Source organism: Myripristis murdjan, chromosome 13 (genome assembly GCF_902150065.1).
Source record: "Myripristis murdjan chromosome 13, fMyrMur1.1, whole genome shotgun sequence".
NCBI lineage: Eukaryota > Metazoa > Chordata > Actinopteri > Holocentriformes > Holocentridae > Myripristis > Myripristis murdjan.
Genome location: NC_043992.1, coordinates 4,676,886 through 4,747,538, shown reverse-complemented (window position 1 = coordinate 4,747,538; position 70,653 = coordinate 4,676,886). Strand labels below are relative to the sequence as shown.

General features: G+C 45.4%; 4 protein-coding genes and 1 pseudogene across 7 annotated transcripts in view; 4 read left to right on the top strand and 1 right to left on the bottom strand.

Annotated features, from left to right (window-relative positions):
* sptbn4b (spectrin, beta, non-erythrocytic 4b) overlaps positions 1–5,513 on the top strand; it is a 98,712-nt gene extending 93,199 nt beyond the window's left edge. For both annotated transcript variants that reach the window (XM_030066341.1, XM_030066340.1), the window contains 3 exons: positions 1,348–1,518; positions 1,888–1,930; positions 3,279–5,513. In XM_030066341.1, coding sequence (XP_029922201.1) covers positions 1,348–1,518; positions 1,888–1,930; positions 3,279–3,623 — 559 coding nt within the window. In that variant the 3' untranslated portion in view covers positions 3,624–5,513. The remainder of the gene's footprint in view (positions 1–1,347; positions 1,519–1,887; positions 1,931–3,278) is intronic.
* Positions 5,514–12,286: 6,773 nt separating this feature from the next.
* Positions 12,287–19,542, top strand: LOC115369677 (oocyte zinc finger protein XlCOF6-like). The gene is made up of 4 exons (XM_030066343.1): positions 12,287–12,887; positions 14,120–14,520; positions 16,040–16,109; positions 17,498–19,542. The coding sequence occupies exons 1-4, from the start codon at positions 12,422–12,424 to the stop codon at positions 19,084–19,086; spliced, it is 2,526 nt and encodes an 841-aa protein (XP_029922203.1). The 5' UTR covers positions 12,287–12,421; the 3' UTR covers positions 19,087–19,542.
* Positions 19,543–22,307: 2,765 nt separating this feature from the next.
* LOC115370454 (zinc finger protein 850-like) lies at positions 22,308–38,646 on the top strand. The gene is made up of 14 exons (XM_030067482.1): positions 22,308–22,672; positions 23,160–23,267; positions 23,536–23,584; positions 24,232–24,659; positions 25,630–26,474; positions 27,566–27,833; positions 29,529–29,765; positions 30,728–30,826; positions 31,779–32,013; positions 32,105–32,175; positions 32,378–32,476; positions 32,933–33,218; positions 34,480–35,225; positions 36,449–38,646. The coding sequence occupies exons 1-14, from the start codon at positions 22,439–22,441 to the stop codon at positions 36,713–36,715; spliced, it is 3,972 nt and encodes a 1,323-aa protein (XP_029923342.1). The 5' UTR covers positions 22,308–22,438; the 3' UTR covers positions 36,716–38,646.
* Positions 38,647–38,946: 300 nt separating this feature from the next.
* On the bottom strand, positions 38,947–43,607 carry LOC115369581 (leucine-rich repeat-containing protein 15). Of its 3 annotated transcripts, none has more exons than XM_030066201.1 (3): positions 43,548–43,607; positions 41,488–41,724; positions 38,947–40,962 (listed from the first exon to the last, which is right to left on the bottom strand). In XM_030066201.1, exons 2-3 carry the CDS (start codon positions 41,701–41,703, stop codon positions 39,076–39,078), a joined length of 2,103 nt encoding a protein of 700 aa, XP_029922061.1. In that variant the 5' UTR covers positions 41,704–41,724; positions 43,548–43,607; the 3' UTR covers positions 38,947–39,075. The 3 variants fall into 3 exon arrangements, with proteins under 3 accessions (XP_029922061.1, XP_029922060.1, XP_029922059.1); XM_030066200.1 differs by lacking the exon at positions 43,548–43,607 and adding an exon at positions 42,076–42,125; XM_030066199.1 differs by lacking the exon at positions 43,548–43,607 and having other exon boundaries at positions 41,488–42,050.
* Positions 43,608–57,977: 14,370 nt separating this feature from the next.
* LOC115370453 (uncharacterized) lies at positions 57,978–58,841 on the top strand (annotated as a pseudogene).
* Positions 58,842–70,653: the final 11,812 nt, after the last annotated feature.

Genomic DNA, 70,653 nt, shown 5'->3' with positions numbered 1-70,653 from the left:
CATCTTTGCCCCCATCAGTAAATAAATCACATCATCTGAACGGCTTAGCCCCTCCCTGCTCTGCCCCCTCACTCACTGGGTGAATATCTCGTATGTACATGCCCTGTTATGTACATGCCAAGGTAAAGCATGAGGCTGAAAGGCTTACATGTGGACAAGAGCGAATCTTCAGACAGATGTTCCTCGGTGTTCCTGTATGCTGTCGTCTCACCTCGCCGTCTCCTTGTCTTGGAGGAGAAGGTCTGAGGGGCCGAACCACAGACTTTCTCCTTCAAGCAGTGAAGAGGAGGAGGTGACGGGACAGCATGTAGTTAGACCTCAACAGAGGATGGAGATTCAGCCTTTCTGTGTCACATAACTACACAACAACTGTGTTTTTGTTCACATTAATATTCTGACATTATTTTTTAAAAACAACACTGTTTCTTTTCAGATTTGGTGCATGTGAACGCCATATCCTATTTACAATGACTAGACGAGCTCCTATCCTGATTATGAGAAAATGGCTGCAAACATCTGTTAATTTGTCAGTCTGAGTTAACACTGATCTTTATTAGTCTGGGGGAAATGTTGCATCTTCAGTATGAATTTGTTACGTATGTACTTGTATATTGTATCTGCAGTACATCGTACTCTTTGCTGCTGCAGAGACAACATTTCCCCTTCCCATCATTCAGTTTCAGTTTTATGTTCTCTGAGATTCAAATAAGATAGTGTCAGTATCAGGCAATGCTATGTAATGATTTTTTTTCAGTTTTTGCAAGTTCTGTTTCAGTTGTAAGCTGAAGAATATTGCTGGCTCATGCATACAGGGATGTTTGTGATCAGGATATTGGATGCACACAGACAGCTTGCTTGAAACAACACCTCAATCAGGATAGAAACTATAAACTGCAGTGCTGTGTGCATGTAAACGCAATCACCACCGAGGAAGAAGCATGATCAGCCTCTTAGCTGTGTGGTAGGAAAGGTGCCAAAGTGCCATTTTACCAAACTCCTCTCCTTCTTGTCCCCGCTCTCCTTTTCATGCTGCCGGCTGCTCCTCCTCTCGTCTCCTCCAAGGTAAGACACATGTGAGACCCCCTCCAGCACGCACACACACTCACTGTGTATGGTATCCCTCCTCCCATCCGTCCATCCCCCCCGCCTCCTCCCTCCGTTCGTCCCTGCGTCTGTGTTTGTTCAGCAGTGTGTGTTCTCCCTTCTTGGCCCTGTGCGCCGGTCCATCCCGCCTTCCTACCTGCCTGCACTGGTCAGGTGAGTGAGGTGTTAGCTTAGCGACAGCGACCGTGCCTCCTGCTGACTTGTCCCGTCTCTCTTCCCCACCCCGCCTCTCCCGCACCACAGCAGGTCATGGGTCAACTTGTACTGTGTGCTGAACAAAGGCGAGATGGGCTTCTACAAGGACGCCAAGAACACCACCACGCCCTACAACAACGAGCCGCTGCTCAACCTGTCCCACTGCAACTGCGACGTCACCAACGGATACAAGAAGAAGAAGAACGTCTTCACGCTCAAGTGAGGGGCTTGGCTCTTTCACGTTCACATTCAGACGTTGCTCTTGATTTGTGGATGCATGAGTGTGTTTTCCTCACAATGCTCAGACTGAAAGGTATCTCAGGCTTGGCTTAAATAGCTCCTAGAGATTGTGTTAACATTAAATGGGTGGCGTTTGCCGGATCAGATGCTATTTGCAACTCTCAGATGCTCTCCTGCTTCTCAGCGTAATGTCCTGTGTAGCAAAATACATCAAGCAGATTTGTCAAGCAGGTTGACCAATGATAGCAAATACTTTGCTAATAAACAACATCCCATGTTCGAAAGGTATTCACTGAACACATTCACTGTTGCTCTGTATGCAGCTCATGTCCTGTCTTCTTATTGCAGAACAAAGGATGGCAGCGAGTTTTTGTTCCATGCAAAAGATGAGGTGAGACATTCCTGCATTTTGACTTTGATCACCAATAAAATTACAATTTTAGCTGTAGTAGTTCATCCTATACTGTTAAAGTCAACACAGATCCCACATCCTTAACACACACACACACACACACACACACAGTGATCCGCAGAGATGCTACTGGTAAGACACTCAAAGGCTGTGCTCACACTGCAGCTGTTTTTCCCCTTATACTGCCGTGTAAGCGAGCACGACTGCCTTAAATCTCGTGAAAAGAGATGGTAACAGGTGACGTGAGTAGACGAGGCACACGACATGACAGTTTCAGGTAACTGAACACCTGACAGGCTGCAGTGTGCAGAGGCCTGGTGGCAGAGCGAGGCGGTCCAGCCAGAGGAGCACTGCAGGGGTCTAGGCGTCAGATGACTGACATTACAGAGGGAAGGCCTACAGGCATGGGTTGTCCCGGCAGTGTTGGCAGCACATTACAGCTTGTTGTCCAGGACCACCCCAACTGTCTTAGCAGTCAGAAGACATCACAGTAGTGTTGTCAGTGCTCAGGTCTGTGTGAGGGCTGTCTTTTCCCAGGATAAGGCAATGCTCCGTCTTGTTACGATTGGTTGTGTTGCAAAAGCAAAGAAAGGACGAGTCGAGTGTCATCTGCATAACATGAGATTTGCTGGTCGACTGGGTCCAAAGCAGCAGATAGATCAAGCAGAACAAGGGGAGAGGGCTGAAGCCACGGCAGCATGGCAGTGGCTTTGTGTGAGGAGAGCGGTCTCTTGTCGAGTTAGATGCCTTGAAATGGGATTGAAGAGGGTCCAGGACGTTGCTGATTGGAAACTGCTCGCTCAGGGCTTTTGGACAGAAAGGACTGTGAAGATTCGGGCCTGGTATGGACAGAAGCAGGGTGAAGGTTTTCACAGCACCAAGGCCAAATCCAGAAAACCAAAGAAGGGAAGGATGTCAATACAAATGGTTTGGAGGGAAAGATAGGAAGGGAAATGACTGAGTGGGCGGGGAGAGGCTTGTTTGGACCTGACAGGTGGAAAAACAGATTCTGGGAGGAGAGAGGGAAGAAAGTAGATAGAGACATGAAAAATCCGAAGAGAAGCAGGTCAGAATGGAGTAAAAAAGCCTGCAGTGTGAACAAAGCCAAAGAGAACGGGTGAAAATCATTCGTTTAATTTCATTCAAGTGCTGAAATATCACTGAACATTTTTTTACGGTTGTTTAATATCAAACGGCCTTCTGATTTTGGATCTCAGTCTTTGGTGTTTTGTTTTAGATTCAGTATATCTGACTCTTTCCTCATCACTCTGCCCTTTTTTCTCTTTCCCCCCCCCCTCTCTGTCTTTCTCTCTTCCCTCTGTCACAGGAGGATCTCAAAGTGTGGGTGTCCAACATCACCGCCAGTATTTCCGAACACGAGGAGATTGCCAAATGGGGTCAGCCCCAGCCAACTACCTCATCCACTGACGAGGGCACGCGCCGCGACGGCAGCAAGGCGGACAACAGGTCAGATCGAGGCAGCGAGCGGCCCGAGCGAGAGAGGGAGCGAGAGAGAGATAGAGATAGAGAAAGAGAAAGAGATAGGGATAGAGATAGAGAAAGAGAACGGGAGAAGGAGAAGGAGAGGGAGCGAGGCGAGCGGTCGGAGAGGTCAGACAGGGGCGACAAGTTGGACGTTAAGCGCGCGGAGAAGTCCAGCAAGAAGAAGTGAAACGGGCGGCGACTTCCCTCGGACCGCAGCGTGTGAACTCTGGAGGGAGGGGGGGGTCGCAGACTGGTACCGCACACCCCCTCCCTGTCTCTCTCTCTCTGTCTCTCTCTCTCCAACACCGTCTCCGGATGGGTTGTGTTTGGATTGAAAGCTCCACACAGGACAGCGGCTCTGACCCGGGACCCCTCGTACCACAAGGCAGTGTGAGTTTGGAGCGGGAAGCGTCTCTCTGTCTCTCTCTCTTCCTCTCTGTCTCTCTGTCGGGACAAAGACAGGCATTGACGCTCTGCCTGCGCCCCCTGTTGGCCGTTTCATGTAACTCCAAGAGGGCAGGTTTCACGTCGAAACCGCGGGGTGGCATCACGCGAGAGACGGACGGGACCCGCATCACGTTAACTTGAAGGCTGTTATTAATTGCTGGTAGTGCGAAAACGTAGCTCATACTGTTTCATGTTTGTTTTTTCTATGAGATGAGCTGTATCTGTATGTACTTCTTGTCTGTCTGTCCTATCTAGCTATCTGTCTGTCTGTAAGTCGAGACATCCTACACTATGTCTTTATTACTCCTCAGAAATCGAAAGAGAATGAAATTATGCCAAAACGTTTTACACATACAAACTTGGAGAAATGTCTGTTTGGTTTGGTTTTGTTGTTGTTGCGTTGTTTGTTTCCATCGACATTTTTCTTCACGTTACTCCGCCTGTCTCCAGGTCTGGCCTCTGCCATGAAAAGAAATGTGGATAGGAACCAAACAGCACCGACACTGCGTTCATCCAGACTCCCTGAGGAGCAGCCACAGTGCTGATCACAGGGAGGCAGAGTCTGATCATGTAGGACAGAAGAAGAGTCGAGGAGCGAGCAGAGTCCAAATGACAAAACGTGCATGTAGAAAGAAGGAAAACTGTGATCGCCCCTCCGAAATGAATTGGAACTTCGTATCTCGAGGCCTGAGATCCTGAAAAACAAAGCAAATAAGAGTTTCATCCGTGAAATTTTCTTACATCTAATCTTCAAATCAGCACCTAGACAAGGACACAAAGCAGCGTCCCGTCCATCTGACAGAAGACTCTGGACTCCAGGGGCCTCATTTATGAAAGATTATGTGCAATAAAAGATATTTGCAATGACCATTAAAAAAAAAAAATCTAATAAACAAATAAAGTTAGACCTGTAACACTCACACTCCTGCAACCGTACAGGTTTAGATTTCGGTTTTGATATGTCCAAAATAACTTGAACAAACCAGTGTAACCTGCTGATTTTGGCATCAAGACATTTTTTTTAATAACTTGCCTCTTTGACTTGGGTTTGCTCCGTCTTTCTAAATGAGGCTGCTGGTGTTTAACAGCCTCGTCCTCTTCTGCTGTCTCACCTCAGATAGGAAGCAAGACACAATCCAGCTCTCATTAATTCATCCACAAAAAATGTTAATACCTTTTTATATGTAATTTAAGGATGTCTGTGTGTATGTGTGTGTGTGTGTGTGTGTGTATCTGCGCGCCCGCTGCTGCTCTCCGCTCCCAGGGTCTCCATAGCTCTCAGGTGATTTATGTTACTGTGTGCTTATCGTGTGCTTCACGTTAACATGTTTGTCCCCTCAGTTACACCTCAGTCTTCCAGACATGCCAGAGCTCCACACACACACACACACACACACACACACACACACACACGCACACGCACACAGGAACTCAGCAGATTTAAAATATCAAAGCTTACACATCACTCATGCAACTGAGTTTAACCGTCCACCAAACTGTCCAGATCCACATCACACTGATGTGTAGTCAGAAAAGGAATGAACGAATAAATGAATGAATGAATGAATGAATGAATGCATGAATGAAAAAGGAAATCCCACGGTGTACATGCACCATATCTAACTGACCTAAAAAAAAAAAAAATCAAAGCAATCAAGCGGTGATGGTGAAGGTCAGTCTAGATTTGGGACGGGGTCAGCCCGTGTGTGCGTGTGTCAGCTGTGAGATGGCGTGTCCTGCTCGGAGAGGCGTCACCTGTCAGAAGAAACACATTCACATCCACCCACCGCTCTCTGTTCTTTTGTGTAAGCTCGCCACAAAGCCATAAAGTGTACGGGGAACAGGACTCCTTCACACGCTGGAGCCGTACGACTCTCGGTGGGAAGATGAGCTCCTCGGTGGTGGCAGGTTTTGGGAGGTTACCGTCCCGTCGCGGCGGGAGTGAGGAAGGAGATGGAAGAACTGCGACGGGTCAGACAGCATTTGAAATCTCTTTTAAAAATCCTCTCCAATATGAAAGATGTTCAGCATCACCTCTGTTGCATGAAAACCTTGTCGCTGCGGTTCCGCTGTTTTCCGTTCTTGCTCTGAATTAAAAAGTTCACTTTTATTTTGTTGTTTTTTTCTGTGCTGGGTGTCCTCCACCTCATAACTCATGACAGGCTGACTCTTTGAAGATACGAGGTTATCATGCGACAGTGTCATTGTGTTTTGTGTTTGGCACAGAGGGGAATCTCCGACGGCGTCCTCGGTCTTTCTGATCTGTGTTCACTGCGCCAGGCGTCCAAATCTATGCCAGACAAAATTAGAGATTTTAAATTCTGTCTCGACCCCGACTGTCTGTTTCATCATAATCAGATCTGTTTATCATAAAACGTGTCTTGAGTACAATAGCTTTCCTTGCTAGTGTTTTTATTTTTTATGTTTTTTTATACCACATTTTATGCATCTCAACAAGGCGTGAATGCCAGATCAATGCAATCCATGACGTGCATGCCAGACACAGCCAACAAAGCAAGAGCTGAACGCTTCATTTTGAGCAAGCCTGACTTCACCCTGCAGTGCGACTCTGCAGAGTGTGTTGTTGAAGGACTGGCACACTGTGCTCAGCTGTGAACGACACACACTCACATGTCAGCACCGCCTGCTCATGTGACGAGGTCCACTGACCAGGTGAATATCCAGGAAGAGCCACTGCCTTCACTGATCTCACCTGTTACATTCACTTTGGGATGGTGAAGTGAAAGGGAGGAGAAATGTTGAAGAAGTGTCTGCTCTGTTCACACCGACCTCAGTATGTCAGCATAGACAAAATGATCAATAAAATCCCTTTTGGTTTCTCATTCATCTATGTACAGTCATTATTATGCTCTTGTTTTCCCCTTTTGTTCTTGAAAGTGAATGTACATCCTAACTTGTTTTTGGAAAATCGTTCGGTCAGAGGTTTGGATGCAGATCAGTGTTTCCTCCTGCTCGCTGGAGAAGCCTCTCAAACAGCTTTTATACCACGTGACACCAAAACTCTGCCCCGAAACCAATGCTAATGATGTTTACTCAGACATTTAGATCATGTGACACTAAACCTCTCCACTGGAATCAGTTCTAGCACATTTATATCACTAACACTGAGTCCTAATGAGGTTCTCTGAAACACTGACATCAGGATGTGACAGGAAAACTCTCTGCTGGAATCAATACGTCAGAAACAAAATGTTTGTGATGCTAAAAGTTTCCACTGAAGCCAAAACAGACAAAATCTGACACTTTCACACCGCGTGGCACCAGGACATCACTAACAGAGTTTTGTGAAGCCTCGAAAGCTCTCCACCGGACTCGGTTCCTCTGAAATGCTCTGGAACGACCCGTAGACCACGTGACAGTATTTCAGCGGAGGAAACACTGACGCAGACGCTCCTCGGTCTGACACCACGCAGCCGTTCAGCCGCTGACATAAACACCAGGGTTTTAGTCCGCCTCTCAGATTTGTTGCATTGTGTACGCCAACTTCACACAGAGTAGTATGCAGTATTACAGTTCAGATATGTTGTATACAGATTCTAGAGGGCTTTGTACAGGAAATAACACTGGTGATGATGATGATGATGATGATGTCTACGGTAATGATGAACTGAGACTTTATGCAACTTTTCTTTGCACTAGGACGCCGGCCTGTGGCGGAGGTGAGGCCTGAGGGCCAGTGGTGCTGGGGATCTAAAGGAGGGGCGTCGGTGAAGGACGACCGCATTAACAGGGAGAAAACACTCAGCTGACAGCATAGTGTTTTATTTCTGAGGCCAAAAACAGAAACGGCATTGATCGATCGATTGATACAGATCTGTGTGTCGTGCACTCTGCAGCGGGTGCCCAGCCAACACCAGTTCACCAGACTCGACTCGCGGTTCAGTTGGAGCTCGCAGCAGCAGCCTCAGTCAGCACTCACTCATAGGAGTGTGCTGATGTTTCTCTCTCTTCCTCTCACCTGTCGGCTGATCTAATGAACACACACTGCCTGGGTTACACTCAGCGGGGCTCAGGAGACAGAGGACACGATCAGCCAAAGGTTTTGATCATAAAAGAACACAATTGTTAGTTGTTGTTGTTTTTTTTTTTTAATTTAGGATTTAATTTCCCTGAGGACAATCTGTTGATTTTAACTGGTAACCCTAACCCTAACCCTATCTGGTATTCTTAGGCAAATTAATCCTGAAGACGAGTTTTCATGATGTAATCTATTTCTATAACCTTGAACGGTTGAGCCAACATTTCTGAATGTCCAGAGCTGGAAGACGTGCAATCCAGATATTCACATTTCCAGGTTGTTTTATTGACAAGAGATGTTTTGTGCCACTGAAAATGACTGAGAGGTGAATTTTGTGGGAGGTTTGTTGGAGGATCAATACCCATACAAGCTTCATTATACTGCAGGTGTGATGGCAGTTTTGTCTGCTCTGATCTGGAAAATGCACCAGTTGTTGTTGCTGTGAACATGAAATCGGTCTCCTCAGCACCAACAGTGGAGCAGCTCTGCAAAACATTAATGTGATGAAGTGGCCACTTTTTCACGTGTTCAAATCTCAGCTAAGCCGCCCAAGATTATAGACACAATCTAAATGAAATAGTTTTTAAGGGTAGGACTTCTGTTTGAACACAGAAAGCACAATACTTTTTTTTTTTATATCCAGTTACATTTAGTCTTAGAGACATTCATAAGGGCGTCGGTTGTATTTTTTTCCTCCGGCTCAAGAAAACGAAGCGTTTCTGCAGTAAAACTCACCGCCCTGACCCCGCCCTGCCAGGCCACGCCAAGCGCTCCACACCCACCCTGAAGCATCAGAGTCCAGTAGAAACATTAATGAAGTCTTCTCGTGCTGTTTGGGAACAAGGTGTAGCATTTTTTAACCGTCTTGTTGCGCCAGACGGGTGGGGTTTGACACATCATCCCACCCACCTGGCGCTCCAGAGGCTTTAAAACAAACAGTCCTCTGCTGCTGCTCAGCGGATCTGACCTGCTGCCATAACCTGTCTCTTCCCAGGACCCCAATGCACCACTGGCTGTCTGCCCTCACCCTCTGCCTATCTGTCTGTCTGTCTGTCTGAATGCCTGCCTACAGCAACCTAACCTGATAATGTACAAATGTATTTGCTCAAAAGTATTTTCTGTATAAAAAAAAGAAAGAAAAGAAAACAAGAAAAGAAGTTTCTCCTTTGTGACACTGGGAAAACGGACCCCTGCGTTTCTTTTTTTCCATTTGATTTTGTTTTCAACACCGTTTGGGGGCGTCCGCGGAGGCCGTGTTTGTTTGTACGATAAGCTGGAAGCTGAACCACACCTCCTCCTCACAGACGTCAGGACAAACAGGTTGCATGAAAGACGTTGTCTCTATTATGATACTGCTGTGCATGTCTTGAAGTCCCATCCGTCCGCTCCACAGTCGCTGCGCCAGCCTGGCCGACACAAACCACCACGGAACAGCTGGACGAGTCAAGCAGTGATGTAGAAAACTCCCAGCCATTGATGCTGTACAGCCGTTTCTTTGAATTGATAAATACAACTTGTGATATTGAAACATATCGGTTGTGTTTGTCTTTTTTTATGCAGCACTTTTTTCCTATTTATTCTGTACCCGTGTTTCCCAAAGTGTGGTCTGAGGACCAGCAGGAGTCCGTTTGTGGGCTGCAGGGCCATCAGACCGAGGAGCCTCAGCTTCACTCCTGACAAGTGAAACCCTGAGAGGTTAAAGAGCTGAGCTGCAGCTCCATGTGAAGACACACTGAACAGAAATCTGCTTAGGTCACTAAGGGATGACCTTAGTGTCCTAAGCAGGGGGGTTGAAGTGTCGAGTGCCTTCTTTCCTTTCTCCCTTTCCGCAGCACATTTCCTCTTTTTTCCCGCGGATTTGGGGAATTATTTACGTCAATTCAATCACGCAATCTTTTCTTCCGGCCTCCTCTCCTCTCCTCCACAGACACACACACGCAAGTCGCGACACCCCCTCCTCAACATGCTGCCTGTTTACAACGGACTTGGACTGCTGGGAGAGGTGTTAATCAAAACAAACCAATCACGTCTTGATCTCTTCACAGCTGGCCTCTGATTGGCCTGGCCTGTCTCTCTGACTTAAAAAAATAAAGGTCAGACTGGCGAGGCCAGCCAGACTGGACCGGCCTGACAGCTGATTGGCCTGGCTGGCGACCTGTCGACGACCTGTCGAAAAAAAAAAAAAAAAAAGAAGACAGGCAGGCCACCAGGCCAGTGACAGGCCGGCACTTCGGGAATTCTCCCAGTTCTCCTGATGTACAGTCCGGGCCTGGTCTGTGCTGTCTGCTGTCTGTCCTGTCTGCTGTCTGTGCTGTCTGCTGTCTGTGCTGTCTGCTGTCTGTGCTGTCTGGTGTCTGTCCTGTCTGCTGTCTGTGCTGTCTGCTGTCTGTGCTGTCTGGTGTCTGTCCTGTCTGGTGTCTGTCCTGTCTGGTGTCTGTGCTGTCTGCTGTCTGTCCTGTCTGGTGTCTGTGCTGTCTGCTGTCTGTACTGTCTGCTGTCTGTACTGTCTGGTGTCTGTCTGTGGTGTCTGCTGTCTGGTGTCTCTGCTGTCTGTACTGTCTGCTGTCTGTCTGTGGTGTCTGCTGTCTGTACTGTCTGCTGTCTGTCTGTGGTGTCTGCTGTCTGGTGTCTCTGCTGTCTGTGGTGTCTGGTGTCTGTGCTGTCTGTTGTGTCTGGTGTCTGTGCTGTCTGTGCTGTCTGCTGTCTGTCTGTGGTGTCTGTTGTCTGGTGTCTGTGCTGTCTGTTGTGTCTGGTGTCTGTGCTGTCTGTGCTGTCTGCTGTCTGTCTGTGGTGTCTGCTGTCTGGTGTCTGTGCTGTCTGGTGTCTGTGCTGTCTGTGATGTGATAATCTCTCCTACATGAATATTTCACAGTGTCTCAGGTCTCATCATCATCATGGTGGTAAAAACCACATTCATGCAGGAAATGGAAAACAAACGGTGCTGCACATGTTTCCATCATGACTGTGTGCTGCAGTTTAAACCTCTCTCGCAGAAACACAAAGAAAATTTTAAAAAGGCCAAGACAGCAAGGAAATAAAGCATTTAATTTCAGGAATAAAGATGACTATTTTTTCCACACATTGTAGAATTACCACTGATTTAAAAAAAAAAAAAAAAAAAGAAGAAGAAGAAGCTGTATTTCACACTATAATTTATTTATTCCTTAAAAAGGGCTGCCAGTCTGAAAACAGACTTGTTGGGATGGTAACAGTTTTTATTATTGCTCTTGTTTTTATTGTTATTGTTTTTAAATGTATTTTAGGTTTACCTGGGCTGCAGCTTTTTTTCCCCCTATTTTATTCACAAAGTATTTTTTTTAATTAATTTATTTATTATGACTTTTTTCTTTTTTGTTAGCTTTGTTTTGTTTTTGCTGTATTTCTCTCTTGTCCTTTTCTTTATGTTTTATTGTCATCATGTTTCATCTGTTTGTAAGTAATGTTGTTTTCTTCTTTGTCCATGACTGGAAGTGAAGATTAAAAAAAAAAAAAAAAAACTCAGCTAACTCAGAAATATGATATTTTCTCGCGGTTTTATGCCAAAATTTTTCTGCTGAGACTTTTTTTCTCACAATTGCAACTTAACTGAGAATTAAGAGGAAAAAATCCTGCAGTTGTGAGGAAAAAATACTTCCTTTACAAAGTTTCACCAGTAAAACAGAAAAATCAAGATATAAACTGACAACAGCAAAGAATTAAAAAATAATCTTGCTCTAAATCTGCATACACCCCATTTGATCACTTAATGCCCATATTTAGACATAATGCACACGTCTGTTTTTCTTTCTTTCTTTCTTTTTACATATTTCTAAGGCTTTTTTTTTCTTTTTTTTTTTTTTAAATGTCTATTTCTTATAATTAAATTCTTCTTTTGGGAGTTTGATCAGCTGAGCGATTGTGCCCGCGGGGATCAGTAGAGAAATTTCTGATTGTGATCTAAATTTACAAGCCAAACACAAGTATTCAACTCCTTCAACTAAATTAAATTAAATTGAATTAAACTAAAAACTACGAGTAATGCATGAATACTAAAATAATAAGGAAACAGTCTAATGTGGTTAGTCTTCTGAAGCCCATGTTATCTTCAGTTCTCCCTCCGGGTTTCCTGAAGGGGTCAGGCGTGTGCGTGTGCCGCCGTGGTCGTCGAGCAAGGACGTTTGAAACAGAAACAGGAGAATCTGCTCATAATCAGGTTGTTGTTTCACACTGGCGGAGCGGGACTGATCCTCTGTAAATAAATAAATAAATAAATAAATAAATAAATAAATAAATACTCAAGAGCCTCTGAGATAGCGGGTCGTCTTTGGAGCTTTTATTTTGAAAGGACGCCGCCCAGGAACTGTAGTCCGCGGGCGGAAGTCTTTGGCAGACGCACCGGACGCCATTTTTCCCGACAGGTCGGTTAGTATGCGGAAGGGAGAGCGTCGCCTCCGTGAAGTCCACCGGAGCCGCAGCCGCAGCCGGGGTCAGGGTTAGGGTTAGGGTTGGAGTTAGGGTCCATGGTGGAGGCGGAGGATGCGCGGCGGGTTGAAGGCTGCAGCCGCTTGAACTACACGTCCGACCGCGGCGACATGGAGGAGAGGTTCAGCACCGAGATCGCGTCGATCGTGGAGGTGGCCATCCAGGCGACTGTGTCTGTCTTCAGAGACGCATGGGAGAAAGAAGCGCCAAATTTGGAGTGGGAAGAGACGCGGGTGGCCGTGGTGCGGGACATAGGGAGCCGCCTGGTGCTCCAGATCAACAAGCTGTTCTCGGACGTGTCCGAGGAGAACGAGGCTCTGCGGGCCAAGGTGGAGCAGCTGGAGGACGTGCTGGAGAACAAAGCCGGGAGCCTGGAGCGGGAGCTGGTGGCCCGAGTGGGCCAGCTGGGGAAGGACCTGGAGCAGGTGGAGAACGAGCTGAAGACCATCAGCGAGCAGAGCAGCAAGGCGCACGGCGGCCTGCCCGGGGGCCTGCTGCCGGACGGTGAGCCACGCTGACAGCGGCTCTGCCCGCCCGGGGCCGGACACTGTCCTCCGCCCGCGGGGCTGCAGGGTCCTGGCCCGGGGTGGACCCTCACAGCGAGGCCACGGCTTCACCAAGCGGACTGGAGGATAAAGCAAACAGGAGCCCAGCAGTTTACCAGAAGAGTTCAGGAAAAAGTTTATTTCGTCTTCACTAACATCACTAAGATTTGTCACGTTTCTCTGTTCACATCTCCGTAACAGGAACACTTTGTTGTAGTTTTTTGACCGCTGGTCTGATACAGGAAACTTCCATGTGGGCTCTGCTAACTCCTCATGAGACTCTGTTATTGTGTTTGACCACTTTCAGACTCAGTGATAATCCGTGTGTTATCTGGTTGCAGCTGTGTGTCAGGGTGATTCTGTGACTGTGTGTTTGCTGCTTGGTGTTCCTCTGTCAAACAGGACAGGTCAGTGCTAACTCAGGTGAGCCTGTAGGGCTGCACGGTACGCACAGCATGTCACACCACCAAGTGGATGTAGAAAACGCAGTTACTTGTCAAAGTGTCTTATTGATCAGAACAGAGCAGTCAGTGTCTAAGGCTAACCCTAAACTTTCATCTCATCCACATCGCTGCCTTTTGAGATACTAATATCGCGTGTTCATATCAAGATATCGATATGATAACGATATATCGTTCAGCCCTATTAGTCATCAGACTTGTTGCCCTCTGCTGCTTTCAGCTGATGATGACGTCAGCACTGCTAGCTTTAGCCAGCGCTCCTAAACTGCTGAGCGGCAACTTGTAACCACACAGCATCAGCTGCAACCAGGTATTTTCACTGATGATTGACACTGATGAATATGAATGTAATTTTACACTTAATGTTTAGTGTATCAGATGTGAAATATAATGACAAAGTCTCATGAGTTAGCATTACTTTTATAAGGAAAAGAGCAGAGAAAAGTAATGAATCTCAGTGGTTGTAGTGAAGATGGAATCACCAGCTGATTGGGATTTTTATTTGATGACTAAAACAGTCAGTTCGTCATGAGAGCTAGGATCATTTTTCTCCTGGTGCCTTTTAGCAGTTTGCCTGGCTTCACAGGTCAGCACTTGACTCTTGTTTGCTTTAGCCAGCAGACCCAGTGATAAACTCCCGGCTGCATGTTGAGGGTGAACACAGAGTTTGGCGTGTGCGTCTGATGTTTCTCTCTTAATCTCTTCACTTTGTGTCTTTGGATCCACACAGGGAGCCCGGTGCCGTCCGTGTCCACCAATCAAGCCTCCGCAAAGCCCGCTGCCCCGCTGGCTGCTCCAAGTGAAGGTGCCGCCCTGAACCCGTCGCCGGCTGTGACAGGAGCCTCTCACGCCGTCACCAGCGTCTCCACCTCACCCGCTAGCCTGGCGGCCAAATCTGTGGTGACCCCGATGTTGCTCGTCAACAGAGTCGGCGCCACCTCCACGGTGCTGGTGGTGGAGGCCAGTCAGGTGATGAGCGGCCCCTCCACCTCGTCGGCGGCCATCTCCAGCCCGGCCGCCCTGCAGATGGCAGCCGGGAAGCTCATCCTCAAAACCGCCGCCTTGCCGGGCGCGTCGCCTCAGGCGGTCCCCAGCAGCACCAGCAGCAGTGTCAGCTCAGCCAAGCAGAAGGTTGGCCGTCTCTGCTTTGCTTTGACCTTTTGCATTTTAAGAATACACGGCAGCCAGTGGTGTGCAGTGTGGAGATCATCTGTGGCCTTTTAACTTTAGATGCATGTCAGTCAGTTAGAGGGTGTAGTTAAATCTGTAGTGGAAAATTTTGAAAGTATTTTTGGCATGTAGGTAAAGCTGCATAAAGCAATTTTTCATGCATTTCTAAAATGACCCCTTCCATTGTGAGACTCATCACTGTGGGTCGTCTTTCTGCCATTCAGTTTACCGACAGCCTGTTTCCTGATAATAAGCTCTTCCTCTTCAGCTCACTCAAACCTTGAACCTGAACTCTGAAACTGCACATCCTGCAGGTGAACACAGCTAAATGTCAGATCAGTGGCTCAAGTGTCTCTGTGACTTCAGTCAGCTCTCTGGGGACAAGAAAAGCTCATGCAAAGCAGCCTTCCTTGTAGCTGAAAGGCTTCACATTTTGAATTGGACAAAATAATCCAAGTAATCCAACAGGAGCATTGTGAGAGTGAAGTCTAGCCTTTATCTCCATCCAAAGAAAGCATTTTTTTGGCTTTCACTTTTGGTTTTGTACAGGCAACCTGCTGTGTAGGAGTGTTTCTGTTTCCAGATGGAGTGTGTGCTCTCAACGCCCTCTAGTGGCCACAAATCACTTAGTGCAGCTTTAAAGTTTTTCTCAATCAGGAAATGACAAACTGAAAAATCTTCACCTTGCACAGGGAATAAGTTCAGTGATATCCAAATCCTTTATTAATCCATTATTAATAATTATTACCGTCATTTTGGTATGCAAGCTGTGTAATAAGCAGGACAATCCACAAAGAGACAGTCTTATCGAAATGACCGACTCAAAGAACCGGGTTCCTCCAAGGTTTTTTTCCGTCACAGATCGTCTCGTTGTGGATCGTCACTTACACAATGTGTAAAGTGTTGCCAGTTTGCTGTCAGCCTCTTTTGCTGACGGTGTGCAGCGTCAGTCACAAGACCACGCCCCGCCCGCTCGCCCTGTGAAAATCCTCAGGTATTCATCAGTCCAGGCCAAACTGCTGTTCACCTCCACGACACAAGGCTGCGTCGCGTCTCCTTGGGCAGAACATGGACTCGTCTTGTTCCATAAAAGTTCTTGGTTGACGTTATTGATAACTCGTCACAGCTGCAAATCACCGCCTGAAAACTAATCCTTACCATACAGGACTTCAGATGGCGGTCAGGAGGAGGAAACTATTTTTGCTCACAGGCCACAATGGCTATTAAACCTAAAGTTCACCCCCCACCCTCACCAGCATGGAGAGCATTATTTCTCTGTGTTGGTGGTGATACAGTCAGAACGCATGAGGACAGTCAGCAACAAGCAATAAATTCAGAAAAAGGGTCAAAAGTCTTGCTTAGAAACATGTTTCCGTATGAATAAAGAATAAATGATGCCATCAGATTTACTGATTGCTGCTATTTCTAGGTTCAGCTTCACTCAAATGAAATCTGTTTTGTGTTTCCTTCTGTGTTACAGAGAACTCTGGAGGAGCCGGCCTCGGGCCCGGCCAAGAAGGCAAAGGTGGAGAATTCACAAGTCCAAAAAGGTATGATCAGACACGACACTTTCTAGGCTTTAACTGTTAACTAAGTCATCTCTGTAAAATTACAGGGGGCCTTGTTGAAAAGATGGATGCACACAAATGGCTTCAGTGGGGAAGGAAATTCAAACTCAAAACCTTTTCGATAATGGTGTGTTTGTTGACACAGGAGTTCAAGAAGGCTAGAATGCCCTGCTGGAATCTGAAAACCATCCAGTGTGTTGACATACACACAAGAAATCAGATGATTGAGAGTGACTAGGTTATGATGGGTTATGGTAGGAAATGGGTGAATGTGTTTACATGAGCCACAATAAGCCGGCGCCCCCTCAATAATCAGGTTTCCACCCGCCGACCTCTGACCTCTCACATCATGGCAGCCGGCCTCGTTGGGGATTTCCCCGAGCTTCACTCCTCTGCTCTGGAGGGTGCAAGCAGGCGGTGGCGGTGGCGTTCTTCAGTGATCATGTCGAGCATGTAGTCTTCACTCTTACTGTATTCATTTCCTGTGTTTATCATGTCAGTTTCACCGCCTCCCCTCGAACGAGCACACACAGAAAAATCTGTTCACAAATCAGCATAAGAGTTTGCATGGCATAATAATCATGCGTCTCCAGGAGAGCTTTAGCTGCCTTATGCCAATTTCTCTTAATCCCTTCCACAGATTATGGAAACCAGCTTTATATGGCAGATAGGAAATGGGAAATGGCAGAACTGCAGTGCAAAAGCAAATAACATGGTGCATCTGCAGTTAGTGTGGGAGAGTGGTCAGTGTCTCTGCTGAACCAGCCACTTTTATGTTTAGTCAACCAACAATTTGAGGATCTGGGACAATATTAGAGAGACATTTGTAAATCCTATCTAAGTCAAACCTCTCCTAACTGTTGGTTAACCTGTAATCTGGCCTAACCATTTCACTTCTCCAGGAGCTAGTGTTAGCTAACTTGTTTAATCTGTAACTTCAGACTGACTGATGTGTTCCAGTTTGATGACAACACGTCTCTTAGTGACACACTTTTTCACTTAAGATTTTTCTTTGTGAAGTGGCTGACAGGGCCAAAAAAACTCGGCCTGCTGTGTCACACAGTTTAACTGATGTAGCAACAACTAGCATATAGCATTAGCATGATGGGAAAAGTAGTGTTGGTTGCTCGTTTACAGATAAAAAATTAGGACAAATCCCATTGCAGACTGTCGCTGTCATAACATTTAAGACAGGAAGACTGAAATATGGCCCCAAGTTCCAGAATCATGTTTGGGTGCCACAGCTACACATGAATGTTGAATGAAGCAGAAAAAAGAATTTAAATGGACAAATTCATTAAAGAAATAATAAAAAGGTTGTTTTGTGCTACACGTGTGGTGATTTAACTGCTTTTCTTTCTGCCCTCCAGCCTCCACTGAGGGGAAGGAGGTGAAGGTGAGCAAAGTGCAGGAGAGAAGACAGAAGAGGAAGGAGCTGCGGACCGTGAAGAGGTTCTTCTGCGACCTCTGCAACATCGGGTTCCACTGGCAAGGGGAACTACGGAAACACATGGCCATCCACAAGAAGCCTTTCCCTTGTAAGGAGTGTAACAAAAGTTTCTTGGACAAGAAGTCCCTTGAGAATCACCTCCAGCGCCACACTGACCGCAAAGAGCCAATGCCTTTCCCCTGCCCGCAGTGTAAGAGAGGTTTCCGCAAAGAGAAGTCGCTTCAAAACCACCTCTTGCGCCACCAGCGCTTTAAGCAGCCGAAGCCGTTCTCCTGCGATCAGTGTGACAAAAAATTCAGGCTGGAGAAGTCCCTGGAAAACCACGTCATGCGTCACAAGGTGCAGAGGAAGTTGTTCAAGTGCCAGGTTTGTGAGAAATTGTTCAAGACGCCGGCGCAGGTGAGGTGTCACATGGTCGTGCACTCGGAGGAGAGGCCCTTCACCTGCGCCACCTGCGGCAAAGAGTTCAAGAGCAAAGACACGCTTCGCTTCCACCAGATGGTTCACTCTTCCGCCAAGAAATACAAATGTCCAATGTGTGAGGAAACCTTCAAGTACGCCCACTCGCTCACCGTGCACAAGAGGAAGCACACGGGCGACACACCGTTTATGTGCCCCGTGTGCAACAAGACGTACAGGACCGGCACGGCGCTGAAGAAACACAACCTGGTCCACACCGGCGAGAAGCCTTTCACCTGTCACATCTGCGGCGCGAGGTTCAGCCTGAACAACAATCTCAAGAGGCACATTCGCCTCCACACGGGGGAGAAGCCCTTCACCTGCAAGGACTGCGGCAAGAGCTTCTCGGACACCAACAAGCTGAAGACACACATGCTCATCCATGGCGCCCGAAAGCCGTTCATGTGCGACCTGTGCGGCAAGACCTTCCTCTTCAACTGCAGGCTGCGGTTACACCAAAAGTTTGTGCACGGTGACAGGAGTGTGGAAACAGATGGCAGCCAGTATGTAGGGCAGACCCAGCAGCGGAACAAGGCGTCAGTGATGGTGAAACCGTTCAGCTGCAGGATCTGCCTGAAGGGCTTCAGCGCCGCGTCGTCCCTGAAAATGCACGAAAAAAGCCATGAGGACCACAAGCAGTTCCAGTGCAGCATCTGCGGCAAGTCATTTCACAACAAATACTCATTCGCCTACCATCAGAGGAGCCACTCAGGGGAGAAGCCCTTCGTCTGTGACGTGTGCGGGAAGAGGTTCTCCCAGGCCAGCAGCCTGAAGCAGCACGAGCGAATACACACCGGAGAGAAACCTTACAAATGTGACCAGTGTGGCAAGACCTTCAGGACGGACGGAAACTTCTACAGACACTTGCGGATCCACACAGGGGAGAAACCGTTCGAGTGCGATCGATGTCAGAGGAAGTTCAACCAGTCGAATCAGCTCAAGTCCCACATGCAGGTCCACACGGGCGTGAAGCTGTACTCGTGCGAGCGCTGCGGCCGCGGCTTCTCAGACTCCCGGCAGCAGAAGAAACACAGCTGTGACGCCACATAGCCAATCTTAACCAGTTGACTGTTGTATTACAGTTGCAGTTCAAACTATGAATTGAAGTAGAGAAAAAAATGACATGTCAGGCTGTTTTGCATTTTGCTGAAGCTGTTGCTGTTGCCTCAAAGCTTTTTAAGGACAGTAAAATGACTAAGTGATCTTCATCTGTGTAATCTCCTGTCCTAACTTCTGATAGGTTTTGTTTGTTCAAAGGTGGAAAAGTTTCTACTTGAAGTCATGACATTTAACCTGTTGAAAAGGAAGTTCATGCTGATTAAATCCTACACAAGCAAACAAACATAGCATACTTTGGTAAATGTTGGAATAATGAGATAAAGAGACCCAACATACAAAGACATCGAGGAGTCCCTGACAAAAAAAAAAAAAAAGAAAAGAAATTTATAGTCTCAAGAAGTATATTTATTATGGTTGAAAAAAAATTGTTGGAAGGGTTATTTGTAAGAGCACAGATTTCTGTTCAGTTAACTTTTAGAGAGATGCCTTTTTTTTTTTTTTTTTTTTTTTTTTTACTCTTCCCAAGTCAAATGTTTTGTACTAAACTGAGCTGTCAGGCATCCTGCCAGTACACAAACACATGGATGCTATGATAGTTATCAATGAATTTAATTATTTTTCATTTAAATAACAAGCAATGTAAAATTCCCTTGTGTACAGTTTATTCCACTCTGTACATAGATAATTAAAGCGTTCATAGTGCAAGCTACACTGTGAGACTTTTATTGTGAAGTACAGTAATGTACTGCAGGAACAACTTGTTTCCGGAAGTGGGTGGGTGGGCTAACGCTAGCTAACGCCAAAGTCTTTTTCTGCTTTATTGCTAAAGTCAGGTGCTTAACTGAAAGAGAAAATGCCGGCAAATGAAGTGTTTTGTTTGGAAACCAGGTCCATGTTGGAGACCGTGGCGGATGTGACCGAGACGCTGAGGACAGGGTTAGCCGCCAGGGGGCGGGGCGCTAGCTATTAGCATTAGCCCGCGCACACACTGTTTACGGAAGCTGCCAGTGGCGGGAGAACAGCGCTCAGTCTGCATCAGCGCCCCCTGCTGGTGCGGATGATTCAGAGCCACAAACACGGGGGTCAGCTGCAGGTCAGACTCAAGAGGAAAGTTGAATCATAAGAAATGGAAAAAAAAAAATCAGAAATGGAAAAATATGTGCAGTCTGTTAAGGTGTGCATTATGCAGGAATGTGCGCATTGATCTTCATTGTAACAAAGAATGTACATTCTATCTAAATATGAGCGTCAGTCCTCCAAAATATTACAACAATAAATACAGAAAGAAGAAACTGAGCATTTTTTTTTTTTTTTTTTTTTTTAAGATGCACCTGTCTCCACCATGCATACACAGAGGTGTTGCACTTGTGCATTGTAAATAAAAGGTGGCACTTCTGATCAGGGAAGTCTGGTGAGGAGGAGATGATGTAAGTTATGATGCTGTGGTTTTCACACTGAGCCGGCTGAACAGCTGTGGAGCGACATGTTTAGACAGCGCTTTTCCACCATCAGCATCAAAACACCAGCTGAGGGGACGGAGCTCCATCCGTCCAGCAGAGTCCAGAGACTCGGAGAATCTACGTCCAGCTGTTTTGGAGGTCGTGATGAATCGCCCCTTGTGCTGATTCTCCCTGTAACTTGTCATCCGGCTGTGAGTGTGTACAGTGATACGACCGTCTGACTATCCTTACAAACTCTGGTTTGTTATCATTAATCAGCCGGTTGAGCCACTGGCTGACATCAGCTCTGTCGTACGTCCTTCACTATCTGAGGCGCTGGCCGTCCTGGACGACTCGCCGGTGACTCGCTGGCTGTAAGCCAACGGGAGGTGAAGCTGCATCACTTCCCTGATCAGTCCCCCGCTAAGGTCCTGAAAAGGTTCAACCTGAAGATCAGTCCGCTCTCTTTGAAAAGCACCGGGCAGCCCCTCAGGAAAGACACAGGCTGACATGGAGCATGAAGCTAGAGGTAAATGGCAAACCTGTATTTTATATATTTGCTCCTTTTCTCTCTTCTGCTTGATGTAATTCTACATAATGTGTTATGTTCATGTGCCAAAATAAATAGTCTCATTGATTGGCCGGCTACAAATTGATTAATTAAAAATAAATAAATAAATAAATCAGACAGTGGCCAGAAAATATCCCTGTTTCGACTCGAGTTATACTGATGTGAGCAAGAGTCAGGTGAGTGTTCCTGTGAGCACCTGATGGTGATGGTGATGATGACGACGATGATGATGATGATGATGATGATGATGATGATGATGATGATGTGGCAGTGTTTCCTCTGTATTTATTCTGCAGCGGTGCAGCGCTACAGCACAGAAACTACCAGCGGCGGATTTGAGTGCAAATCATCATTTAGTTGTTTTTTAAATGAGGGATTAAGTATCCAAAGAAAATGATTCTCTATAACTTTGCAGCTCGAGTCGTACCTGTGACCAAAAGAAGGGCCAAAAATGTGTGGAGGCACAACCAGTCATCACTGCTACATTAAATTTACTGGAAAACTTGAATGTTGGTGCTGTAATCTGAGACATACGGCACAGAACAGCTGCTCTACTGAAAACCTCCATCATGCTCACAGACTCTGAGTGCTGTAGCCAAACTGTGACCGTGGCCTCAGAGTTTAGGTTCACTAACAAAATACACGTGTGGCTAATTTAAAAAAAAAAAAAAAAAAAATGTCTATGGATATTCATCATCAGCCAAAGTGCTCAAGTTTCTGGTTTGAAATGGAAGTTAAAAATGTTTCAGTATACTCTTAATTTTGTCTGACATTTACTTGCAACCATACACTGTATAACCTGCAGAAATGGAACAAGTTCAATTAATTTGATTTCTGCTTCCCAACAGAGCCACGCCATACCTTGATGTTTAAGCCAGATATCTCTATATCAGTACAATAAACAATACTGTATAACTGTGTGTTCACATTTATTTGAAATTTTAAGTGTTGTAACAGAAACAGAAAATTAAGTATTGAGCACGATAACATCAGTGTTTTATTGATCAGAAGAGACGGATCATCTTCTAAAGTCAACTCTAAAGTTTGATACCGTCTATATCGTTGCCTTTTTGAGATATTAATATCGCGCATGGTCATGTCGAGATAACCACGTGATAGCAACATATCTCTCAGCGCGACTGCCCAGTTCTGTTTCTATGGCGTGAGCATGTCCACGTTGTGACACGGTGGCTTTTATTCTGAAAAGGCGGAGAGGAACAGGCTCCAAGACGCTGTGAGTCGAGAGAGCCTACCTCCACTTCCTCTCACGGTTCATGTCGGTCAAACTTAGTGAAGTTGGTGTGTTTTTCTCAGTGAGTCTGGCCGGAGCAGCATGCCGCTCCGCAGCGAGGCCTTCCGGTCCCAGGCGGCGGCCATCCTGGCGTTGTTCGCCGAGGAGATCCGCAGACTGTCCGCGGAGCCGCACGGAGAGACGTCTGGGACGGAGAGGCGTCTTGGCTCGGCGGTGCAGCCGCTGCTGAGGGAAACAGTCCGCAAACTGTGCAGCCTGTTTGCGGCCTGCTGCGGCCCGCCGGAGGACGCAGGCAGCGGTGCCGACAGGCAGCCAGTGAGTCCAGTCAGCCAGGGAGTCCAGCCAGCCAGTGAGTCCAGTCAGCCAGGGAGTCCAGCCAGCCAGTGAGTCCAGTCAGCCAGTGAGTCCAGCCAGCTAATAAGTCCAGCCAGCCAGTAAGTCCCTTCAGCCAGTGACTCCAGGCAGCCAGTGAGACCAGCCAGCCAGTAAGTCCAGGCAGCCAGTGAGTCCCTCCAACCAGGGAGTCCAGGCAGCCAGTGAGTCCAGTCAGCACATCTCCACCAGCTGGCCGTGTTATTGTTGTACCTGCTGTAACTTTAACAAGTGAACCAAATCAAACGCCGCACATTCATGAACAGGCAGAGCAAACACAATGTTGAGGATTCAGGGAAAAGTGCAGCACATGCAACAGAGTGTTAGACAAAAAAAAAAAAAGACAAAAGACACAGCTGACACTTTTCCAGCTTCTTCCTTTCATTTTTAAAAAAGTAATTTTCATTTATTATTCTGATGATTTTGCTAGACGAGCAGGACATGGACTCTGCCAGGTGTGTTGAGGCTCAGGTGGGACTGGGCCTTCCACGTGCTCTCAGTCCCTGAGGTGTGTCCTGACAGGTGCATGTGCGTCCAGGTTGTTGAACTTTATCTCCTTTTCCCCCCAAATGAAAGAGCAGTGACATGCACACATTAGCACCTGGTGGCCAGGTAGACAACACTTCCTTCCACACCCGATGCTCATTAAACAATAACGCTTACGGGTTTAGAACGTCAGCAAGCCCACATGTTTCTCTTATAACTGTACTGTTACAGTTGTAATTACAATGTACCTGGTGATTACCACGTTGTTATTTCTGTATGTAATTTATTTGTGACCGTTATCTGTGTTTGTCCTGTTTTAGGCCGACGTCCTGTGTTTTCCAGCAGAGGCAGCATCAAGTGGCTCTGCAGGTTCGGACAGTGACACTCTGACCTGTGACTCTTGAGCCAGGACGTCTGTAGTGGCAGCACATTTCAGGAAACATTAAACATCAGTCAGGTTCATCAGCTAACAGCAAATCCAATTAAAACACCAGCCTTAGTCATGTCAGCAGGTTCTCCAAGGCTGTGGTTTGGATGGAAAACAAGCTTCCATTCCAGTCAAAACAAAGTATTGGCTCTGTTTTACTGTGTTAGCAAACACTGATCATGTTTTCAGACCTACAAGCTTGTTGTCACACCACATACACAATCTGAGTGCTCAGAAAAGTGAACACACACAGTTGTTGGGTGACAGTGTTTCAGCTGAGGGCCTCACACTGCACTTGCAGCCTGGAGCTTTAAAATGAGCAAAGCACGAGCTACAGGAGGTTTTGGGGCATTAACCTTGTCATAGGACAAACAAGTTGTCTATATTTCAAGCTGTAATCGCAGAGAATCAAGGAGTTTTTATGTATTCTTACCTCCATGTTAAGATCCTGTCAGGCTGGGAGGAGATTTTGGCAGTTCATTTTTATCTCCAGTAAAATTTGGCATTAATTGATGTGCCTAATTAACTAAGAAATTTGTAAAAAAAAAAAAAAAAAAAAAAAATCTTGTCTCTTTTTTTGGTCCGACAGACAAGGAGGGTGTAGCTGAGAGGAGTCCAGTTCAGGAGTGGGCAGCAGGGGAGGAGACCTTGTTGGTGGGCACAGAAGACGTTCAGGAGGTAGAGGAGGGAAACACGGCAGACACGCCAGCAGATCTCAACTCCAGCAGCCAAAACCTGCCAGAGAGCAAAGCGAGCAGCAGGGGCAGGTGGCGGAGACCAAGCGGGCCAGCAGATGGTGCTGCACTGCCAGCTGCTGCTGAGGATGATGGGACTGAAGAAGGGAAAGACTCCCACAACAAACAAACTCAGAGACGCAGAAATTTCCTGTGCAAACAGTGCGGCAGGAGTTTCCCTCACCGCAGCATGGACATGGGGGACGAGCCACTCACCTGCCGTCAGTGCAGGACAGCCTCCTCACCTGAAGCACCCCTGGACAAGCACATCACTCCCAGAAAGGTAAGATTATTGTCAGTTAATAAATTAGTTATTTTTTCATTAATCCAGGTAGCCACAGGCGATCAGAAACGGGCGACATTCCACTTACAGGTTCTTCACCTCTAGGGGGCAACGTGGAGCGCTACATTCTGAGCTACACAGAGGAGAATGGGCTGTGGTTGGTGGGACCTGTCCATAAAACCAGAAGCTGTGCTTAAGAAGACGCATGCTTCTGTGTGCTTTGATGAATGAGATCATTAAGGGAAAGAAGCTTTTTTTCTGTAACCAGTGGCCATTCTGCAGCTGTGAGTTTCACCTCAGCTCTTCATTATAAATGTTTGGCTGTGGAACAAAGACAGTGACAGTCCAGTTACTGATCAATATTTGGAATCAAATGTTGTGATCATTTTAAAGCATTTAGACCCACTGAACGCCACGTGTTCCACTCTGTTCAGCAAGTGCTCAGTGCAGCCCCCGATGGACAAAACACTACACTGCACTGCTCTCCTCTGCCTCCCAGCAGTCAGTGGCCATGGGTCGGCTTCCTCTCCCTGTAGGCTGTGTTGTCAGACTGATTGCACTGTTTTAGGTTGAACATAGACCGACAAACAGTGGCGCTGGTGGGACGAGGCCAATGTGACATACAGCTGAAAATAACTCATTGTCATTGTTGATAACGCGTTATTATTTTTTAGTCTAATCACTTAGTCTATAAAATGTCAAAAATAATGACAAAGTCTCTCGGAAGTCCAAAGTGATGCCTTGAAATTGCCTCCTTAGGCAAAAACTAAAAAACCCAAAGTATTATTTTTATAATGACATGAACAGAGAGAACACAGTCTTAGCATAGAGCTCCTGGTGAAGAAGAAATCAGCAGTTGTTTGGGATTTGTACAATGACTAAAACAATTAATCAGTTATCCTCAGAATAAGTTATAATTCCATAATTATCTGTTTATTGAGTAAATGATTTTATCGGCTAATCACTGCAGCACTCGAGAGCCGTCTCTTCCACCTGCGAGGTCTGCGGGAAAGTGTTCCACAACCAGAGATCCCTGCAGAGCCACCAGCTCGTCCACGTCGAAGCCAAGCCGTTCACGTGCCAGAGCTGTGGGTCGGGCTTCAGCACCAGAGGCAGCCTGCGGCTTCACCAGAGCGTGCACACAGGGGAGAAACCATTTCGATGCCCCACCTGTGACAAAACCTTCTCCCAAGCCAGCTACCTTCGGGTACACAAACGGACGCACTCCTCTGACAAGCCGTTTCGCTGCAGCCTGTGCGGCAAGGGCTTCGTCACCAAGCGCGCTCTGAAGTTCCACGAGGTGGTTCACACCGGTCTGAAGGCGTTTGGGTGTGAGGTGTGCGGCCGAAAATTTGGCCATTACGTGAACCTGAAGAGACACACGCTGATCCACACGGGGACCAAACCCTACCTGTGCAACGTGTGCGGCAAGAGCTTCAACCAGTCCAGCATCCTGAAGGGCCACATGCAGGTGCACGCCGTCAGCAAGCCGTTCATGTGCGACGTCTGCGGCAAAGCGTTCATCTACAACTACGCGCTGAGGAAACATCGGAGGCGCCACCTGCAGGACGGAGAGGGGAAACGTCAGCGCTGCGACAGCTGCGGTAAGGAGTTCAGCTCGGCGGGCGCTCTCAGGACGCACCGGCTCCTCCACAGCGGACAGAAGCCTTTTGAGTGCGACACGTGCGGGAAAGCCTTTACCCAGAAATACTCCCTGGTCATTCACCAGAGGGTGCACACACAGGAGAAGCCTCACATCTGCAGTGTGTGTGGAAAGGGCTTCAGCCTGGCAAGCAGCCTTAAGCTCCATGAGAGGTATGTAAACAGTGGAAGTGTACATACTATAAATACTATTATTCTTATTTCTTAAGGAAAACCTCCAGTGTTTTGGTCAAAATTCCCCTTTTCTGACTGCTGAGACACCACTAAGACACCACTTTCACCTCTGAAGGTCCAGTGGTTTGGTTCCTATGGGTAGCATTTTGTGTTATAGTAGATGACAAAGATCCTGCACACTGTAGGATCTGCAGGATCTTTATCATCTACTATGGACTATTACACTGCAAAAAGTCCAAATCTTACCAAGATTATTTGTCTTATTTCAAGTAAAAATGTCTTATTTCTAGTCAAAATATCTCATTACACTTAAAATAAGACATGATCAGCTCAGAAATTACTTGTCTTTAGACAATTTTCACTTGTTTCAAGTGAAAATCTACTTGAAACAAGTGAAAATTAGCTTGAAACAAGAAACTAATTTTGCCAATGAAACAAGCAAATTTTTACTTGTGACACAAGTTAACAAGTAAAAATTTGCTTGTTCCATTGGCAAAACTTGTTTCTTGTTTCAAGTACATTTTCACTTGAAACAAGTGAAAATTGTCTAAAAACAAGTTACTTTCTGAGCTGATCATGTCTTATTTTAAGTGTAATGAGATATTTTGACTAGAAATAAGACATTTTTGACTTGAAATAAGACAAATAATCTTGGTAAGATTTGGACTTTTTGCAGTGTATGTTGACTCCAGCACCTGGCCAAAGTGTTTTTTGGATGTGCGCACCTCCTCTTTTCTCTGACCTCTAGCATTTTGTGTTAGCCACAGGAAATGCTTTATGCTAAGCTAACAGGAAATGCTATCCATAGGAACTGAACCACTGGACGTCCAGAGGTGGAAATGGTGTCCAACATCTGGTCTCAGTCTGGGGAAGTCAGAAAAGGGGAATTTTTGACCAAAACATTGGGGGATTCCTTTAACAATGAAAATAATCAGTAGTTGCAGTGCTAGTTTGTGGCATAGCAACACAGTGATTTGCAGTGAACAATGTGTTTCACCGCCATGCTTCATCAGATAAATTAGATATACTTAAATATGTGGCTGAGTATTTTCATCTTTGCTGCTTCCCAGGACCCACACTGGAGAGAAGCCCTTTGCGTGCCAGACCTGCGGGATGACTTTCAGCATCAGCGGGAACCTGAGCAGACACCTGCGCGTCCACACGGGCGAGAGGCCCTTCAGCTGCGAGGTCTGCGGCAAGCAGTTCAGCCAGGCCGGCAACCTGAAGACACACATGCAGGTCCATCTGGGAGAGAGACCGTACGAGTGTCAGAGGTGCACCAAGACCTTTGCCTACCCAACAAATCTCAAAGAGCACAAATGTGTCGTCAGTGACACATAACTGTGCAAGTTACTGAGATAAAATTCAGGAATTAAGAGCGAGAGAGATCATAAGAACAGTTGAGGCTGCTTTAAACAAAAACACAGCAATAAATCCAGACAAAAGCCAATGCAACAGCACAGATTGTGACTTCTGATTCAGCATTAAAGAATGTGGATACTAAGCTGTTAAATAATGCTGAAGTAAGGGGAAGAGTCCATCACTGTCAATCTCAGTTTTTCTTAAATTTGTGCTTACATTCTTGAAAATCCAATGTCATATGTTTTCATAAATTAAAGTTAATAAAGTTTATTCTTTACTATGAGCAGGACTTGGCTCGTTTGCTCTGATCCACACATGAACAGTTTTGACACCAAATGCCCCCGTACACACTGCCAAACACATAAGAGTGGTGTCATGGTCACCAGACTCAAGTCACATTACCGACAGCAGGTACGTCTTTGAAACATTTTGGACAGTTGTGGAGCGCAGGGTGCAAAACAGATTTGCACCTCGGGCCGCTGGAGGCTTTCCTCCTGGAGAGCTGTTAGCTCAGGGTTTGTACGGCGGCATCTGAGGATGATGCTGCTCTGAAAGTCGAAAATGGTTCTGCTGACTGACTTGGCACTTAATGTTGACGCTGTCAGGTGTGTGTCTGAGGTGGTCGTTTCACACACTCACACTGCCGCCTTTAGTGTTACCATAGTAACTCAGTTGTGTCCAGGGGAAACGGGCCATGATGCAGGGCTTGTTTAGGTCTAAGCAGCTTACTACTTTAAAATCATTACAATACATTTATATGCAGAAGTCCTAAAAAATAAAATAGTGTTAATAATGGTCTAACATGTCATTGTTTGATCTATCATCTCCATGCACCTGTGTGATGAACTGACCTCCACCATCAGTCTGTATTAGTATGAAATCTTTGTCTAAATGTTTTGAGGAATTATTCTGTAAATCAGACCAAAGCTGCCATGGAAGTGAAGGGCGACGTCAGAAACACTGAGTTCTGGACTTGCAGCCCAAAGGGGAGCATGGAGCTGCGAATGAGGATGTTTCATCACCATGTGGACTAGGGCTGCACCAGACGGACAATGTGTCAGACCTTCATATTTATGCCAAACATCTTGACAGCGATACAATAAACATTATGACTGTGGGCTCACACTTTGAAATTTTAAGTGTAACAACAGTGAAAAGTAAACATTCTTCAAAAAACAGCATACTAATATGGAGAAAAGTTACTTACTTCACAAGTATTTTTCAAATATTTTATTGATAAGAACAGACCCATCACTCTGCATTAAAATTAAATAAATATATAAATAAACGTTTTGCTGCAGCCTTTGCTTCCACACAAAGCCTCAACAATATTTTAGTGCCACAGAAAATGCCGCACAGCACATTCATGTGTTCAGTAGCTATGACCATGAAACATGTTGATCGAGGCTGCTGTGGTGTGTTAAACCCAGCTGGGTGGGCTCCAAAACTGAAGTTTTATGTAAATAATTCGTCATGTCCCATCATATGATAAACAATATACCGTTCTGCCCTCGTGCACGAGAACCACCTCCAGTCAGTAAAGTGCAACAACCCAACACGCTGCCCGGCCGTGCTTTTATTTTGAAAGAGAGCGCCTCAGTGAACCGGAAGCAGAAGCGGTGTCCGAGTCCGTGTCTCCGGCGGAGCGCCTTGTTTCTCTTGTTGTGATGCTGCTGTTTTAGAGCCGAGCAGACCCTCCGCGGCGGGCCGCCCAGCCGGATCTCTCTCTGCTCGGCCCCGGACAGCATTGTGAGGATGTCAGCTCTGGAGGAGCAGGTGGGCTCCATCCTGGAGCTGATGGTCAACGCCACCGTCACAGAAATGGCCAAAGTTCTGGGCAGCAGCGACCCCGCGGTTCCACAGGTGCCCGGTGCGCCGGACAACACACCCGGCTGCCCGGACGACAAGGTGCGGTGAGCTGCGGGCGGCCCGGCGGGCGGCCTGCGCAGCGGCGCTGCCCGTGAGCCCTGCCTCCGGTCTGCCGGCCAGGCGGCCAGCTGAGCATAGAAATAGAAGAGATAGCTCGCTGCTCGGCTGCAGGCGGCTGAGGCCGGCCGGCTGAGTGTCCGCCCTGCGGCGGGGTTGGCAGCGCAGGTGGCGTGTGTTTGGTCTGAGGACAGTGTTCTGCCGCCGCGGCTGGTTGTAGTGCAACACTGATGGAGGCGAAGCCATCTGTGGACGCCATTTTGAATTGGACCCCAGGCCTTGGCTGTTCTAGCTGTTGTATGTCTAGGAGCTTCAGCGCCGCGGCAGAGACGCTGTCAGCAGCCAGAGGCTCACAGCTGGAGGCTTTACTGTCAAACACATGAACCTGCGTGATATTCATACCTCAGAGCGAAACCACGTGGACGATATCAAATGTAGAGTTAGAGTTGGTCTCAGACAGTGGATTGGTCTGTTCTGGTCTAAAAATTTAACTAGAGTTCTGCATTTTCTACGTCCAGTTGGTGTTATGACGCTGTTTTTGAAGAATGCTTAAAGTTTCACTGTCGCTGCACGTAAAATTACAAATAAGTGTGAACCCACAGTCAAATCTTTACTGTATCAATATCAGTATATTTGGCATAAACATTGAGACATGAAATTTTGTCCTCATCACTCAGCACTAATATATTCTCAGTATGTATATCTGTAAAGTTTGCTGCGTTGCTCTCTTGTAACAGCCCACTGCATGCTTATTGTTTTGGTATGAAACATGTAAACTGTACAATAACTAAAAAAAAAAAAAAAAAAAAAAAATTAATTCCAATTTGCTGAATTATTTTCCCACCACTTTCAGTCTTTCTGAGTCCTTATCATTATTATCATTGGTATGCCTGTTTTGAGTTGTGTTCCCTGTTGTGATCATGTGAGGTGTGCTCTGCCCCCAGGTGATCCAGTTCAGTGTCTTCATGACGGCTCTGGCCAGAGACGCTGCTGAGAAGATGTGCCAGCTCTTCCATGAGTGTTCCTCTCTGCTCAGGCTGGAGGTCAGTCACTTCACCGTCCGGTAATAACACTTTACAACAAGACCCGTTTCTGTTGCAGCATTTTCTTATTGTGAGTGAAAGTATCTCATCAAAAACCCTTTTCTTACCTGTCGCAGTTTCTGTTGAATAAAGTAATGGTTAAATCTAGATGGTTAGAATAACCAAGCTTATTTCTCTCTAACATGTTTCTATGCAAACTATTACTACATCCACTTAGTGTCACTTTACTCCAGTCTGATGCAGCTCAGCTCAGCAGCTCTGCCTTAAATTCTGCCTTTTAACAAAGTTTATAATGTTCAGTTTGTGTTGACATTGTGCAGAATGTGTCACTTTAATTCTGTGTTTATTACTGAGGTTGTAGTTTGCAGAGGTCTGCTACTGGACTGCATTATACTGACAGGTGTTTCTAATTTTTTGTCCTCACTGTTTATATACAGTGAGGGAGGACAGAATATTGGAAACATGTCAGTAAAATGCAGTCCAGTCCAACAGCAGCACTAACTATGAGCTCAGTGCCAAACACAGAAGTGAATGAACACCTCTGTTACCGTGACAACAAGACAAGCTGAGCATTATAGGCAGCAGGAGAGGAAACTATGGCACAACAGCTGGACTGGATTAGATTAGATTAGACTGTACAGGTGGATCTGATGAAGTGTACACTGAGTGCATACCTGCAACACTTATTGAAATAAATACATGTCCCATAATAAGTCTTGCATTTCATTGGAAGTTGTATGAAAAAGGTCTTGACAGTGTTAAATGAAGTCTCAGATACCTGAAATCCCTCACCCTAACTGTATCAGCTCATTCTTGTATTAAATCTAACAACTTTACAGCTTAATAGATGATGCAGCAGGAAGTAACAACAGTGCAAAACAAATGTGTCTTCAGGATCATAAAATTCCCACCTCTTTTAATTTTCTGCTCAACATTGGTGGTGGTTGTGTAGGTGACCCAGGGCGTGGCGGAGAACGAGGACCTGCGGCGGAGGCTGGAGGCGGCTCAGGCAGAGCTGCGGCTGGTGCTGGAGGGCGGCGGAGGCCAGGAGGAAACGCTGGAGCCCCCAGAGGGAGGCCAAACCCAGACGGAGGCCAGGAGTGCCCCGTCCAATGGGGGCAGCTACGCACAAACAGAGGAGGGGCCCGTCCAGAGCAGCCAGCGTCCCGGGAGGAAGAGCCGCAGAGGTGAGGAGCTCTTCCCGGCACCGGCACCTGGACTTCACATGTTTTTGGTGCATGTTATTTTTTACAACGTGTATTACGTGTATTTTTACAGTCGTGTCAGGCAGTGACGGTGGAGTGAAGAGATCGCCCATAATCCACTTGTGGAAAGGGAGAGCGTATGAGGTGAGGTCTTATCTGTTTTCTGATGGTTTTGTGATAATCCCTCTCTCTCCCAGTCGTGCGAGTTAAAGGGAGCGTGTGCATTTCTGAACGTCACCACATTAAATTCCACATGACGAAATAGTGTTAAGTGTATTTTGTGTATTCTAACCCCTTAAACTTTCCTTATCCACCGCCTCTGCCTCCTCCTCTGTCCCTCTCCCAGGACAGTATCCGCACCGTCATAATAAAGGAGGAGGGGCTGGAGGCGCTGGCCGATCCCGATGAGTCGCAACAGGACGACGACAACGACCCAGACTACCAGGTGGACTTGACTCATCTTTTCTGTATTTATTTGCTTGTCTAGACTTCATGACTTTGACATTAGATTCAGTCCGGATTTGTTTTTAATCAGTGATTGATTTCCTATCGTGAGGAACTGCCAGCTATCAGATGTTTTTGATCATTTGTCTCATGATGTCCATAAACTCTTGTGTTTTGGGGTTAGTTCCCTCAGATTATATTCTCATTCCCAATAATCCACACTGCAGTTGGATGAAAAACGGCCATTTTTTGAACTGACCAAACAAACCAAACTGCAGGATTAAAATTCCTGTTGCAATAAATTGTTTCAAACATGCTTAATGTTGACATTTCATAAATTTCCCATAGGGATGAATGTGAGTTTGAGGGACTGTCCATCTGCATCAGTGTATGCTGGGATAGAGCCCAGCTTCTTGTTTCCTTGCAAAGAAATGAGAAATGAATCATTTTTATTCAGCTGGAGCCAGAGGATCCAGACGACGGCGACCCGGGATACACCACCAAACCCAAACCCAAACGCGCTGTGAAGCCCAAGTCCCGTCGAGGCCGAGCCAAGAAGGAGGGCCAGAGTCCGAGCCAGCAGCCGCTGAGCTGTAAACACTGCAGGAAAACCTTCACCAAGCTGATCCAGCTCAAAGCCCACCAGGCCGTCCACGGTGCAGAGAAACCCTTCCACTGCTCCCAGTGCGGCCGAGGCTTCTCCTTCCAGCGCAGCCTCAACGAGCACATGCTGCTGCATACAGGTGGGAGTCTGTCTGTGCCGACATTTACTCAGTCTGGCTGCGGCTTTTTAAAGATGGAAACAGCTGAGGGCATTGAGAAGCAAATCACCAGAGAGAGGGAGAAGGTTCAAGGTGATAATTAGACAAAACCAAATGGATTAACAGAATCAACATGACAACAGGGCACACTTTTTATTATGCATTAAAGAAATATTTGTAATGCAGGCCTCATCACGCATTGTGTTAAATAGTGCTATTGTGGATCCAAGAGCAAAAAGTGTTTCCTTCAGGAATGTTTTCTTGTTATTTAATAGGTGGAGAGCTTATCTTTGAGGTGCTATGTGTCATATCTTTGTAATTCCCCAGTTTAAAGTCTATTAACAAGTGAGGACTGATGAAGTCAGTGGTAGTGTCAGAGCTCTGTCTTCTCTTTGCTGAAGAAGTTCAACATGTTGGAAGTGAATATTTTTCTCATCTGCCTTTAGCTTCTTCCATCTTCTGAAAGTTTCAGCTCTGTTTTCTCTTTTCCTGTTTTGTCTTAAAGAAGTTCAGCAGATTTCTCTCTAAATCCCACCTGGTGATGTGCTGTGTAAAAAGCAGCAACAGTCTTGTTGGCACAGCCATGCATATGTGATGTGCATTTTTTAATATGCGCATGAATTGCTTTTCCTAGATAATTTGAGTACACCATAATTCATCACATATTCAATATCAATCAATATCAATATCAATATATATCTTTATTTGTCCCCAATGGGGCAGTTAGTTCCGCAACAAAGGGAGCACACACAACAAAAAATGCAAACACACATGACATAGGAAAAAAAAAAAAATACAAATAAATAAATAAATAAATAAAATAAAATAAAATAAATGGTCACTTGAATTTGAGAGATCATCATTTAAAAAAAAAAAAAGAATAAATAAATGGTCACTTGAATTTGAGAGATCATTATCAAAAAATAAATAAATAAAAAAGAATAAATAAATGGTCACTTGAAGAGATCATCATTTCAAATTTGGGAGACTATTCCACCCATCTACCTTTTCCTCCTGGCATTTAAAAGAGAAACCGTGGAGGGTACAAAGGAGTGCTTATATCTGTTCGTTTTTGCAAGTGGGAGTCTAAGTAGTGAAGCTGATGGTAAAAACTGAAACTGTTGGTGTAAAGGATGAGAGCAGTCAGACAGGATGGAGGTTGCTTTCTTAATAAGTTGTTTGTTATAGAGCTCTTGTAGAAATTCATATACAGTCAGATACATATATATACTCCAATATGCAGGCGAGAGGCCCCACACCTGTGACGTTTGTGGGAAGGGCTTCACCCTGAAGCAGCTGCTGAGGAACCACCAGCGTCTCCACGCCGAGGTCAGGCCCTTCCGCTGCGACCAGTGCGGCAAGAGCTTCTACCGAGCCCACGGCCTGAAGATGCACCAGATGGTCCACACCGGAGAGCGCGCCTACAACTGCCAGTACTGCGGCAAGAGCTTCACCATCCAAGGTAACCTGCAGCGCCACCTGCGCATACACACAGGTGAGAAGCCCTTCAGCTGCGAGACGTGCGGGAAAAGCTTCAACCAGGCCGACACTCTGAAGGGCCACCAGAGGATCCACACCGGCGAGCGGCCCTTCAGCTGCGAGACCTGCGGCAAGTGTTTCATTCAGAAGAGTGCCTTGAAGATGCACCAGAAGACCTCCCACTCGGGGGAGAACTCGCGCTCCTGCGTGGCGTGCGGGACCACGGTGGCCTGCGTGGAGTCGCTGCGCTCGCACATCCAGACGCACGCGGCGACCATCCCGTGCACGTGCGTGCTCTGCGGCCGGCGGCTCAGCTCCATCACCGACCTGCGCTCGCACCAGCTGCACCACACGGTGGAGAGGCCTCACAGCTGCGGCCTGTGTGGGAAGAGCTTCAAGTCGTCCAGCTACCTGAAGATTCACCTGAAGTCGCACAGCGGGGAGAGGCCGTTCTCCTGTGACATCTGCGGCCGCATGTTCACACAGCACAGCAGCCTTAAATCACATCAGGTCGGTCTGCAATCAATTTTAATATCGAACTGTAATACTTGAGAATTGCAATATGTTTTGAATTTGCACTCAAGTATCGTGACATTATCAAATCAGGAGAAAAGCTCACGGTCCCAGCCGTGTTCCCTAATGACTAACAAAACATTAAAGAGGCCCTGAGTAATTTGTTAGTTCACTTGATGGCTAGAAAACAAACAATTCTAGCCTTCATAATACAGGGTGACCCAAAAAAACTGGAATTTTTGAAGTGCGTATTGGCAGACATGAGCAAGTGGCAGCACCATTTTTAAAAAATGAAAATTCCATCATTGTTTCTTAAATGGCATGTTTTCAGGTTTCAATTACTATGAATAAAATATTTTTCTTCCATCACTCTTGGTTTTATTGGATTGTTAAAAAGTTCCCATTTTTTTGGGTCACCCTGTACAAGAGAGACAAGAGAACCATAGAAAAAAAAAAAACAGCAGGGCATTTCATCTTAAAGTGAAAACACGTGTTTATATTCTTCCAGCGAATAGACGGAGCAACACGCACCAGCTCTAAGTCTTCATCAGTGTCAGACAAATATATCATCAGAGCTAATTATGCACCAGCCATAGTCTGCAGTGCACCCAGTGTACATCAGCCAGTACATTCACTGAAACAGTAACATGGGCCCCAAACATCACATACCAAAACAATGGTTAGGGTTAGGGTTAGTGCTGTCCTTTCCTGGTTTTAAAGGCAGCATTACAGTAAAAGGATCTAAATTTCTCAACTAGCGCATTTGTTAAATTTTATTCATTGGCTGTCTTTGAAAGAAGTTTTTGTCTCCAGTCAAACCCAATGTCATGAAGAGCTACGTCCAATTTAGGAACTGATGGTCAAAAGATGTAGGATTTGTGCCGGGGTCAAACAGAAGACAAAAGTTCTTGTTCTTGCTACTATTCATTTGACACATTTGGGGTGTTCGATAGGTTGGATTTACTGCCTAAGGACAAATTCATGGTGTCAGCTGAGTTGTCTGTCATAGAAGAAGAAATCAAATCCACTTGATTTTCTGATGTGTTGTGTCACGTTATGCATCAGTACCCGTCAGTTTGGTTTGTAAATTGGCTTCAACAAAAGAAAGACCTGGCGTGACCATCGCATGCAGTGAACCTCGTGACTTTTTCTCAAACAGGTTTTTCTGAAAATTACTTCATTTCTTAAGACTTTTCCTTTACCCTTTTCTCTTTCCAAAGGTGGTTCACACAGGAGAGAAGCCGTTCAGTTGCGACACATGCGGGAAATGTTTCAGCAACACAGGAAACCTGAACAGACACCAGCGCATCCACACGGGGGAGAAGCCGTTCAGCTGCGACCAGTGCGGGCGCAGCTTCAACCAGGGCAACAGCCTGAAGGCGCACCAGCAGATTCACACGGGGGAGAAACAGTTCATGTGCGACAAGTGTGGAAAGAGCTTCTCCTACTTGAGGAACCTGAAGGACCACAAGTGTTTCTACGTCTGAGTTGCAGCTGCTGCAAGGCTGCTGTGAGGCCACCGCAAGGCCGCTGCAGTAATTCACTGTTTTAACGGATGGATGAGCGAGTTTGGTGACTTAGGAAAATGAATTGACAAATTCAACATGAAGGTGGCACCGCTGATGCTTGTAAAATTGTGTTTACCACGTTTGTGAAGTGCCGGTGTCACTGTACCCATGGAAACAGGAGGGTGTGGCTGCTGTGTGGATTCTCCAGCTTCAGGTTTTGTTTTTTTTTTATTATTATTTGTAAGAGCTGGAGACAGTTACTGTGTAAGTTCTCATGGTTAAAGGCTCCAGAGCCCTATGTGAGTACCTTTTTTGTACTTAAACATTTTGGCATTTAGCTGGCACTGTTATCCAAAGTGGCTTGCAGTGAGTGCATCAGTTGAATAAGCTTGAATTCCTCAATCACCAATACTGAAAGCAGCTAATAGTGAGGAGTGCACAGGTTATGACACTAATGTCCCAGTGATACTCCCCGGCTGTGACCGTGAAATGGTCAAGTAAGAGTGAAGCCCTTGGAAACGAGACAAAAGAGAGAGAGTGAGTGATCAAAGGATTTTTTTTCTTAACTGTAAAGGTTGAAGACAGGAAGAGGAGAGACAGACACGTGACTTAGACTGGAGCTGGACAGTCTAGGTAAGAGCTGGACACACAGCAGTGTTATGGGGCTGTAGGGATGAACCGTGGAGCCATGCCTGGAGGTTTGGAGGTGCAGCTCTCTCCTAATTCTGACTCTATTCCCCCAATGAACACATCATCCTGAATATAAAATACGGGCAAAGTTAAGAAATGTAGCAGCATTATCTGTAGGAGTAATTGAAAATATCCATTCCTTAAGGTACCATGGCAGGACGCTACATGCACTGAGAGCCTTTTAGTCAATCTAAGTGCATTTGTGAATTACTGGGAATTGAGTGTGTTTGCAGTTATTAGCAAAACAAGCGGTTAAAAAAAAAAGTTTCCAAAGTCTTTTTTTCCTCATCATAGAGGAAGGTTGTGATTTGCACTAGCATTGCTCACTAATTACTAAGAAAAGCCAACAACATCATGCTCTAATATCTCAGTTATGAGAAACAGTGGAGAGATTCCAGTCAGCGATTAGTCATGCAGGCTTCTTAAAAACCTGAATTTGCCCTTTAAACAGTATTTTCTAAGGGATGACAACTCTCTGGAAAGTGTAAACAGACAGAGTTCATGTGCAGTGTGTCTCTTTGTATCTTGGCATAATCACCGCAGCAGTGTGCACTTATTCCTCTGAAGGAGATGTCGGCTGTACATGGAGCAGGGACACTACATTTTCCATTGACCACTGTGGAGTGTGGAATGCATTCAAAGGTTTACCAGCCATTTTCTGTCTTTCAACAGTCAAATGTGATTTTCTACAACAGAGGAGGGCCTGTGAGTGTTGGCTGGTCACTAACCAAAACGGCCGGTTTAGAGAAACTCATCATTCATGGTTGAAAGTTTCCAGCGTGATAGTGAGTCTCTCCCTAACTTCCTACCCTGATCATCAGCTGTTAAAGCTAAGACACCCTCACCGCCCGCTGTCACAGCGGGGAGTTTCCAATGATGAAAACGAGCCTGTTTCGGTGGCGGAAAAAACGACAACCTTTAGTCATGTGGCTTAAACAACTTGAATTCTGCTTCCTTGTTTTTTCACATGACCACTATAGATGTTTGAAGTCCAACTGTGAGTTTTTGGAAACCCATTGATAAACACGTTGCCTTGTGTGCATTAGAGGAGCTGTGGTGCTGATAGAAAGCATAATTGCTATTGAAACAGTAATTTTGTACGAATGTTATTTCTGTAACTTCTCTTGTGGAGTTGTATAACTTGTTACAATTCAATTTTGTGATTGTGAGCCAGATGGTTAATATAACTACAGGAATAAAAACCTTTTTCTTGCCGGAGATACGAAATCTCACTTTCTCACTCTTGCCTATTCTCTGTCATACATGCACAGACACACACACACACACACACACACACACACACACACTCAGTGACCTACAATTCAAAAATTGTCAAGTCCAAAATTTTCTTAAAATGCTTTGATCAAAATTCAGAATATTCGTTACAGCTTATTTGAGAATCAAAAATTTAGACTCAGTTCCTTATCAGGAGTTTCTCTAATGAAGCATAGAATTTCCCATCAAATTCATGAGTAGAAAATTAAAGAATTTATTCGGATTCCAGTAAAACACAATTTTGCATGCTTCTAATGATAATTCATTTTATTGGAGCGTGTCAATACAGCAAGGCATGAAGTGTAAAACTACAAGAGGCAGTGAGAAAAGCAGGGAAGAAGGAGCAAAAAACAACGAAGCCACAACAGAGGACGTCATGAAAAGCCAGCAGCTGTTAAAATGGTGATGAGCAGATTCACCATTTCCAGAGGAAGTGCTGGCGAGGGACCACGGGCGGCACTTATAACACAGTTGTCCTGCAACAAGAGAGGAGACAGAGCGGGGCGGGAGAGGGGTGGGGCCTCAGTGACAGGTGAGGAGGAGGAGGAGGAGGAGGAGACAAAGCAGGTGGGCTCATCTCCTAACTTGTCCCTGTGCATGCCAACCCAGCTGCTGATGTAGAGAATATCTTCACAGCGACAATCCCACAAATTCCCTGACAGGTAGATGGCACTCAGGTTTCCTAAAGGCTCCAGGGTCCCGTTTTTCACCACTCTGAGCCGGTTGAACCTCAGGCTCAGTTTCTGGAGCCTTTGTTGGCCTTGAAAAGTGTCTGGGTGTAGATGCTCGAGTTTGTTGCCATTTAAGTCGAGTTCAGATAGCTTGGTTAGCGAGGAGAAGAGCTGAGGGTGGAGATGGACTAAGTGGTTGTTCTGCAGCTGAAGCCTGCGGAGCTGAGAGGGGAAGTGGAAGGTGTTGGCAGGGAGGCTACGGAGCCGGTTAAAGCTCAGCTGGAGCTCTCTAAGGTTATTCAAGCCTACAAGGTCATTGGGAAGCAGCTCTGAGAGACGATTGCCTTTCAAATCCAGCAGTGTAAGATTCTTCAGATGGGTGAACAGCCCCACAGGAAGCACGCTTATGTGGTTCTTATCCAGTTGTAACTCTTTTAAACCAATGAGGCCGCTGAACTGGTCCGAGTGAAGAGAGGACAGATTGTTGACGGAGAGCCTCAGAGAATGCAGTTTCTCCAGATTGTGGAAGACCAAGTGATGCATTGACCCAATGTTATTTTCATCAAAGTGCATCTCCCTGAGGTTCCTCGTCTTGTGGAAAAGGCCTTTGGGAAGTTGGGTCAGGGTGTTGCTTTCGAGGTACAACCTCCGCAGTGACCTGAGCTTGGCAAACAGTTTGGGATGCAACGCCGAGATGCGGTTGCTGGACAGCTGCAGCTCGTGGAGTCTGCTCAGTGAATCAAATATCCCAAATGGCATGTCAGATATGCTGTTGCTGTCTAGCTGCAGGTCCCTCAGGTTGGTCAGGTTGCTGAATACGTCCACAGGAAGTGAAGTCAATCTGTTGTCATACAGATCGAGGAATTGAAGGCTGATCAGGCCACTGAAGACCTCAGAGGGAAGTGAATGTATGAGATTGGAGCTGAGGTCCAGCTGAGTCAGGTTCATCAGCCCTCTCAGCGATCCCTCGGAAACCACGGTCAGCTTGTTGTCGCTCAAGTCTAGATGAGTCAACAGGGCCAAGAAGGCAAAGGAATCATTCGGAAGGCTGATGAGGCTGTTCTTCTGCAGGTCAAGACTGTTGAGCTTGTTTACATCCTTCAGCGCCTCGACTGGGATGGAAACCAACAAGTTACCGCTGAGGTCAAGGGATTGAAGAGTTGCTGCTCCTCTGAAAGTGCCCTTACCTACACGCTTGAGCCGGTTCCTGGACAGAATCAGCTTCTCCAACGCGGTGACGTTCTCAAACGCACCCTCCTCTATTTCTGATATGTTGTTATGGCTGAGGTGGATGTCAGTGAGAGCAGGGGCTCCCCCCAGTCCAGAGACCTGTAATGTTTGAATCTGGTTGAAGGTCAGAATCAGCGTCTGTAGATGGTCCAGTCCATGGAGGAATCCAATTGGTAGATGTTCAATGTGGTTCTCACTCAGGTCCAGCAGGACGAGGGCAGGGCAATTCTGGAACTGACTGGGTGTAAGCGACCGCAGTCCGTTTCCACGTAGGAAGAGCTTGGACAGCTGCATCATTCTGGGCCAAACTGGGTTGAGGGAAAGAGAGAAATGCAGCTGATTCCTAGTCAAGTCCAGCACCTGCAGAGAATCCAACAAGAGGAGATCAGATTTGTGAAATGTACATTTTGTATAACAAAAATCAAACCAAACATGGCAAAAATTTACATTATTGCATTAAATTACATCTAGTTTATCCAACAGTTGGGGCATAATTTGATTGAAAGTGGTAATGTACAAGATTCTTGTTTGTTTTTTGTTCTACATATTTGTTTTTGTTGGCATCATCAGATCACCTGTCAGTCCAACAGTTTGGGCGTGACTGTGATCTCACTTTCCTGGGATTTTCTGTTGATGGAGTTTGAGATTCTGCAGGTGGTGCTCTTCGTGGCTATCACAACGTATAACTGCCTGCTAAAATCTTACATGTAAAGTCACCTGCACAACACCTTTGAAATGTTGCTTTATTGGTGCCTTGCTCAAGGACATTCCACCAGAACCTGGATCTTACTGGTTAACAGTAAGATCCAGGCCACCATGCTGCAACTTTCTCACAAGCAACACACACAACAAAGCATTATTCCCAGGCTAGTGTATGTTTTGTACCTGCAGATGTTCCAGCCCACTCCTGCGCATTTCCTGTATCTTGTTGTATGAGATGTACAGCTCCTCTGTGTCCTCTGGGAGGTCAGGGATCCAGTCCAAGTGTTTATCCGTACACATGATGACCGTCAGATTGTTGAGACACATGCAGGGTGGAGGGCAGAGGTCAGACGCCGACGCCCACAGGATCAGTGAGGCCACGGTTAAGGCCCCCAGCATGTTTGACTCCGGCCAAGTGCACTGAGCATAGAAATAGAAAACGGGACAATTGAACCATTTCATTACAGCTTCCATTTGATCAGCAAGGAAGTAATCCTCCTTAGTTTTGTGTTTTTGTAAAGTGGAAAGCTTAATTCTACTTAATTTTTCCAGTGGAATTTGGTTATTGATTCCATAGATTTAAACCAAGATGTGTGTGAGAGGCAGCACTGAGTCCACTGAAATGAGGTAGTTTATTTTTCATAGTGTTGTTGTCTTAGAAGCTGCAACTTATCATGTTATATGCCTTTTCCACCAAAAAACTTCTGTTTGTCAAACTAGTTTGGTTCAAGATTCTTGGAATCAAGGTGCAAATGAGGAACTGGCACACACCTACACCATCTGAGCCTGGTAGGATTCACTTTGGGAAATTGTTATGGTCACGTTGGATTCAAAGAGTGTGCCACCGGGTTTTCCTGCTAATCAGGAGCTATTGGGTGCACCTGTGTCGTTCTCTCCAGCTGCTGCTGATCAGCCGGGCTGGGAGGACATAAGGGAGTGAGTTTTACCTGCTCAGTTGGGCTGTGTGTCTCCAGAGAGTTATGCCTTTCTGTGATTTTTTTTGTTGTTGTTGTTGTTGTTTTGAATGAATCTGAGTTTGATGAGTGATGGATGTTGAGTTTTGCATTTATGCAGAGTTTTCTTTTCTCCCCTCTCTGTAGTGACTCCCATTTTTAGTTTCTTAGGGTCAGACTCCTTTAGTTTGTCTCTTTTAGATAGAATCAGTGGGTGGCTATGGGGAATTCTACCCCACGCATGGAAGGGCGCAAGGAAGTAATTTTGTCTAGAGCGCCAACATAAGTAGAGCTGGCACTGCATGTATGCGAGTGTGAGGGAGTGTCTGTTTAGTGTTGGCAAAAACATTTTTAACCAAACCACAAAGTTTTCTGGGTAGTCTCCATCTTTCCTGGTAGAATAACACCCGCCCACTTGCTTCCTACTTGAGATCTACTATTTTCTAGTTAAAGCTGAGAATTAATTTCTCCTTTCGGGAAACAATCTATATTGGTGGAGAACAGTTGCAAATTTAGTGCGCGAGCCAAAATGCATCCAGCTCTTTGTTGGTGGAAAAGGCAAATGAGTGATCGAGGTATGCTCATCCATCTGTGTGTGTGTCATCTTGTATTGATTTAAGAAGTGGGGTGAAATTCAGGTGAAAAACAGGACAACCACAAACGAGCTCCAAACCCAAACTTTGTATATCCATTTAAAAATCAAAAACATTACATTTTGTTCATTCGATTCTGTTAAATGTTCAGTGTCCTACAAAATATAGAGGTTCTAGACTAAGTGTATAAGAGTGTTGAGTGTTGGATGGATTGTGTGCATGTGACGATTCACACATGAACAAATTCATATTCATTTAACTGAGAAGCAACATAATTGTAGACAGTTAAACTCACATCTTTGCATGAATGTGCTGAAATGTTGAAAAGCCGACCAGGTGTGTGTGGAGTGTTTCTGCATATTGTTTTGACAACTCTGATTCTGATTTGGAAGCAGCTGAGAGAAGCTATAACCTGCCGCTCCTTTTAGCGGTCCCTTAAAAACCCATCTACAGTCTCACTCTCACCTACATCCTTCCTTTGTGAATGAGGTAAACTTAATCAAACATTATTTCTGAAGTTCACTGAAAGAACTGGTGGTTGTAATATTTTAATATTTTAAACACTCATTGCCTAACAAACAAGTCAAACCACATAATTATTACAGAGAAGCTGGACAGCAAATAAGTTTGCCATTTAAAATTATGAGTATCAGTGAGGTTAAAAGTTTGTGAGCATGTAATCAGCGCAGATACTTACCCTTGTGAAAAATCTCCCTGAAGATGTTTTTGTGGCGAGTCGTTTTTGTCGCGGACTGGTTTCTGTCTTTTTCTTGACAGTATACGATGCACTATAGAGAGTGTGAGTGTGTGTGTGTGTGTGTGGGAGTGAGTGAGTGAGAGACGTGGTAACAGTGGTTAGAGAAAACTACTTTCTGAGAACAAGGGAAACTTTATATACTTTATTTAGCCAGGAAGTCACGTTGAGATCGAGGTCTCAGTTACAAGTGAGACCTGCATGCAGAGTACGATAAATAAACAAATAAATAAATAAATAAATAAATGATGATGATGGTAATGACACAACAAGATAATAATAAAATGATAATAAAATAGCAAAGATTTAAATACACATTCATATAGACAACAGCATGACAAATTATCAGTCGATGCATTCTGAAATGTCCTGGGCGTAGATATACAGTAAAAGGAGTGAGAATACAAGAATATTATGTAAACCAGTTAATGAAACCCCTGACCAAATTTTTGAATTGCCCAATTGATCTCAGTGTGTCAACTTTCAGTCTGCTGTGTGGATTATTCCACATGAACGAGGCTAAATAAGATATAAGAGTAAGATAAGTAAATAAATAAGATGGTAAGCTCTGAAGTCATGATTTATAGGTGAACAGATGAGAGCGCTGCTCTCGTCTGCCCAGCTTCTGATGCAGGACACAGTGCCTGGTGGGTCGGCAGGAAGAAAACTTGGAGCTGAGTGACAGAGGGCAGCTGGATATTTGAGGTTAGAGGAGCATCATGTCTGTAAATAATCCAGCAGAGAGAGTGAGGTCGTCTCCACAGTGCCTGTCATTCAGCACAAAGGGAAACAGCACCTGGTGCTATACAAAAGAAAAAGTTGCCTCCTTAATTTGCGATTTTACTTGTCTACACGGGTTTATAATAATATTTATCATGTGGTACTGTCTCAAGCAGTGAGCCATTTAAAGTGCAGATCTGAAGACGTTCCTTAGCTCCAAAGAATAACATAACCTCTGTTTTATCTGCATTTGCCACAGCTTTAAGATCAAGAAGGGCTTTCTGCTGGGCTGCAGATCCTCCATGGCTGACAGGATAGGAGACGAGGAGATGGTTGTTTGGGTCAGACCAGAGTGGTTTCAGTCCACATCTCTGACATCAGCAGCTTCCTCCTGTTATCACTGCACAGCACTGTGCATCTGCTGACAAGCCTGCAGATGGAGACCACAAAAACTCCCCAGGCACATATGAGCCACATCAAAGCAGCAAGTGACTCGCTGCTCGACTTGACGTCCCTCTTCATGCTCTCAAGGCGACGGCTCTTGTCTATTAGGTGTCAAAATATGGGAAAGTTCACACTAACCAAATAACACGTACATGTAAGTACACAGCATTATTTTTTTCTCCATCTCCATCTTAGTCTCATTTCTTCAGAAATGAGACTAAGACGGGGGAGGAAAGATGAGCAGCCCGGGGCGGACGGACAGGACACATCCTCTGTCTGTCCGCTCTCCTTGTCCTCCTTCCCCCTCCTTGGTGAAGGAACCCTCGGCATAAAGGAGAGTTTTGTTTCTGTTGCTGCCGTGACAGTGCCCCCGTGGCTGCTCCAGTTATGATCCTTCCTCAGGTTCCCCTACAGAAACTTTGTTACGCCTTTTACTTCCTCTAGATAGTCAAGTATTACTACTGTTTTACTACATGATGCCTGTCATTTTAAGTGAATAAGCAGGAGACAACTATGATTAAAACAGTAGAAAAATATTTATTAACCAAAAACCACACAGCAAACAACATGAACCTGAACATTCATAAAATACTTCACTGTGACTAATACTACTATTCTACTTCAACTGCTACTGCTTCTACAACTACTAATGCTACTGCTATAACACTACTATTACTACTACTACTACTGGCAAGAGTAAAAAACTACTAAAACCCTACCATGAAAAATAAAAATTGAATACAAAATACTACTATACCCAGATAGCAACCGGATTTGGGCCACTTCTGGCTAAGTTGCAGCACTGCTGGCCTTCATCTGGCCAGGGATCCACCGATGTAGGCCTGAAGTGGCCCATATATAAAACGGCAAATATGGCCCACAAATCCCCCCAAAATTGTGGGCCACCTTTGGCAAAGATGTGGCTGAATTGACAAAGGCTAATCCAAAACTGGCCCAAATCTGGTGCAGCAATTGTGGCCCAGTTATATTAAAACATATCTGGGCCAGATTTGGCAAAGGTATGGCAAATTTAAGCTCAGTATAAACATGATGTGAGCCTCAATTGGCCCACATGACACAACAAATATGGCCTAAATACTTTAAAACAAACTCAGACCACTTCTGGCAAATACATGGCACAATCAGCATGGCTAATCAGGGTTCAAGCCTAAGGTGGCCCACAATATTCATGGCAAACATGGCCCAAAAATCCAAAAACAAATGTGGGCCACATTTGGCAAAGATGTGGCACAGTTGACAAAGGCTTATCCAAAAATGGCCCATAAAAAGATGAAGCAATTGTGGCCCAGTTATATAAAAACATATCTGGGCCAGATTTGGCTATGATATAGAACATTAAACACTGGCTAATCTGGACATAACCCTAAAGTGGCCCACACATAATATGACACACATGGCCCCACACATGGCCCAAATTGGGGCATTTTTATTTAGTCTATACTGTATGAATCAACCAAAACAAAAACAAAAAAAAAAACAAACTTCAAACTAGAATAAATCCATAAATCTGAGTTACAAATAGTCATCAATTAAAAAAATAATTTTAACAAAGTTATACATTTATTTCAACAACATAACCACCTTCAAGTGAAGCACAAGCTTCCTCTTGTTTTGATTTTTTTTTCCTCTTAGTTGCTCCAGATTCAAAATGCCTCTTAGAATCCATCTGTCTCCTCACCTGCAGCAGTGTCGGTACATCTGACCACTGATTGGTCAGATGCTGATTGCTGTCAATCATTGCAGCGACGCGTGTTGTGGGCTGTCAGATTACAATTTTTTTTCTCTCCCCTTGGCTTGGGCTGACTTGGTGCTCTAGCTTCATTGGGGTAGTTAATGCCCGAGTACCGCGGGCATTGCACGCACGCACAAAATGAGGCCGCCCATGGATCATGAGGCCCTACTCAGCTGCGTGTTCTGTGTGTAGGGACCTCTTGAGCTCCTCAATAGACAGTTCTTCATTGTTTCGCTGGGTGGTCTGGGTAGCATCACTTTTCCTATAAAAATTCAGATGCAGTGTTGTTAAAATTAGATTATGATTACAACAAGAAATGCTGGCACAAAATAAAGCAAGCTCTGCTACAACTCTTCTCTTTAGTACAAACAACCTGTTAACGTCCAGTGCTGGAATTATACCAAGGCCAAGAGGCCATGCAGTGGTTGGGCTGTACTGCCCTTCCAAACAGAGGGACAGTTTGTCTTGCCCTTTTTTCAAGTGACTTTACGGCGCCCAAAATTACCCAAAGCTTCATTATTAAAACACAGCCACTGACCTGTGCATCTCCCATTATCACGCTGCCCTGGACTTTTTGTGCAATTTGGGTGACCAGCATCATTCCTAGTCCAATTGTAAACAACATGAGGTATATAACTTGCAACAGCTCACATTATGTTAAGCACTAGCAACTAAACACTGCACAGTGTAACAGATGTGTTAGGGCTGAGTGAAAATGATGGTTGTATAGAAATTTAACAAAGTGCGAGATGGACATAGCATTGCTAACAACTAAGCTAAGCTATTAGCCTCACAGTGTCCAGTACTGTGCGAGTAACTGCAAAGCTAAACTGTTAACATTATACAACTGACAAATAAGCAGATATGAAAAGCATGTGAAGCTGGAATCAGGGAAAAAGTCAATAAAAGATGAGTGCTTAATATAATTGTACATTTACAGCTGTGCCACTGTAATGAACAATATTGTAGACCACCAGGCAATAGCCATGCCATATGTTCAGGGTTGGCCAGCAGCATCACTAAATGAAGAATGATATTGCAAGGAGGAGTTTTAAGGATCTTTAGAGTCTACCACTTGCATGTGCTGTATCACACTGCAGCACTTAATCTACTCATACTCGTACTTGTTGTCCTCCACTTATCCAGGTCCGGGTCCGGGTCGCAGGGGCAGCAGCCTCAGCAAGGAAGCCAAGACAGCCCTCTCCCCAGCCACGTCCACCAGCTCCTCCGGGGGAATCCCGAGGCATTCCCAGGCCACTCAAGAGATATAATCTCTCCAGCTGGACATGCCCAAAACACCTCCCCAGGGAGACATCCAGGGGGCATCCTTACCAGATGCCTGAACCACCTCAACTGGCTCCTCTCGACACGGAGGAGCAGTGGCTCTACTCTGAGCTCCTCCCGGATGTCCGAGCTCCTCACCCTATCTCTAAGGCTCATTTCGGCCGCTTGTATTCGTGATTTCGTTCTTTTACCCAGAGCTCATGACCATAGGTGAGGGTCGGAACGGTAAATTGATAGCTTTACCTTTCAGCTCAGCTCCCTCTTCACAACAACGGACCAGTTGAGCGTCTGCAACACTGCTGACGCCACCCCAATCCGCCTGTCGGTCTCCTGCTCCATCCTTCCCTCACTGTGAACAAGACCCCAAGATACTTAAACTCCTCCACTTGGGGCAGGACCTTCTCCCCAACCTGGAGTGGGCAATCCATCCTTTTCCAGCTAAGAGCCACGGTCTCAGACTTGGAGGTGCTGATCCTCATCCCGGCTGCCTCACACTCGGCTGCAAACCGCCCCAGTAAGAGCTGGAAGTCATTGTTCGATGGAGCCAAGAGGACCACATCATCCACAAAAAGCAGAGAAGAGATCCCCAGGCCACCAAACCCGACACCTTCCCCTACCCGGCTGCGCCTAGAAATTCTGTCCATAAAAGTTATGAACAGAACTGGTGACAAAGGGCAACCCTGGCGGAGTCTAACCCTCACCGGGAACAAGTCCTACATACTGCCGGCCATACGAACCAGACTCACACTCCATTGGTACAGGGACTGTATGGCCCCTAGCAGGGGCCCTCCACCCCATGCTTCCGGACAGATCCCCCCACAGGTCGTAAGCCTTCTCCAAATCATGTCACAACACATGTGGACTGTTTGGGCAAACTCCCATGCCCCCTCCAGCACCCTAGCAGGGTAAAGAGCTGGTCCACTGTTCCATGGCCAGGACAAAAACCACATTTCTCCTCCTCTAAAAATAATTTAAAACATCAATTAAACATGGTTTCTTCTTCTACTTTCAACAAGTAGCAAAATTCAGCCTTTATAACTCAAAATAAAGACAATTTTCGATATACAGTGTAATAATTATCACTTATTAACCAAAACTGGTTAATTTGGCCAAAGGCCAAAGGCTCTTTTGTCCTACATTTCAACCATTCTAAAGCCAACACAAAGGCCTTAGAATGTTATGAACATGTGACAAAACAACAGTTCTAGAATGTTGGTGGGGGTACTGTGACAACACAAAGGCTTTGGAATGTTGTTAACATGTAACAGTAGAAAGCTTCTAGAATGTTGGTGTTGCTATTGTGACGACACAAAGGTTTTACAGTGTTGTTAACGTGACAGTGCCACAGTTCTAGAATGTTGGTGTTGGTATTGTGACAACATAAAGGTTTTAGAATGTTGTTAACATGGGACAATACAAAGGCTCTAGCATGTTGGGGTTGGGGTTAGGAAAACACAAAGGTTTTACAATATTGCTAATGTGTGACAATACAAAGACTTTGAACAGGGGACAGTACAAACATCCTAGCATTTAGTATTTGTATTGTGACTACGCAAACATCTCAGAATGTTGCTAACATGGTACTGTGATGACACAAAGGTTTTACAGCGTTATTAACCCTCCCTCTGCCTTCGTCACCGGGTCCCGCAAACCCCAGTCTTGCTTACTTCATCTCCGGGGTCCAGCAGACCCTCCACTGGCCTTTCTTTTTTCATTTCCTTTGCTCTTCTTTGTTTTTTTCGCTTTTCTCTGCTCTTCCAACATCTGAGTCCCGCCAACCCCGACTCAGCCTCTTTTGCCGACCCCGTTCGCTCTCTTCTCTTCTCTTTTCTTCTCTTCTCTTTTCCTCTTTTTTCTTCTTTTCTTCTCTTCTTTTCTGTTTTCTTTTCTTCTCTTCTCTTCTTTTCTTTTTCTATGCAAAAAATCGGCAGCCATGAACCGCGAGACGCGATCCTCGATCCGAGCGGAACGGCCCGAGCGGCCCGCCCTTTTTCGGGCGTCTCCAGTGCCCGCTGACCCCACCACGGGCCTCATTGATCCCCCTGTCCGGATCCGGCTGACCCGGCTCACCTCTCCTCCTTTGCCTCCATCTCCGGGCAGAGCCGCCAAGCCCCGGCCCGAGGCGCCCCCGGTCCCGCTCCCACTCGCCTGAGCGCTCGGCGGCGACCCGGTCAGAGCCAAAGAAACCCCCGGACGGGCGGGAGGAGGAGGAAGAGGAGGAGGAGGAGGAGGACGACGGGGAGAGCGACAGCGAGGAGGAGGACGAGGACGCCGAGGAACGCGAAGAGGGCTAACCTGGCGGCGACAACGACGGAGGACGGGGACGATGACGAGGAAAAGGAGAAGAAGCCGCGCCACCGTCAGACCCTTTGTTCTTCCCGTCAAGAAACGGAAAGATAATGTGGTCCTCCGAGCCCTGTCGGGGGAGGGGGTGGCGGCGGCCGCGCCTCGCTTCCCGAGGTCCCATGGCGTACGCGGGCTCGCGGGTGACAGACGAGCTCTCGGCTTTCCTCCTGCCGCCAAGATCTGGGCGGCTTGCGACGTGAGGTCAGGCGAGCCCGAGAAGAACCATGGCACGCGTGTGGCTCTGGACTTGACATGCCCGAGCCCGAGAAGAACCATGGCACGCGTGTGGCTCTGGACTTGACGTGCCCGAGCCCGAGAAGAACCATGGCACGCGTGTGGCTCTGGACTTGACACAAACGCGTCCTTGATGTCTCGAGGGAGAAGGTGACGGCTGCCGTTAATTCTGTTGGGTCAGAGGAAAGAGCAGTCTCTGAGATAAAAAAGAAATGGTTTGACATCAAACTCAGTGCCAAAAAACACATAACGGCCCATAGACACAAAATATCTGTTACTGGAGGAGGACAAGCAACAACTCAGCTTTCACTCATGGACACCCATATTGCCAGCATCATCGGGCCCTCAGCACTTTGTGGAATAATTCCTGATGGAGACACAGACACTCTCCCAACTGAACCAGCTGTACCATCGACCAGTCACACTACAGTTAAAATAAAAAGCTGGGCTGAGGTGTTTAAACATTTATTTAGACAGTTTAATTTGGGAAAATTAAAATAAACGTGACAATAATGTGATTTTTCTTCAATAACTCAGAAACTCAAGCCAGTCCCCCCTGCGCTCAGGAGCCGGAGGCAGCGGAGGAGCCGGGGCCATCCAACCCCCAGTTGGTGCATCCTGGGCCGAGGGTGCTGACACAGGCAGTGCTGCAAAACCAACAAGACACAACCACAGCCATAAATGAAAAAGGATCAACTGACCAACATCGCTAACACTTTACTGAAAATCAACGAGTCACTGACACAGATTGCTGCATGCGCATCACAAATGTTGAATAAATAAACTTTAAAATGTTGAATGATGTTGATTATTTCCCCACACGCACTTTCGATCTGAAATGTCTCACTTTTCAAAGATAGATAACAGGCAGACTTACCTAAAATCTCTGTATGATCCCCTCTCTTGTTTGAATGGCAGCGGCATTAGGGGGTGGGACAGGCTCTGCGATAGGCATGGGCTCGTCTGCTCTGGGGGGTTCCTGCAGAGGGACACCTTGTCTGATGGCCAAATTGTGAAGCACACAGCAAGCCATGATGATATGGCAGACTTTTTCAGGCTTATACTGAAGTGCCCCCCCTGCGCTGGACAGGCACAGCCATCGGCCTTTTAGCAGGCCTATTGCGCGTTCAATGATGGTTCTTGAACGCACATGGGCCCCGTTGTAGTGCTGCTCCTGCAGGGTCCTCGGGTTGGCTAGGGGGGTCATTAGCCACGGCTTCAGTGGATATCACCTATAGAGATGTTATAATAAACCATATGATGCCCAGAAAAATAATTTCAAAATGTTGTAACACTCACCAATAAGCCAGCCATCCTCAACAGCTCCTGTTTGGAGGCGCACACCCACAGAGCTGTTCTGCAGAATGAATGAGTTGTGTGTTCCTCCAGGCCACCGGACAACAACGTTCAACAGGGACATATTTGCATCACAGATTATTTGTGCATTGATTGAATGAAATCCTTTCCTGTTCATGTAACTGAATTCATTGTGTGATGGTGCTTTTATTGTGATATGAGTGCAATCTATGGCTCTATGGTTTGGGAATCCGGCGACAGCATGAAATCATATATATATATATATATCAGAGGTCGCGCCAGACTTTTTTGTTGTCTGTCATTTTGACTGACAGGGTCATAAAAATCCTGTCATAATCTATTTTTACCAGTCACTTTAATTTTTTAAATGATAAGAAGGACATATTCAATAGCATTTCTTTTTCATTCCTTTTTAATTAATATTCAGTCCAAAGTTAGCTGAACAGAAAATCCAAACCGTATCCATTTAAAGAAACTTCTGACACTCAACTGCCGTGACATTTTGTATGCGGCAAATTTCATCATATAACATATATACATTATTTGAAATATTAACTATCTTGTAACTATCTATTGCTACATTGCCCATTCTGCTCTATCCAAGCTCATCGCCATTTATTCTTATTAAGCCTGCAATTAAACTAAAACCGCCTTGATTTATTTCGCTTTTTATGGTTGTAGAATTGTCAGAATTGTGCAATGACTGAGTGCTTCTGCACACCATCGGAAAGCTCCGGTTCTCTGCTCTCAGAAACTGTCGGATTTTTCTTTGATCGCACCATTGGTTCAGGAGTTACGATATGAGAAGCTCTTATTACAAACAAGTGACACACCGGGGACTCTTCTGTGACTGGACGGTCAAAGTGTCAGTAGTCCTACGGAGTTACCGTAATGGCACTGTATATAGGCGCAAAGCTCCGTTTCTCCAGTTCCCGACATTTTTTTTTAAAAGTTTCTGTATGTCATAAATGGTCTAGGAGATATCGATATGTAAAGTACGCATGCTGAATCCTGTCGGTGCCGACATCATCGGTGTAAGAGACGTCTTTGCTGTCTTCCCCGGGCTTTATGAACCTGCGGTCCATCCTGTGGGTTGGAGTGCGTCACATAGACATACCGGTATATGTCTATGTGCGTCACTGAAGGCTAACGAGGCTCACTTTCGACGCCACATGGAGCGCCTGATTGTCAACACCCAAGTCCCGCCCCAGCCCTACTTCTGATTGGCTAGTAGGCCTATTGTTAGTGTGGCTGAGAACGAAAGCTGTGCTTCTATTGGATCCAGAGAAATGTCTGTTAGATAAAGCTGGCCGAACCCTCTTTTTTTTTTTCCGCACTCACACCGGTACGCCGGAGATCTGGCACGGCGCCGGACTGCTATCAGCCCTGTCATTGCCACCAAGTGGTCAGGGGTGTGAATTGCAATCTGTCAAAATGACAGATGGCCTTCAGATTTTTCCGTCACCGTTTAAAAAAACCCGTCAATGACGGAAAATATTCGGTTAACGTGACCTCTGATATATATATGCAAGATGCACGATGCATTCTATTCTCCCCTGCACCGAAAGGACTGAGCCCTAATTTCGTTGCATTATTATACGTATATGATTGTGCAATGACAATAAAAATCTATCTATCTATCTATCTATCTATCTATCTATATATATATATATATATATATATGTGTGTGTGTGTGTGTGTGTGTGTGTGTATATATATGTATATGTGTGTGTGTGTGTGTGTGTGTGTGTGTATATATATATATGTGTGTGTGTGTTTGTGTGTGTGTACATACACACACACATATGCATATATATCTATATATCTATACACAGTACAGGCCAAAAGTTTGGACACACCTTCTCATTCAATGCGTTTTCTTTATTTTCATGACTATTTACATTGTAGATTCTCACTGAAGGAATCAAAACTATGAATGAACACATGTGGAGTTATGTACTGGTGAAATAACTGAAAACATGTTTTATATTCTAGTTTCTTCAAAATAGCCACCCTTTGCTCTGATTACTGCTTTGCACACTCTTGGCATTCTCTCCATGAGCTTCAAGAGGTAGTCACCTGAAATGGTTTTCACTTCACAGGTGTGCCTTATCAGGGTTAATTAGTGGAATTTCTTGCTTTATCAAAGGGGTTGGGACCATCAGTTGTGTTGTGCAGAAGTCAGGTTACTACAGAGCCGACAGCCCTATTGGACAACTGTTAAAATTCATATTATGGCAAGAACCAATCAGCTAACTAAAGAAAAACGATGTGGCCATCATTACTTTAAGAAATGAAGGTCAGTCAGTCCGGAAAATTGCAAAAACTTTAAATGTGTCCCCAAGTGGAGTCGCAAAAACCATCAAGCGCTACAACGAAACTGGCACACATGAGGACCGACCCAGGAAAGGAAGACCAAGAGTCACCTCTGCTTCTGAGGACAAGTTCATCCGAGTCACCAGCCTCAGAAATCGCAAGTTAACAGCAGCTCAGATCAGAGACCAGATAAATGCCATACAGAGTTCTAGCAGCAGACCCATCTCTAGAACAACTGTTAAGAGGAGACTGCGCCAATCAGGCCTTCATGGTCAAATAGCTGCTAGGAAACCACTGCTATGGAGAGGCAACAAGCAGAAGAGATTTGTTTGGGCCAAGAAACACAAGGAATGGACATTAGACCAGTGGAAATCTGTGCTTTGGTCTGATGAGTTTCACAATCTACTTGATACAGTTGTTGCAAGTAGTGGCCTGCTGTGTGTATTTTGCCACCTTTTTTATTTAGGGGCTAACTAAGGGTGTTGAATAACTTGTGTGCTTCTTTACATGTGATATTTTTGCTTGGATTAAGGCACACCGCAATTTCACAATCAACATGATCTTTAAGCATGTTAATATGACACACAGAAGTTTTCTTTTTACGATCGGGAGTCTTGATCACATGACCTTAGTTTACTGTCAGTTTTGTATGGAGCAGAAAATTTTGCCTGCAGTTCAGAGGCAACCTCAGGTAACAAGGCCGATTCACAGTCACAGGCTGAAAAGTCTGTGCACCGGATTTCTGATCATAATTTCTTTTCATTTTGGATGGTGCTTAAGAAAGAGAATCACAGGCCTGTTCACATGCACAGTGCATTCTCTCCTGAAACCAGCTACCGTAGTCCAAAACGTGTTCTTTGTAAAGCTGACTTTTCACGCAGCAGAGTTTTACCCTTCTTAAAAGCAAAGTGCTGTGTGATGTAGGCTGCTTTAATATAATGCAGTGTTTCATCACGTCTTGCTCATAGCAGACCACCACGGCACTTTGAGAGTACCAGGTGTAGACACAGAGCGGCTCCTGGCCAAACTGGGGCTCTAAGCAGATTTTGTTACGAGGCCCCCTGCTGTACACTCCTGCAATATGTACAGTACAATAGGTACAAAATGGGTGCACAACAAAATGCAATTTAACGTAACAATCTTCATTAGTAAGAACAAGTAGCATCTGATGTCATCGTAGACGATGGCGTCACAGCGCTCATGGCTGCTGGCTGGAGATGCTGTTCTTCTAAGTGATGTAGAAGATACAGCTGCTGAGCCATCAGTGCCTTTTAAACTTTGAAATGTTCAGTTTCTCTAGAACCATGGTTCTCAAAGTGGGGTCCGCGGACCCTGGGGGTCCGCGACACATAGTCAGGGAGTCCGCGAAAAAATTCATGGAAATGTATTTTTTTATTATTATTAATTTTTTAAAAACTTTTTTGGGGGGAGGGGCATTAAACTGTGAAATAAACACTTCGTTTTTAAGTGTCTCCCATGATTGATTTGGGGAGCTTACTCATGTGATTACACATCAGGCAATCTGGTATGACACCTCACAGGCGCTCGCAGGGCTTCACAAATAACAGCAAGAACAAACACTCAAGTCCGTCAGTGTCTAGTCAATTCTAATGGTACACAAAGGGTTAACAGCCGGTCTCCGCTAGAAGTCCCGCCTCTAACCTAATATCGCTCATCGATTGGCTCTGCCGTTTCTTGCTAATGCGTGATTGGCAGTCCCCGCTGTCACTCCATGTAGTTGTAAAAAAAAAAAAAAAAGCGCCGGAGGACGCGCACAGCGGAGTTTGTTTGGCTGGTTGGCCAGCAGCTACACACACAGACTGTTTTCTGTTCACTGTTTATTTCGTCAGGTGGCAGTTATAACAATAGTTCAGCATGCTTCTTTGAAATGAGAGCTTTTATCAGGCACATTGGCCTGTTGTCTCTAGGGAAGCAGGAATTATCCATTTTTACTAACCATGTTTTAAAATGTCAAGCTTATAGAACTGTAGAGCCTCAACAACAGAGATTTTTTTCAAATAACAGCAAGGCAATGGACACTAATCTGTTTGTATTTAGGTAGAGTCAAACATTTATTTTATTTATGTTTCTGTATGGTACTAGTTTTTATTTTTTCTGATTATGATCGTTTGCTTGTTTATTTGATCAGCTCTACATGACTTGAAATTGCAGTCATAAATGCAAAAAACATCAACTTTCAGGAGTGCTGCCTTGGAGCGCTTTTACGTCCCCACCCAACCAAGCCTATGCCCTTGGATGAGGCTATGTGCTAATGCTGCTAATCAAGTAGCTAAGAATACAAATGTGGTTATAAGTAGGCTATTATGCTTATCGGTGTTGCGATTGTCAGGGGGTCCCCGGAAAATTTTGACCCCTCCAGGGGGTCCCTGGGCCAAAAAAGTTTGAGAACCCCTGCTCTAGAAGATGTGTGCTTGTATTCACCTTTTTGAAATTTTTCATTCTATTTTTTTAATGTTAATGTTTTACCTGGCCTTTTTATAACGTGAGTGTAACCCACCTGGCGTATGTGTTGTCACGGTAGCAGGTATATCTTCAATATCTAGTGTTAAAGTAGAGGAATATACACAGACATTCCCTACATCTTCCCTTAATAACTAACACCAACCACCAGATGCCTTTAAATAACTGTAGTGTGTTATAGTTTCTTTCTTTGTCTTCTTTTCAGTTCTTCACTTTCAGTTATAACAATAACCTCACATCAGTTCATTCATTCAGGACTGTACTGGAATCAGTGTGTTGGTTTCTTTTGTATGTGCAAAGCACGCAGAGGTGTGACGGCCCTTGGCCTTTAGATCATCTCCCTGTGTGTGAGGATGCTGGAGAATGGCTGCTGCTGGGAGTGGCTTATCAGAGGGACAGTTAGTACCTGGGATTGGCTCTGACTGCTCCTATATATATTGGTGCCTGGACAGTCAGGGCCCTATCTTGTGCCACCCGCTACCCATTGGCACTACCCGCTACCCGTGAATTGCGCATTTAGCAGCTTCCGCTATCCCTAAACAGTATCTTGCCCCACGCTACCCGCTATACGCTATGCCGACTCCGTTATTTGCGCCTGGAGGTGTGTCCGTGGGCGTGTTTTATGCGCTTTCCCTACAATTGCTATCTTGAGCAAACACTTTAGGGAAAGTGCTCCCTCTGTGTCCGATCTTTCTCGTATGTTTTCGTCCTTTCTTTCATCCCTGTGTCTGCAGGCTGCACATTTGACCCTTGCACATGCATCCCCTCATCCCCACATCCTTTCCTCTTCCCTTCCTTCAGCTGCAGCTACTTCCACACTTCCAGCTCCACCTGCTTCAGCAGCTCTTTCCTCTCTCTCAGCAGAATTCGCCCTTGCATTTTCCTTATACTTAGACATCATCTGTTCTGTCTTCCCCAACCGCAGGGCCGAGCTTGATGACTGGCGCTGGTTTCTACACATACCACTTTCTCTTCGCATCCCAGGCCGCAGGTCGCCTCCAGCAGTTTAACCAGGGCACTTGTCGTCGACACCGAACTTTACTGCCGCATCTTTGTGGTCTGCTCTTCCCTGTCTTGCGATTTGTGCGGGGCACCTTCACATTCAGCCTCCGAATGCGTAGTAGCCGCTCCATTTCCCCGCCCTCCTGCCCCGCCCTCACATCCTTCTTCAGTTTTTTCAAGACTCGGCCCCACCGCACCTCCACCCCCTATCACTCCCAAACCTCTTCCTGCCACCATGCCACTACTAGCCGTTGGTTCGATTCCCCACAGAGTTGACAAGAAGGCCCGTCCTCTATCAGGGCGGCAGGATGATTTGTAATAATTTTAATGACCTGGGTTGCAACTCGTCCGGTTGCCGCATTCTCCACACATGCTCCTTTTGCGGTGGTGCCCACGCCAGGCATGCCTGCCCTCACAACCCCACTTCACACGCCTCCTGACTATACCAGTATCTCAAAACTCCCATAAATATCCACATGCTAGAGTCTGCCCTGAAGGACCACCCCGACCATCAGTTCGTCCACTTACTCATCCATAGTCTCACTTTTGGCTTCCACCCTGGCACGGCAACCCTCCCCAAATCATCCTTCACTTGCTGTAACCTCCAGTCCGCCCTCGCAGAACCCGCCACAGTTGACAAGCCCTTAGCCAAAGAAGCCACAGATGGCTTCATGATCGGTCCATTTTCCAGCCCTCCTTTTCCCATCCACCACATTAGCCCCCTTGGCATCGCCACAAGAAAATACTCTGGAAAAAAAGAGACTCATCATTGATCTCTCTTCTCCCCATGGTACCGCTACTCCTAGCATCAACAGCCTCATCCCCAGCCCGGACTTTTGCATGCACTACCCAACTATCACACACGCCACCAATCTCATCCGTCTCGCCAGCCGCGGCTCCTGGCTGGACAAGGCCGACATCACCAGTGCATTTAAAGTGTTACCCATCTGCCCAGATTATTGGGGATTCTTCGGAGTCCACTGGAAAGGCAGCTAGTACTTTGCTGTCCGCCATTTGATTCCCTTTCTGAGGCACTCTGCTGGATCCTGCTAAATAACCACAAACTCCCATACGTCATCCACCTTCTAGACTACTTCCTCACAGTTACCCCACCAGCCTCACCCCCGTCACACGGCCTCTCCACCCTCAAGTCAGCCTTCCTCCAGCTCAGTGTCCCCCTTTCCCCAGAGAAAACAGCAGAACCCAGTACATCCCTTGACTTTCTCGGTATCTCACTTGATTCACTCACTTTCCAAGCCGCCCTGCCAACAGAGAAACTCCACAGTATCTCCTTGTACATCTCTAACTACCTCCTAGTAGTGAGGGGCGATATGGACTAAAAATTTTATCACGATAATTTCTGGCATTTATTGCGATAACGATAAAAGTGACGATAAAAAATATAAAACAATTAAACTCCATCTTTTTGACTACAAATCTATCACCGCATTCAGTCTTGAGAACCCCACAAATACTGCTCAAAAATAATACTTACTGTAGTCAAATACGCTACTAAACTATACCAATTAAGTTTAAGTAGTACACCTGTACTGCATCCTTTGTAATCACCGCTTTTTTTGCAAACTTTGCATATGACAGATGTTTGCTCCACGTCAGACTTACTGTAGCCAAACCAGTTCCAGATAATCGAGCTGGAGCCTCGTTTAGCAACGAGCTCTTCGCTATCAGCCCCGCCTTCCGCCATGCTTGTTATTGTGCTACACGTGTGAGCTGGCGGCTGCCAGCGGCGAGTGCATTGCGCACGTAATTACGTCATCAACAGGAGTTTATCGTTATTATCGCGAGATGACATATTCTTACCGTGGGGAATTTTTTTGACGATATATCGCAAACGATAACATATCGCCCATCCCTACCTCCTAGCCTCCCGCTGTACAAAGCGCCAGCTTCTCTCCCTCCTCGGCCACTTTAACTTTGCCCTCCACATCATTCCCCGAGGGTGCTCCTTCCTTTCCAACCTTTTATCCATATCTGCCACGATTCCTTCACTCCACGGTTTCGTCACGCCTGTAAGATGGAGCTCCGCATGTGGCGGGACTTCCTCTCTTCTTGGAACGGCGTGTCCTTTTTCTATGATGACCACCTGACCCAACCCGAAGACATTCAGTTGTACACAGACGCTGCTCCCTCCAATGGTTTCGGCGGTTACGACGGTAGTAGATGGTTCGCCGCCGGAAATGTCCTTACTCTCTCACTCTTCAGCCCTCTACAAGCTGTACCCCATTGTCATTGCAGCACTTAATCCTCATTCACTCAGACAACCAACCCACCGTCGACATCATAAACAAAGGCCATTCCCAATCTTTGGACGTCATGAAATTCATTCTTCAGTGCATTACATATACATGCAAAGGTCACTGAGAAGACCTGCTGGAATGTGTTTAGGCAGCCCAGTGATCTACTCAACAGGCTTGGTGAAGGTCCGGAGGTGAATGACTCCACCATCATGGATGCAGAAGTGTTCTTCTGCAAATTATATGGTGCAGTCAACACAAACAACATCAGTGAAGTCCGTTTGGGCATGTTTGTCAAGAGCATGACCATAGAGAGACTGCCACCCACCAGAGATGCTCTGAACTTTCACATCCAGCGTGTTCACTTCCAGACTTTGGTCTGGCGGCAGGCCCACTTGCAGTACCCGGTGCTCCCACCCCCTGAAAATATGGGATGGAAGATGGAGGACAATGCGCTTGTTCCTGAACTCATGTCACTGCCTGCAGTTCCAGATGCCTGTGAGGAGCTAGTGACCTGTGGCTGCACAACTGGATGCCAAACCCATGCACTACATCTTGTCAGTGCCGAAAGTCAAGTGACCTTTGCATGAATATGTAATGCACTGAAGAAGAAAAAAAATGTGATCACAAAAAAATTGTAATGCACTACTGTTTTGATCCAATCATTATCATCCATATTTGTAATAATTAGTGGCCACGTTCAGTTGATTTTTACTAATTAATTAAACTGATGAAAAATGTCTACCTGGCCTTTGATTATTATTACATTTGTATTAGTAATAATATCATTATATCTACAGTAAACAATTGGTGAGGTCATTTTTATGTAATGCTGGAGAATGAATGAAGGTGAATGGGCCTGAGTCGATTACTGCTATTTTAAGGCTCACAATAACCTCTCACAAAGAAATAGTATGGGTATATCATACATTTCCTGAATCTTCAAAGTCCATTAGGTATTGTGGATGTTGTCTTTTGGGTCCTTGATATCCCTTGATCCCACAGGGATAAAAGAAACTATATAGTTTAGGCGAAAAATGTGGGAAAATGTGTGTAATTTATGGTTTAAGGAGGTCATGTGACCTCTGTGTTTGTCAGAAAGAGACACCCATGGGCTTAAATGAAAGCTGAGAAGGTCCCCTTTACAATGATACCAAACAATCATATATAGAATATTGACAAATAGGAAATTGATAGCCATTTCTGACTTTGGGCGACTAATCAATAATTATGCTAATTAATCAATAATTATGACTAAATTGTAACTTTCACAGCTTGGCATACAGCAGAAATGGATTCAGCATTAAATAATCATACAGAAACAACAGATAAAGTGCTTTTCCTCAGAAATGCCTACCATGTTGTTTTCTAAGGGGCTTTTTTCAATTTTTGGTCCTGAATATATGCTAGCCAGCTCGTTGGCTAGCTGGCTTGCAGTGGTGGTTGTGGTGGTGGTGGTGGTGGTGGTGGTGGGGGGGGGGGGGGGGGGGGGGGGGGGGGGGGCAGAAAGTGTTTGAGAAACTGAGTCTGTATAACTATTTTTTCTTAATTTAATGTGTATTTACATTTTTTAAATATTTTAATGAATCATTTTTATATTTTTATTCATTTTAACAAATCAAATGCCTGCTATGGCCACTAGGGGGCGTTTTTGTGATGGCCCAATATCCAAATTTGTTTGAAATATATCCACCAACACATCTACCAAATTTGGTGCTTTTATCACAAAATGAACGATAGTTTAGCTATGCCGCCCCACTATAGGGCTTGACATAATACTTAATGGAAAGAAGGTTAGCATTGTTAACATTTATACACCCTTTGAATCTTATGAGTCTGTGGATGAATTTCAGAACAGATTAGGTTTTATTCATTCCATCATTGAGGATAATGACTCATCTTGTACTTATGTCATTGGGGATTTTAATGCTGACCTATCAGATAGCAGTTCTCTCTTTGCAAAACATCTCGTACACTTTTGTAAAGATAACAATTTTATTATATCTAGCAAATTATTTTTACCTGAAAATAGTTTTACTTATGTAAGTGAAGCATGGCACACAACCTCGTGGCTTGACCACTGTGTATGTACAGCAGATGCCCATGCCTCTCTTGAAAATGTGGAGATTTGCTATGGGATGGCCACCTCTGACCATATACCAATAGCTATGATGTTAAATGTTGAGGCTGTGCCCCTCCAAGCTTCCACTGGGAATACTGACAACTCAGGGAAATTAATTTGGTCCCATCTATCTGAGGAGGACATTGATGGGTATACTGCGCTAACTGATAGCATGCTGAATAGCTTGGAACTGTCAAAGGATGCTTTAATGTGTTTAAATATGAATTGTACTGATACACAACATGCTGTTGACCTGTGCAACATGTATGATAACATTACAACAGCCCTGCATGCCTCAACAGGGCCTTTTTGTCGGCCTAAGAAGGTGCTACAAATTAAGCCTGGGTGGAACGAGTATGTGGCTGAGCATCATGCTGCAGCTAGGGAAGCCTTTAAACTTTGGTGTGATGCAGGTAGACGTAGACAGGGGGAAGTGTATGAACATAAACAAACTAATGCTAGATATAAGTATGCTCTTCGTCATATTAAGAAAAATGAGAACGCTATTAAAGCAGATTTGCTTGCCAGGAAGCTACAAAATAACAGTTATGTTGACTTCTGGAAAACAATTAAAGTGCTAAATAATCATAAAACTGCTCTACCATATGATATTGAGGGTGTTTGTGGCTCAAATAACATCGCACAACTATGGCGTGAACATTATATTAAACTCTTCAATTGTGTCAAGAGTAATGCTTTAACTGTTGATAATGTCGATTTAGCTGCAGATTTGGTTGTAAGGCCAGGTGAGGTGTCAGATGCTATTGACAAGCTTGACAACAATAAAGCATGTGCTACAGATGGTATCACTGCTGAGCATCTTAAGTATGCCAGCTATAGGCTTTCTCCACTGATGGCTATGTGCTTTACTGGTCTTATGGTGCATGGTGTGCTCCCTGATTCCATCCTGGCTGTTTTGCTTGTTCGTGTCCTTAAAGAGAAGGCTGGCAAATTAAACAGCATGGACAATTATAGACCTATTGCCTTGGCCAGTACCCTGTCAAAGGTGTTGGAAAGAATCCTCCTAGCCAGGATGGAAATGTACATCTTAACGACTGATAATCAGTTTGGGTTTAAAAGAAAACATAGTACTGATTTATGCATTTATGCCTTAAAGGAGATAGTTGCTAAATATCAGAGTCAAAACTCCTCGGTTTTTCTTTGTTTTATTGATGCCTCTAAGGCTTTTGACAGAATAAGCCATGAAAAACTATTTGTTAAATTGCTTGCGAGGGGTGTTCCTAAATATGTTGTTAGAATTCTTATCTATTGGTATGCTCAGCAAACATTCCAGGTCAAATGGAATGATACCATCTCTGCTCCTTTTCATGTGGGCAATGGGGTCCGTCAAGGAGGAATTTTATCTCCCTTTCTCTTTAATGTATATATGGACGACCTTTCAAAACAGCTAAATGAATGTAAAACAGGATGTATTGTGGGAGACTATGTTGTCAAACATCTTATGTATGCAGACGACCTGGTTATACTTTCTCCGTATACTGCTAGGTTACAACAATTGTTGAAGATATGCACACAATATGGCAAGGAACATGACATTAATTATAACACCAAAAAAAAGCAAGATCATTGTTGTTAGATCTAGGGAGGATAGGAAATCAACTTTTCCTGTCTTTTACCTTTCAGAGGGCTCTGTAGACACGACGAGGGAATTAAAATATCTTGGGCATATTTTTTCAGATGATCTTATGGACGACAGTGACATCCGTCGACAGTGCTGTAAAATACACTACTCACAAAAAGTTAGGGATATTCGGCTTTCGGGTGAAATTTCAGGATGAACCTAAAATGCATTCTAACCTTTACAGGTGAACTTAATGTGACCTTCTGTAAACTTTTGAATGCACATGTCCAACTGTTCAATGTTTCAGTACTTTTTGCACAAGTTGCTGTTCTCTAACAAGGAGTTTAACGGCAAAATTCACATCAGGTGTTTGATCCATGAATCGACCAATAAATTTCCTGGTTCAATTAGAATTGGTATTTAAACAGTCCTCCTCATCATGCTGTTCACATTTTGACATCATGAGACCAAGACGACACCTAACAATTGATCAGCAGCACCTCGCCATTGCGAGGCTTCAAACAGGATGTTCTCAGACGGAAGTGGCCACTGAGCTTAGAGTGTCACAGAGTGTCATCAGTAGGTTGCAACAGAGATACAGAGAGACTGGAAGAGTCACAGAAAGGCATAGAAGTGGACGTCCTTTGGCCACATCCCACACTGATGACTGCTTCATTGTGAACAGTGCCCTGCGGAACCAGATGATGAATGCCACTCAACTCCAGGCACGTTTAAGGGAGGTGAGAGGCACCCAAGTGTCATGTCAGACCATTCGAAACCATTTACATCAGCATGGTCTGAGTGCTAGACGACCTGCAAGGGTACCTGACCACACCACCAGGCACAGGTGTCATCGTCTTGCATGGGCCAGGGAGCATTTACGCTGGACGAGGGACCAGTGGGCCTCAGTGCTGTTCTCTGATGAAAGCCGATTCATGTTGAGCAGAAATGATGGCCGCCAACGATGTTGGAGACATCAAGGAGAGCCCTATGCATCAGCCACTGTTGTCAGCAGATGAGCCTTTGGTGGTGGTGGTGTTACTGTGTGGGCAGTTGTGTCTAGTCAGTACAGAACTGCCCTACACTTTGTGAATGGTACAGTGACAAGCCCATACTACCTGAATAACATCATTAATCCAGTCATTGTGCCCCTGCATGAACAACACAGGCCTAATTTCATCTTCATGGACGACAATGCTCCAGCTCATCGAGGTCGCATGATTAGGGAACAGCTGCTGGAGACTGGGGTACCTCAAATGGAGTGGCCTGCACTTTCTCCAGACCTGAATCCCATAGAAAACCTATGGGATCAGCTGAGTCGCCGTGTAGAGACTCGTAACTCTGTACCCCAGAACCTCAATGACCTGAGGGCCACCCTTCAAGAAGAGTGGGATGACATGCCTCAGCAGACAATAACTCGACTTGTGAACAGTATGAGACGTCTTTGTCAAGCTGTAATTGATGCTCAAGGGCATGTCTGCATAAACATCCAGGAGAAACTGAAGATAGCGGCCTTCCAAGGTCGCTGGGCTGCCGAATTGTGGATAAGGTGATTGTTTTGGTCAGGCTGATTCTGCAATTTCCATCAGCCTTAAGTCTCTGTGGTTCTCTCGGTCATTCCGAATAATTTCAAATTATAGCACATTTCCTCAGAGTCGAGCTTCCAACTTCTCCAAGTTGTTACCCATCTGGCGTAAAAGTCCAGGAATTTCTTCCTGCTTGCGAATTGATTCACGAATCAATTTGCACAACGCATGAGTCTGAGTGTTGGTGGCTTGGCTCAAACCTTCAATCATGGCTGGCAGCTTCTCCAGAGCCAAAAGCGCTGCCAACACCCTCTGAACTTTGCGATACATCAGGACTCCACCAGCTCCAAACAGCATAAATCCTGTTATCATAAATCCAATCATGTAGACGTCTTCAACATCCTCGACGGAAAGAATCGACAGGCACATCACCCTCCACTTCTCCCAGGAGGTTCATAATGTAAAATACTGAAATTCTGAGATTTTATTGAAAATGGCCAAACATGTACACACATCAGTGGTGATACTGACCCAACTGCGATGGGATAAAATCGTTGTTTTATGATGTGTGCGGGCAGGTGGCCAGGAAAGACGATTAAGTCGTCCATCAAGTTCATCAGGGCAGAGGTGACTTGATGGACAGCTCGACATACTGTATTTTTATTCAGCCTCTCAGCATCTCCAACTGTGTACATGTAGCTCCCTGTAGCGAAGAACCGCATGGCGATGCAGACAGCCTGCGAGACAGTCAGGGCAGTGCTCCTGCAGGTCGCACAGGCAATATGTGGCTCCAGAATCTGGCAGATGTATTTGAGGCCCATGAGAACCGGTATCTCTCATACAGGTAGTCGTCGGCAAAATGTAACGGATTTGACCGGCCAAGGAAAATCATTTCATGCCGTAATGCTCTCCTTACTATTTGGGCTCCTTCCTCAATGGGATCCTGCATACCATATTCTGGTATTATTCGGAATATTCGCAATATTCCGGTTGCGCACGTGTCATGTAAACACGTACCAAACCCGATTAAGGTCATATTCCGGTTGGAGAGAATTCCAAATAAGACCCCTGGCATATGCCTATTCCAACCAGAATATTGAGGCATGTAAACACCTTAAGGCTGGCACACACTACAGGATTCTTCAAACCTTCACAGATTTAGAGACCACACACTTGATGATAACAAAAGACAGATCGCACAAGATCTGTCTCTTCTGATCTTATAGTGTGTGGTGTGCACCACGGAGCACACCACACACTAACCGATTCTTCAGCAGAGCATCAGGTTCTTCACGCTCAATATTCCAAATCTCACGTAGTCAAACGTGACTTCAGTGTAAACAAACATGGCGTACAAACACCGGCGCCAAAATCCACAAAAAAAGGTACAGAAATGAAAATTATCGAAACCCTAAATCCCACTGTGTGTCATCTAGCCAATGACAGGCAGAATAATAAGAATCACTTCCACCAAACCCTTAAATCATTGTTGCGTGGTTATTGTGTTGAGTTAAATCAGGAGTGGGAGGAAGGGCTGCCGTGGCTCCTGCTAGCTGCCAGGGAAGTGGTGCAGGATAGCACTGGTTTTAGACCGAATGAGCTAGTTTTTGGCCATTCAGTGCGTGATGCTATTGCACCATCGTCAGAGCCTCCATCAAACCTGATTGATTATATAAATGGTTTAAGGCACCGTTTGTATTCAGCGGGGGAGATGGCCAAGGAAAAGTTGTCATTGTCCCAGGGGAAGATGAAACAGTTGTATGACCGTAGAGCAGAGCAACGTGTGTTCAGTCCTGGTGACCAGGTTCTTGCTTTGCTGCCATTGATTCATTCACCTTTTCAGGCTAAGTTTTGTGGCCCTTATACTGTGTTGCGTCAGGTGACCGTTCAAAATTATATTCTGTCAATGCCGAACCGCCGGAAAGCAACGCAACTTTGCCATGTCAACTTGCTAAAACCCTATTACTGTCGTGAGTCCAAGCCTGTGTCAGCCGTAGCAGCAGCGGGGAGTCCGTTCTCTGTGGGGGAGGACAATGGGGTTACCGCACCCGATGACGGGCTGCTGCGTGGCAGGCTATCAAACAGTGAAACTTGAAAAAATCTGTCGTTGTTGTTGTCGTCTGTCATTTGACTGAGGAGCAGAGTGCTCAGTTATCTGCTTTGATCCAAAGGTTTCCTGATCTGTTTGGTGATACACCGAGCCGAACTCATTTGGTCAAACATGACATAGATGTGGGTGACGCACAGGCCATTCGCCAGCGTTTTTATAGAGTGTCGGAGGAAAAGCGCAGGGTGATGGATGCCGAGATAAGATACATGCTCGAGAATGGGATCGCCGAGCCGTCATCCTCCAGTTGGGCATCGCCATGCTTGCTTGTTGAGAAGGCTGATAAAAGCCCCAGATTCTGCACAGATTACCGCAAGGTGAACGCAGTTTCAAAACCTGATGCGTACCCGTTACAGAGGATTGAGGATTACATTGACCAGGTTGGTGCGGCGCGTTTGGTCAGTAAGTTCGATCTCTTGAAGGGGTACTGGCAGATCCCGCTGACTGACAGGGCGAAGGAGATCTCCGCATTTATTACACCTTCTGGTTTATTTGCTTATACTGTGATGAGTTTTGGACTGAGAAATGCGCCGACGACGTTCCAGCGGTTAATCAATATGGTGGTGTCCGGGTTGGAGGGCTGTGCGGTATACTTGGATGATGTGGTCATTTACAGTGATACATGGGAGGAACATCTAGCCCGTATAAACAGCTTGTTTGTCCGCTTGAGTGATGCCCGTTTGACAGTAAACCTAGCGAAGTGTGAGTTTGCTAAGGCTACTGTGGTTTATCTGGGTAAAGTTGTGGGGCAGGGGAAAGTGTGCGCTGTGCAGGTCAAGGTGAGTGCTGTGGAGAAGTATCCAGTCCCCACCACGAAAAAAGAACTGCAGCGTTCTGGTCTGGTAGGGTACTACCGCAGCTTCTGTAAAAACTTTTCCAGTGTGGTGGCACCCTTGACTGACCTGTTAAAGGGGAACACTCGTTTTGTTTGGTCATCCTCATGTCAGAGGGCTTTTGAGAATGTAAAATCTGTGCTGTGTTCATCTCCTGTCCTTGCAGCTCCTCAGATGGATCGTCCATTTGAGTTACAGGTGGACGCGAGTGACGTGGGGGCAGGAGCAGTGCTGTTTCAGAAAGACACCAACGGTGTAGATCGGCCTGTGAGTTTTTACTCAAAGAAGTTCAATGCTTTCCAGTTGAACTACTCCGTGATAGAGAAGGAGACCCTTGCACTTATTTGGGCATTGCAGCATTTTGATGTTTATGTCAGCTCAAGTGTTCCTCTTGTTGTTTACACTGATCTTAACCCGTTGACTTTTCTGCATTCTGTCCATTGCCCTAATCGCAGACTGATGCGATGGTTGTTGTATTTACAATCCTATTGTTTGGACATCCGCCACATCAAAGGCTCGGACAATGTTGTGGCAGATGCCCTGTCAAGAGCTCATGGCTCCTGATTGTCTTGCTTGACTTGTATGTAACCCTTTGGTCTTCTTCTGTCACTCTTGAATGCTTCTTCAGGCGCCGGAGTTGCTGGGGGACGGGATTGGGCTGGTTGGCCTGCAAGGGATTAGCTGTAAGACGGTCAGTGAGTAATTGTAGTTTTTATGTACTTGTAATTGCATGTAAGTAATGTGTAATATGTAGTTAATATTTAGGTAAATAATTTATGTAATTAATATGTAGGTAATGTGTAAGTGTTATAGTGTTTTACATGTAGTGTTCTGGGTAGCAGTTGCGGTGTTCCTACTGGAACCCCTTTCTTATGGGTGGGGGGTGGGGGTGGGGGTGGGGTGGGGGGGTTGCTGGCTGGCTGTTGGTTGGTCTGCCTTTTGGTGCCAATGTTTGAAGGGTGTAGATCCAGAACGCTTCGAGCTGTTTCAGAAATTTATCACATAATGTACCCTGAAATGCAATTTCCCAAATATATCAAAACACCTTATGGCAATCAAAAGTGAGTAGTGGGAACAGTTTAATTAATTGTCTATTCTTTAAGGTAATAGGTCACTGATTCTTGAGAATTTGGATAAATCATGTCCCACTAAGAAAAATGCTATTTCTGCTGGAAATTTACAACATTTTAATGAATAAAAAGAATCAACGGCATAATCAGGGGGTCCTTTGCACATTTGTAAGGTTTTTTCATAGGTTTATTTTTAATTTGTATTAATTTAATGATTATATGTTGGCCCATGGGCGGCACGGTGGTGCAGTGGTTAGCACTGTCGCCTCACAGTGAGAAGGTCCTGGGTTCGATTCCCACCCAAGGTCCTTTCTGTGTGGAGTTTGCATGTTCTCCCCGTGTCTGCGTGGGTTTCTTCCGGGCACTCCGGTTTCCTCCCACCGTCCAAAGACATGCAGGTTAGGTGAATTGGAGAAGCTAAATTGCCCCTAGGTATGACTGTGTGTGTGAATGTCAGTGTTTGTCTGTCTGCCCTGCGATGGACTGGCGACCTGTCCAGGGTGTTTCCTTGCCTTCGCCCTATGTGCGCTGGGATAGGCTCCAGCACCCCCCCGCGACCCTAGTGAGGATAAGCGGTTTAGAAGATGAATGAATGAATGAATGTTGGCCCATGGCCTACAAAACCAGTTGTCCTGTAGTAGGAGATAATCATTTCAACTTGATTAAAACAACAAAAAGTAATAATTTCACTGAATAATATCTTTACCACATGAAGGAGTACATAATAATATGTATTAAAAACTACAAACAATGGGTTTTGAACAATATTTACTATTATTTTGTGGTTGCTCAAAATGTGTCCCAGATATTCGTCACCACCGTCAGATATTTATTTAAAAAATAATAATAAAAAAACTACAAGGTCAATTCCATTCCTGAGGACCCCTTTTCAAACCTTCAGCTCTACTGCATGCTTCAAGACCACTCAGGCTCCTGGAAGTTTTCTATTTTCTCTTAAATCTCTTCATATTTTTGGACACTGCTACTGTCACAACCATAAATTGTCAACACCGTCACTTCTGTATAAAAAATATTAAATTAGATTATGGAATAAATGTATACTTTTTAAGAAGAGGTCTGATGTAGGCAGCAGTCTGAAGTCTGAAAAATGCTTATAACAGTGCTCAGGATTGTTATTTTTTGGACCAAATACTTAAATAAAGTTGTTAAGCAAGAAGCCATTGACTTGAGTGGTATAAATTTTGGAAATGTATGTTTTAATGAGGCCACTGTCACCACCGTCAGATTAGTGTCACCACCGTCAGAGGCAGTTATATTGGTTTTAAATGAATATGCTTACAATATGTTTCTTTGGTGATGTTGAGTTATTAAAGTAATAGTCTCTTTAATACAAAAATATGTTTTTCAAATAAAAAAAAAAACATTATGGTGACGGTGTTGACAAAAACAAAGTAGCCTAATAACTGGAAAAACCTATTTTATGAAAAAAATGCAAAATGAGGAGGTTGCACCGGTACATTGCTGAACAGCCAAGATCTTGGCCTATGATGATATACCTTCAGATGTTGTAATTTAACACACTTTTTTTTTCAAAATTAAAACCTGTTTTATCCAAATTCCCAAGAATCAGTGAGGTATCATGATGATAAAAAAAAGGTCTCATGATAACTAAATAACCATTTGCAGCTTGTGAGGT

Bases quoted from the DNA above. Each gene is read 5' to 3' on its own strand.
- LOC115369677 (XM_030066343.1), top strand. From the start codon at position 12,422: ATGGTGGAGGCGGAGGATGCGCGGCGGGTTGAAGGCTGCAGCCGCTTG. The intron at 12,888-14,119 runs GTGAGCCACGCT...GGATCCACACAG, and splicing joins CGGGGGCCTGCTGCCGGACG to GGAGCCCGGTGCCGTCCGTG. The intron at 14,521-16,039 runs GTTGGCCGTCTC...TCTGTGTTACAG, and splicing joins TCAGCTCAGCCAAGCAGAAG to AGAACTCTGGAGGAGCCGGC.
- LOC115370454 (XM_030067482.1), top strand. From the start codon at position 22,439: ATGCCGCTCCGCAGCGAGGCCTTCCGGTCCCAGGCGGCGGCCATCCTG. The intron at 27,834-29,528 runs TAACTGTGCAAG...TTGTTGTGATGC, and splicing joins AATGTGTCGTCAGTGACACA to TGCTGTTTTAGAGCCGAGCA. The intron at 32,477-32,932 runs GTGGACTTGACT...ATTTTTATTCAG, and splicing joins ACAACGACCCAGACTACCAG to CTGGAGCCAGAGGATCCAGA.
- LOC115369581 (XM_030066199.1), bottom strand. From the start codon at position 41,778: ATGGAAGCTGTAATGAAATGGTTCAATTGTCCCGTTTTCTATTTCTAT. The intron at 40,963-41,487 runs GTACAAAACATA...GATTCTCTGCAG, and splicing joins GTGGGCTGGAACATCTGCAG to GTGCTGGACTTGACTAGGAA.